The sequence below is a fragment of the Vigna unguiculata genome, chromosome 8 (assembly GCF_037176805.1).
Source record: "Vigna unguiculata cultivar grain cowpea cultivar isolate G323 ecotype 2 chromosome 8, ASM3717680v1, whole genome shotgun sequence".
In the NCBI taxonomy this organism is placed as follows: domain Eukaryota; kingdom Viridiplantae; phylum Streptophyta; class Magnoliopsida; order Fabales; family Fabaceae; genus Vigna; species Vigna unguiculata.
The window spans coordinates 41,435,573-41,506,345 of NC_140799.1; the positions used below are offsets into that span (position 1 = coordinate 41,435,573).

Sequence of the window (70,773 nt, forward strand, 5' to 3'; positions counted from 1 at the left end):
AGCACATTTCATAATAATAATTGACTTAACATTAAAATAAAAATGTTTCAAATAATATAAATAACTTAAATACAATTCTGAAATACGTATAAAATATAAAATAAACCTAACAAATTTAATTAAAAAACTAAATTCACATGTTTTAAAAAATAGAAAATTAAATTAATATAAAATTTTAAAATAAATTAATTTCATAATTCACCGAAATTTAAGGATAAAAACGTATCAAAATTATTAAAAGACGTATGAATACTTGTTCTTCAATCGTGGTTTGGGCGCGTGCGTTGGTGACTAAGGCATAGACCCGAAATTTAGTCCTAGGGTCCAGAACAACTGGCCAAACCGGAAAAGGCAACATGTGTTTGAAAATTTTGGACCTCAGAATTTTTGTTTGGTTAAGATTCACCTCAAAATCCCACCATCAAAAGGAGCAATGGTTTTCTAATTCCAGTGATCTTTCCAATATTATCAATTCTGCACTTTTCTAGAAATAGCTTCCATAAGGGTCTGAGATACGATGGTGGGTGGTGTATCTGTTGTGGTGGAGTGGCACACTTGTCCATGTTTGTGCGTGGAAGCTCTGAGCACCACCACCACTCTCAGTGTTGTCTGCAATAGTCTCAGTCTCACTCTCAAGAGGAAACACTTGCAGACACGTGAACCCATGAAACTCACCACTTCCTTCCTTCAGAATCACACTGTTAACACAACTTTGAAGAATCAGAGCAGGCACAAGAAGAGGACCAAAACACTCACTATTGTCAACGAGCTCGGTGGCCAATATGAGGACACTTTTCACGATGTTAAAAAGGTACTCTAAATAGTAAAGAAATTGTTGAGTGTTGCTATAATCATGGTATGATATGACATGTAAAAGAATGTGATTAATTTTCTGTAATTTCTAATATTCATATATATATTACTGTTGCTTGTTTGCAATTTGACTAGCTTTATCTTTGGAACACATGCAGCAAATACTCAATTATTTCACATACAAGGCTGTGAGGACTGTTCTTAATCAGTTGTATGAGATGAATCCACCTCAATATACGTGGTTCTATAAGTAAGTCGATTACGTGTTGTTGCAAGAATGTTAATTTGTAATTAATTTTTCTGGTCGTTTTCATCATGTGACATGTAAAGTAGTTAAGTTCCTAAGTTTTTGACATGGTTGTTCAACCTGAACTTGTGAAAAAGAGCAGATTGCAGACATTCTGCATAGAAAGCTTCTGAATGTGTTGGTTCAGTATGATTATTTTACTTGAACTGGGTGATTCAATACCTATCTCATACTCGGATTTTAGATCATGGTTAGTGAGTATCTGTTAGGAATTTAAGTGAGTCTATGCCTTGTATTGAGTAAAGAGTATTTTGATATTTTGAGTTGAAAGTAGTATTAAATCTCTTACCTGAGTTTGACTCATTATTAGTATTAGATATTTCTAGTGAATTTTTACTCAAGAGACCTATCATTTGTATCAGAATAGATGGTTTTTTACATTCTCAGAGAGTTTCATGATATGAGACTGCATGAGTGAGTAACTCCATGAAATGGATATCGATGATACCTTTCACAGTTTGTAGTTTTCTGCAACATTTATCTGATAGAAACGTTAATTTGCTTTTCGTATGCATAGTAAAGTTTACTCTTTAGCTAATTGTTATTTTTTCCATGTTGACAGTTTCGTTGCAACAAACGATCCAGCGGATAGGAAACCTTTCTTACGATCTCTGGGGAAGGTAGGTGATCTGACAAGTTATATAATCTGCTGATAATTTTCAGAAAGTTGGTGGTTAGTTTTTTGTTTATTTATTTTTTTCTTTTGATTACTCTGTTGTAAATTTTCTACAATTTTGTAAGCAATTACATGTTTAAATTTGTCAAATGAAAAAGTACTACAACCAACATTTCTGGTGTCAATGTTTTCCAATAAAGAAAAACCATCCTCACAAGCATGCTGTGTCTAAAATACACTGCTTTCAGTCTAATGCTCTGACACAGAATATTGATTACATAATTTTCTGTAAAACACATGTTCTGATAGTTACATTTCACAGAGTGTTAACTGATGGAAGATATGTCATTTTTTTGCTTGACCCCATTGATAGGAGCGACATGAACTTGCTGAAAGAGTGATGATAACACGGCTTCACCTTTATGGCAAATGGATCAAGGTAATTGAACTCAAAATTATAACACTCTGTGAAGGGGTGATGCACTTAACAAAGTTATAACCTTTCTATTCTACATATCTTATTCCATGCAGAAATGTAATCACGCTGAGATATATCAAGAAATACATGATGAAAACTTGGAGTTGATGAGGGAAAGGCTTATGGAAACTGTAATATGGCCTTCAGATGACTCAAACACATGAAAAATCGATGAAGTTAGGACTTTCTTTGTTTTTTTCTTCAGTCTTTTAAATTTACCTCTTCCTAATCTAGGTGTAATTTTGGTTTCAGAGGCAATATGTTTCTCTCGATATTCATTTTTTATCCTCTTTTCTTAATAGTATAATGCATTCTGTAAGTTGTGTATATCTCTGTTTGAAATGAAGAATTTACAAGAGGGATGAAAATTTGTACACGTCTCGTTAGACCAATCGCTAGAAATAAGGACAATGATACTTTAACCTTTTTTTTTGATTCATTTTTAATCTATTATTTCAATAACCATTAGATCATGACATCACATCATTAAAAAGAATTAAAATAAATTATCTAATGGTGATTGAAGTAATAAATTAAAAGTGGGTTAAAATATCATTATCTTTATTATAATGAGAGGTAGAGGGAAAAGCTTAAACTAAATCATTCAAAAATAAAAAGAAAACTAAAGGTAGAGTTTGGAAACCCTCTTGCATCAAAAGCACGTTTAATACAACAAAAAAGTACTCAAGAATTTCTTCAAAGAATATTACTTGAGTAGCTGCCCGAAGGAGACGCAAACATTTGCTAAGTTGATCCTCATCGATCGAAAAAAAAAACTTAACTATTCTGATTACCCATCTCCTCATCTTTCTTAAAGGACTTTAAGACTCAATAAATTATTTAAAAGGATTAAGAACCATAGTTAATTCTTTTAAGTCTTAAACTTTTTGGGAAGAACTATAGTTGATTCAGTTACAAGTATTAATTTTCAAAATTAATAACTTCGTAAATTATTTCTGCTATGGACTAAAAGTTTTTCTATTCAAGTTTACATATTTATATTGGCTTTCCTTTTTTAAAATTCTTCTCATCAATATACACTTGTTTTAATTTAGTTAAATCCACAATTTTAGTTTCTCATTTTAAAATAAACATTTATCTACTGTTTTTTTTTATCTTTTTTATATTGCTTAATTTGTTAAGTCATTTTCTATAAATTAATGTTAGGTTCATAATTCATTTGAACCAAAATAAAATAAATAAGCAAGCAAAATTGGACCAAAATCACCAATCTAAATAGGTACCGAACATCTAAAATAGATTTGTTTGAGCAATTGATCGTATCTTTTGAACTGGAATAAGATTTTTAAAATATAATAACATGATTATTTTCTCTTTTCAAAATTTAAACCAACTTAAATACCTATTATTTCAAATAACTGAACTAAAGTATAACTCGACTCGATTTATATTAAATAAATTTTACTTATAATGGCAGCTATGCATGTAAAAAGGAGACCTATATTTTTCACCTGAGAAGTTATTTCTTAGTTTTGTCTAAACATTCATATTTTGATTATTTTTTGATAATAGTAGAAAAAAAAACAATTAGAAGGAGTGCAATACAAGTCTGTTTGGGATGTTATACAGAGATGGATTACATTATGACATCTCTTCTCACTCATCATACAAATTTGGCCAACTCATTTCGAAATGCATGTAGCTGATGTTATTACTATAAAATTTCTTGGTTAGTTTTTATCCAAAGACAAAATAGCTTCCTATTTCGCTAGAACTTCTAGGTTTTATGTTATACCAACCATTGTAAACTATCTCATTTTCAATGACATAATAAGTTTAATCTCTACTAATAAATAAATTAATTAATACGTTGCTACTAATAAAGTACACGTACTAAGTTTGGTTCACAAACTAATTTTTGGCACTAAATTACTAATGCATTCAGATTTTGAAACTAATTCTTTGGGACTGGTTAGAAAAACTGGTCATAGGCTTTTACCCCCTCCAAAAGAAACAGGAGTAATCGGATGACCCAGAAAATAATTTTTACGACACACGGAAAGATAAATTTCGATCATCACCCCCTTCACATTTTGCTTAAACATACAATTCACCCATTCGTCAGTGTTCCAGAAGAATCAGAATGAAATCGAAACTAAATTCTAAAACTGACATTTACTACTCATATAGTACAAGACTGAAGCCTGTAAATCTACTTTGATCCTCCGACTTACAAAAGATGATACATAGTGTGAGCAAGAGAGCCTTTGGTGTAACCTGGTCAGGAGTGCTCACAAAATTCAAAAACTTTCACACTGCTCTGACTGGTTCAAAATAATACGAGTAATTTTATACACCTGCAAAGGAAGCATGAAAAAAAACATGTATCAATTTGACAAAGTAGAATAGAATACCATGTTAAAAAAACTTCAAGGGAAGCATGATGAAAAACTAGTAGCGCCACAAAAAATAAAGTTAAAAAAGTGGCGATAAAGTATGAAAAACAATGAGGAAATAATAAATATTCATCCACGACCAGAAGACTACTTCGCAGACCCTAAACAAATATGAACATATCTCGAAGATGAAAGAAATAGAATCATAAGCTCACTGTATAAAGTTGCTTTCCTGTCATAGAATATTGAACCACTGCCAACTTTATACAGTTTTACCATCATGTTAACTGATCAAGGTTACGCAGGTATTAATAACTAAATAACAGCCAACAATACCAATTTTCCATAGAATAATAAAGTTTGCCAGTGGTCTCCCTAAATAGAATAGAAATGAACTTCTAGAAAAGATAACAAGGCATTGACATACATCCACTCATACGTACCATACTTGGTGCTGAAGCACAAGACTCGATACAACCTTACATGAGTTCTGTCGAGATTTCTCTTTGCCTGTAGCTCAAGGGATTTGAATGGAGTAACTGATTACAATTAATCATCACCATAAGTGATAATCTGCCCAAGTGCCTGTCTTGCACGAAGCTGCACCAACAAAAGAAAATTTATAAAATGACTGCAGGAAGTATTTCCACCAAAACAAATCTAAATGTGAATCTTTACATGTATTCAGTCTAGAGGAAGTAAAGAACAAGACTAGTTTGAAAGGAAGATTAAAAGACCTTCACATCCATGCAAGGATCATTAACCATCTTCTTGATTTGAGAAACAATTCCAACACTACGCAGTTTTACAATCCTACCAAATGCACCAGGACTTGAAGGAAATGTGAGATTTACTATGACCCAAAGGGCAGATGGGCGTAAACGACTGTCATTGCTCAGCAAAAACTGGCTAAAGAAAGAGTGAGACCCGTTTTCAGCTTTTGAAAAGAGTAGCTGCATGACGGCTTCTTTATGAGACTCATTTCCACATGCAATATTGCTGAGTAAGTACATCCCCTACACGGATAGATAAAAATCAGCTTGAAGAATAAGATTTCAATACAACATCAGTTTCTTTTTTCATATGCTCATTGTGCTATTTTGTTGTTATCATGTCAGGGACAAAGATACCATTACACTACCAGCGGAAATCCCTCTGTAATCTGTGTAAGGAGCAAGGATCTCTCATTGCATAAACAATTTTTTTAGAATTTCACTAGCGTAAACACATTTAATGAAACCAATCATATTTCCTTCCTCCATTACCTACAGCTCGTATTGTATAAAATAACCCAAAAAAGAGGGTTGACAGGTACAGAAAGGAAAACCATAACATAATCATAATATATATCATTAGATTCTAACATCAACAAGTAATGACTGTATTCAACCAATGAATGTTTCAAAAGCTATTTCCAACCTGTATCCCAATTTCAATTTTTGAAGATTTTTGCAATTGCCTTCCAACAGCACCCAGTATGATACCATCTTCAGCAAAAGCATATTCAACACAATCAATACATCCATCAACCAAATTGCGAACAAGGGCCAGAGCTTGTTCTTGAACAGAAGGCTCCGGATCTGCAGTGTATACAGAATCAATGAGAAGTTTTTTGGTACACGCCAATTGATCAGAAAAAGTAGGAACTGGCAATGAAGATCATTACCACAGATAAGGCTAGCTACAGAAAACGCTGTCAACTCCATGAAAACTTTTTCCTTACACTTTTTGTCCGCAAGAAATACCATGTTCCTCAAGGCCCATACAGCATTTAACCGTAAAGATGAATCCATAGACTTAGTCAATTGGACAAGCTCCTTAATACCTCCACATTTTATGAATCTTGACTTCTGTGGTGTAAAGTCGATCACTAGGTTGCTAATAGCACCAAGAGCCGCAACCTGGTAACATGGGAAAAATTATGTTTACCAATATTTATGAAAACTAACGAAGGGAAAACGCATTTGAACATGATCAATAGAAAAGTATAACTTTTGAGGAAAGAGAGAAAACAAAGTTTTGTGGAGAAAATGTCATATTGTATATAATTAAAGTTAAGCTTTTGATTTAATCATATAGGTTAACATGTATTCCATTTGTGATAACATTCAGACCAAGATAAAAAATGCTTCTAATGCTCACTAATTTTAGTTTATTCAACAATAACCAGATTTTCCTGTAACATGTCCATTTTCGTGTATTTGACACAATAAAAAAATACTTCTGAATATTACATTGTACAACAGTTTAATCCAAAAATTAACACTTTAAGTCAGATCACCCAACTCAGCATGATTGCCTTATTTTCTTATTTTGACAGATATTGTGTTTCTTTTTGTGTACATCTTATCTGCACATTTGTTGGCTACATTATAGGCTACTGTTTTGTTAATTGATTCTGTCATTATTTGGACAGATTCTATCTAGTCGTTTCCTTGTAATTAGCTGAAGTTTAGGATCTCTATTCTGTGTAAAGGATGATGCCTATTATCAATAAAAAATTTCAAGCAAGTCATTCACATTTCACAGTTTATATTTAGTACTGAACTATTCAAATATTCAATGGGCACATGTTGAAAAGAGTCAACACAAGCATGTACCGCCTTGAAAAAACCATCAACAAACATTAGTGGATAAATGGTGACCATTTCAAAAATAAAATATCCAACGGGTGATACAACATACAAACACAAAATGGAAACAAATACTGCAAATATTAATTATGACAAAAAAATCTACCAGTTTCCTAATTATTAGGCAAATAATATTGAGTTAATAAGAAATAATGAACTAGACCAAGTTAATCCATCAAGCACTTTACTAAAAGCCTAATCCCTAAACAATTCAAGTTCAGGCTTAATCCACAATCAATACAGGAACAGGTGAGAGAATACAATCCAGGTTATCATCAGAATAGCTTGCACATATTAACCATACATTATACTTGTAATTGATATTTTAACCCTCAGATTCCACTGTTTAGATTTCAATCCTTTAGCATGATCGGCTGGCAATTTCCTGTCTGTACTTCTCCAGGAAAGAAAGCCAGCATATACTGAATTTAACTTACAAACAAACAACTAGGAACATCGTAAATGTGATAAACATACTTGGACAGAAGTAGAACAATCAGATAGAAGCCGAACCAAAGTAGTGATAATCCTTTCACTGGTGAAATAACCTGCACTCAAATTCTGAATAAAATTTTATGAGAACTATTTATACATAGCATGAAAGGCAGAGTGTCATGAGTCACAAGTTATGCACCTTGATTGAGCGTGAGACATTTTTTAAGCAAATGCAAGCTGCAGTGCGAACATTGGCATCATCATAGGTTAGGGCATCAACTAATATATTCAAGACCTGTATTCACAAACAGTGAAGCAGAAATTGCAAGTGGACTTAGTATCTAAGTTCATAGTTTAGAGGGGGGCAAATATTTCCATTACAAGATTCAGAAGAAACACAAATAGCTTATCATCTAATCCATGTATCAGGAAGAAACACATTACACAATGTCAAACATGCTCAATTGCTCATGTTGCAGTGAGTATATCTAAAGCACATCAATAAATGCTAAAGTAACTACCACCCATATATAATTCAATTCAATACCATTTCATCATGTTAATAACCAATTGGGGGATTCCATTTTTTACACCAGATTCTGGTACAATTAGTTGACATATTTACAAAAGTAAGCAAAAATCGCACAAGCTATTTCTGGTGAAAAACTAAGCAAAAATCGCATTTACATGGAAGCTTCAGTATGTTTAACTGAGCAAGTGCTTCCAGTAAGAAAAAAAAAATGAGCCTGATGACACAACCTAAAAAAAGTTAACCATTTAATAGAGAATAAATACAAAGCATACCAACAAACGAAAGAAAAAAGTTGGTTGAAACCCACAGCACCAGTTTCCAGCCAGTCTGTATCTTAAAAACCCTTAAACTGTGTTTAACATTAAGCTAAATTGTTGTAGAAAATAACTGCAAGTACACGCAAACATGGAAATGTGATGATAAAGACAAACCATTACAACATGTACGTAGCCAAAATTACAATGACACAAAAAAGAGACACAAGAGACAAAAGAAAAACACAATAATAACATTATAGAGAAGGCTACATTGCAGTAGATCAGTATCAGGGTTACATTTGTAGGTTTCCGTTTAATTTTCATTTGTTGTCTACATTTTCCAAAGCAAGGAAGACAACAATACATGGGGTGGGGGGAATTAAAAAATGGTTCTTGGAAAAAAAAATATAAGAGTTTTACTAATAGTTTCCATGAAACAACAGACCTGCAATGACAGAAACTTAGACCGGCAACACTCCAATTTTGAGCAAAGAGCAGCTAAGGCTAGAAATATTCCTTCAAGACGTTCGGGATGTAAAGCACAATTTTGCAGGTGATTGTTGAACTTATCAATAGCATTTGCCTCAAATGCTAATTTCTGCGCATCTTCTTTTTCAGCAACTAAACTAGAAAAGGCAAAGCAAGCATTGTCTCCAACTTTACCGGAATCATCCAAGAGCTCAAGTAAAATATTTATCAATTTGGTTTCAATTCCTGTGTCTTGTAGATAGCAAGAAGATGAATTCTTTACACAAATCAGGCACAAGGTTGCTAATAACCTTGTCTGAGAATATCTGTCCTTGGTTAATTCAATTATTGAACTCAAAGCTCTTCGATTTTGAAGGTCCACAAATTTAGAGACAACTTCTGGATTGTTTTTAAGAATTGCGGCAATGGACTCTAAACTAGAATCTCGTTGGCTTAGAGAACCATCAAGAAGACTAATAAGTTTTTCTAAAGCACCAGCACGGCATAATATATTTTGTTCATCACTTGTCTCACAAGAATGAATAACAATGCTTGCACCTAGTCCAGTAAGATTTTCATTGCCACTTTTCAGTAGTGAAAGAAGAAATCCCATGTCTTGTTCTTTATAAAAATCATACTTCGGAGCTAGTTTTGATTGATAAATCATTCTTAAAGAGCGAGCAGCAGCATCCACAACCTGAAACCAAAAGGAGTCAGGTCTATTAGATCATTTGAAAGGAGAAAAATAACAGGTATATCACATTATTAATGTATAAAGGTTAGGGAGGTATGTTTTGTCGTACCCACTGCATGACTCAGTAGAATAAAAGGCATAAAGAAGTCTTGAAAAATATTAAGGTTAAATAGAAACAATAACAAATGCACTTCCTGAAACCTGTCATTCAACCTACACTAAAATATGAAAGTACAAAATGATTAACTTGGTAGATCATGTCCACACCCCACAGACTGCATTAGATCGTAATCTATCTACCCCTCACAACTATTGTCAACAGCCTAAATACCCAACAGATGCAGCCAAACAAAAGCAACATTTATTCAAGCATACATCGGACTCAAAAATGTTTCATGTATGAAGCCAAGTCTTCGCCCTTCCAATTTCTTTACTAATAGCATTCGCATAACGTTCCATTTTCCTATCCCTTGGCATTACTACTCCACCCTATCATGCATCTCCTAAATTGCATAACCGCCGTATTCATCACTCTGCAAAAAAATATACGCAGTTCTTGCCGTTACCATAGTAACCAGTACCAACAGAAACGTAATAAGGTTACACTACATCAACATGACACAACCTAACAAAGACATAGGAAGACAGGATGACGGACAAACTAAAATACACACATTCAAAAAACTGCAGTTGGTTACAAGATAAACACATGACTATTTCCAAACAGTTATTCCATTCCTAACTTCCAATGTATCACAGAGAAATGCAAACAGCGGTTCATCTTTTCTTCCAATAGCAACATCATCTTAAGCACCAATGTCTGAGAAACAAAACACGCATAAGAAACTCGAGTAAAAAACCGCTGTAACTAATCGAATTTACCTTGTCGTCAGCGGCAGAGAGGAGCCGGATTAAATGAGGGAAAGCTCCGGCGTCGAGAACGGCTCGGACGCCGGCGTCGACGCCGCAGGCGAAGCTGCCAAGCGCTGCAGCGGACTGGACGATGAGGCTGGATTCGGGAGTGGAATCAGCATCAGCGCCGGCGAGAACAGCAGCGAGGACGGGAACGGCGCCGAGCTTGATGTAGGAGAGTTTTTTGGTGCGGTTGCCGATGATCTGGTTCTTTACCTCTCGAATGGCTTTGAGTTTGATTTCGCAATCGGAGGAGGCGAGGCGGTGGAGAATCAGATCGGAGGAAGGACGCGTGGCCGGCATAGTGGCAGCGGAGGAAGGTCATGCACCGCGGAGGAGAAGGCGCGGCAACCTTCTCATTCCTGAACTAGGATGGCAGAGGAGAAGACAGATCTTTTTCGTTTGTTTCTTGAATTAATTAGTTATTAATTTTTAGGAGAGGGAAAAAATTAGGGGTATTAATTTATGAACGGATAATATAGTGTTGCTGTTCAACCCCCTTCACAATTTGGAAATGGCGCCCTTTCTTTCAATTTCTGCTTCGATACTCGTTTTATCTAAACATAACACCAATTTTAAAATTTATTATGCATTGCATCTTGTACTTTATATTTTAAATAAATAAATAAGTTACGTGTATTAAAATTTAAATTCTAAAAGATATTATTTGCATTCCAAATTTTTTTTTACAAAATTCTAAACTAGTACATAACTAATTTTAAAACTTTTTTTATAGATCACATTATTTTTCTAGAGGTAGCCAATGCTTTGTTACCTTTTGTTTTAGTTTTTCTTTCCTCGAATTTGAATCCTTTTTATAGCTAAGCCATGCATGGTAAAAGTTCTGAACGAAAGAAATAAACGAGTTAAGTAAAGCCGTTGAATTTGAACAAAATAATAGTAATTACTCGTTTAGTTTTTGTATACAAACTTTATTTTTTGTCTTAATAGTGGAAATTATCTATTTTAATTGCTTGCTTAGATATACCATTTCAGTCTCTTTTAATTCTTACATATACATTTAAAGTTATCAAAATTAAAAATGGTACGCATAGAAATTTAAAAAAATATATATATTTTAAGTATCAGAATCAAAAGTCAAAGTTTATTTAAGACAAAAATTATTAATCGAATAAAAATAAAACAACCAACGCCAGAGTGGAACATTTAATTCAGATGAACCATACTTTAAAAATAACATTATTGCATAAATGTTGTGAATAAATAAGGGAAAAAGAAATGAGAGAATTGCTATACAAAAGAATTTTACAGTTAGAGAAAGAGGCGAGATTTTTTTTTTTCCTGCACCAGCTAGGAATTATGTTAACCGTATTAGCATAATATATCAGAAACTAAACAGCAAAGAAACTGCGTGACACTTCGCACAGCATCAGAGTGAGAAGAAACTAAACACTTTAGAAATCAAAATTGCAGGCCCGAACGAATTCTAATTCATAGTCAACATACTTTGTCCAAAGTGGCTTGAATTGAGACATTGCAATGTCAAGCCATGGTTTCATGTTGCCGTTGAAGTGCACCACTGCTGCATTCTTGATCTCATCCATGCCAATGCTTGGGTTATAGCCAAGTCCCAGAACATGCCATGACTTGTGCAGTGGCTTTGTTGTTGAGTAATATGTGATTAGACCCGGTGGCAATGTCCCTAATTTCCATAGAGTTCTGTTCTCGTTCTGCAGCAACATGAGCACAACACGTTAAACATAAAATGACATAGTCCCTAAATTTGGCCGAGTCGTCCTAGACCTGGTCGGCCCTAATCTAAATTCGGCCGAATCGTCTTCTGGTGAGTCGATTCCAACCGAAATTCGGCCGAGTCAGCTCCAGCCAAAATTTGACCGAGTCAGCTTAAGTCGAAATTTGACCGAGTTAGTCCTGACCGAAATTCAACCGAATTGGATTTACATTGGATATTGAAAAATCTAATCCATGCACACCCTTAATACTAAGTGTTGCCTATATGTCCAATTATATATTTTAAAACAATATTTTTCATGTTTAAAAAAGAGCCCATGAGCTGCCTGACCCATAGGGCTTTTGTGGACATTTTGCCCCATCTGAATTTGCAGCCTCTAGCACCATTGCTAGTGATGTAAGCAGTATCATAATGTGGAACTTAATAGTGTTATTAGACATCATGTAAAATACTAGATGTTGTTTGAGAATGAAAAAATAATGAATGACTAAAGTGTTGTGGTAAAATACTAAGTAAGAGTTAAGTCTTACAAGATTCTGCCAGTAATGATACTCTTCTGTGCATTTTGTCCTCCTCCAGGCATCCAAATCAAAGAAGTTCATTCCATAAGCCCATGCACAAGCCTTTGGACTGAATTTTTCTCGAATCAAGGGGTGTGAGAAATTCATGTACTGTGCATATCTATGGAATGAGCCGAAACATGTTTCTACAGCTCCATTCACCTTGCCATCCATATCAATCTTCCATAGCCCAGTAAGGTCCTTCTGAACAACAATGTCATCATCCAAAAACAAAATTTTATGCAGTTTTGGATACATTTCCGGCAAGTAGAACCTTAAATGGTTCAATATTGACAAATATTTGGGATTCCTAAACTTCATATTGGTTGTGTCCTTTGTAGCATTCTCGAGCTTGTTCTCAAAGTAAAATCTTTGCAGGTTAGCAGACTCCAATTGTCGAAGAACTGGCACATAAGAAGAATTCAGGAACTTGTAATCCTCCACTGCCTTAACCTCAATGTGTGCACCACTATAATCCTTCAGCTTAAACATCACCTGCATTGCTCCAAGGTTCATCTTATCAGTCACTACATGAAACACATGCTTGTGCGGCTCCTTTGCATTCTTCATTGCCGAATTGACCACAACAGATGCTGCAAGAACATTGTCTGAGAATAAGGCATAGTGGTACAACTTAGGATCTTGAACTTCTGGAGGTGTAGGCTTTCCCTCATCTGAATACTTTTCAGGATGAGCGATCCTCTCTTCCATCAACCTCATGGAGAGACAATGCAAGCCCTTTGAAATCGACTTGGCAGCAATTAGGCTTGAGAAAGCTCCTTGTTTCTTTGCCTTTGTTAACTGCTCATTCACAGAAAAAATTGTATCCTTCAACTTCTGAATCTTGAGCTGGTTATCAAAGGACTCCTTTGCATCCCCGATCACCTGGCGTGTGGTTTTAATGCGCTCTTTCACTTCCTTCTCCAATTGACGAAGCACTGATTCATCAATATGGGATAAATCATCGCCAAAGAGAGGCCTGTATTTGGGTTTGTTCATTAGAGCCATGAAGTTGCGAGATAGCTCTGCGAAAACCCTAACAAGCTTTGAGCTCTCAAGCTTGACCTTGCGTGCATAAGAAGCATACAGAAGAGCCAGAGAGCGATGATCATCGGCTTGTTTGCGAATCTGGTCCAAACGAGGCTTGAGGGGATCTGTTTTCAGAGCAAGAATGGGTCTCCTTGTTGATTCAAATCCATGTGCAACACCACCATTAGCATCCTAGTTCACCAGCACAACAGAATAGTGACCTAGCTTCATCAAAAAAATTCATTTCCCAGGAAAACAGAAGGACGAACAAAGAAAATAATAAAGATTTTCCCTTTCCATAAGTGACATTTCCACTGAAAAATCCCTAGACTACAATCAAAATAAGCCCTGTTTGTTTCACAATAAAATCAGCACTGATCAAGGCTAGTTCAAAAGCATAACAACAATATTTGTCTTTTCTCAGGAAAAGTGAACAAATTAAAGAAAATAACATACTTTTTCCGTTTTCTATCCATTGAAAATTTCTCAAACAATCAAAACGCATGCCCTGTTTGTTTCAAATTATAATTTGCACACGTCAAGGCTGGTTCAAAAGCATAACAACAATGTTTGTCCTTTCTCAGAAAACGAAAACAAATTAAACAAAATAATAAACTTGTTTCCTTTTCTAGTAGTGGCATTTCCTTTGAAATTTTCCTCGACTACGAGAACTAAACAAATCAAACAAAACATACCCTGTTTCTTTTCCAATAAAATTATCACGCATCAAGCCTAGTTCAAAAATACAAAAACTAATTAATCTACCTTCATCAATCTCTGTACTTTCCAATAATAGAAAAATCCAAACTTCTATCATTTCCGACATCACTGTCATCTCTGTTACCCGAGAAAATTACTAAATTAGCTCGCAACTAGGTCCGAAGAGGATTGGATCCCAACCCATTTCAACCCCTGCGATAAGGTCCAAAACTAACCCCACCCCACCAATTTTCTCTTCGAATTAAGCTAACCCAAATTGGAAATGAACCATAATTTGAAAAATAAAAATAAAAAAGTGCGTGTTCCCCTGGAGAAATCACAGAACGGAAACAAAATATAAGGGGTTGAAGATTACCGTGTGATGGGAGGAATGAGAATGCGTGACGAGAAAAGATAGAGCGAGGACAATGCAGAAGGCGATGGACATAGCAGAACTGGAGAGAGTGATAGTTGAAATGGTGGAACGTGGAAATCGAGGATTCACCATTTTGGTGTGAGCTTCAGAGAGAGTGATGTTGGATTGATTCAAAAGAAGCGTCACTCGCTGGCTCGCCCAACTCAACAAATCAAAATCATGAACTCTGGTTTTCTCTATCACCACCTTTTTCGCAAAGAAAGACAGAAAATTAAGGCGCAGATTTCACATATTTTTTGGTAGAGTTTAACTCCAGAGTTGCGGAGTAATTGTTTGAAAACACGAACAAAAATAATATAAACATGAAATTTTAGACTCAAATACGAAAAGAAAAAATTAACACAAGCATGAACTTTTAGACTCGAATACGAAAAAAAAAACACCATATAAAGATAAAACATAAATCGTTCGTTAAAAAATTGATTGAGATAATAATATTAAATTGAGTGTGTTTTTAATGATTTAAATTAATTAATGCATGAAAATACGTAATACTAACAAACTTTTCGTTTTAATTAAAACTAGTTTTTTGAGTTCTTCTTATACGTGTGATTCTATTTTAAATATTTTGTTAATAATGATGTCAGGTTTGAAAATTACATATATTATAAAATGAAAGTTAGTTTTAAGTTAAAAGGAGTTAAATCGTGGGTGATAAAAAGGGTCAACTTCATTTATTTAGCCCTAATTTGACACTTAATAACCAAAAACAGGTTGGAACAGTGTCTAAATGAGAAGCCAGATGAAAAGTTTCACTCGTTACACCTATTAGTAGCTTACGGACGAGTCTAAAACATTTTTAAAAGAGGAAATATTTATTATTATTATTATTATTATTATTGTAAAAATAATTTATGTAGGTAATTTTCTGTCAATGTTATAAAATATAAAAACAATTTAATTAAAATTTCATCTTAGTATTAGTATCTTATTTTATTCATGTACTAGTTTTAAATACATACAGGGTTGATATCTGTGAATGTGTTTATTACAAGTGATTTAGAGATTGACAAAAAAAATAATATATTTTTAAATTTATAATTATGTTTTAAATAGAATTAACGTGAAAAATTTATAATTTAGAAAATCAATATGTATGTAAAAACAATATTGTAAAAATATAAAGACAACGTATATGCAAAAATAAACTTCATAAAAATATAAATGATAAGTAAAAATATACAGAGTATATTTGTTAAAATTACAAATTAGTGTAAGAATATATTGGTGTAATATGTATTGTTAGATTCATCAAATATGTGTTATAGACACGTCTAATTAGAATATGGACATGTTTGTCTAATGTATATTTTTATATTTGTGTAATCATTATTTGTATATACTCATATAATTGCAAAACTCGTCTAATCGCATAATTGTAAGAGTAATCTAATATGCATTAATAAACTTATGTAATATATGTATGAACAAACTCGTCAGATATATATTGTTAAACTCATGTAATCAATGTATAGACAGAATTGTCTAATATGTATTTTTAATTAAACTCGTTCAAGCAATGTATGAAATGACTTGTATAGTGTTTTTTTGTTATACTCGCATAATAAGTATATGAAGAGACTCGTCTAATGTATATTTTTATACTCGTATAATGTTTTTACTTGTACTCATATAATAAATATATAAACATATTTGTTTAATGTGTATTGCAATATTCATACAACAAATTAATAAAGAAACATATTTAGTGTGTATTAATAGACTTGTATATGAAACTACTTGTCTAATGTATATTAATAGAATTATTAATATATGAATGTATAATGTTATACTCATTTAATTAATATTTTGATAAACTCATTTAATATATTTTTTTCTTTATTTATCTAATTAATGTATTCCCACACTTGTTTAATGCAATACCTACCTACCTACATGTTGCAAATGGGAAGTGGGGCAGAAGAAGATGCATTTAATTTTTGAGAATAACGTTAGGCAACAACCGCAGCAAGACTTTAAAAGTGTGTGTATATATATATATATATATATATATATATATATATATATATATATATATATATATATGTAAGTATTTATTCAATATAAATTAGGTAGAAAAAAAGAAATTAGTTGTATGTAAATTTTTTACAAAAATATTGTGTGAAAATTGATTTTACATTGGTCAATTTGATCAGTGGACTACCTCACTTACATTGTTATTACAAAGAAGTAGTTTATAATCACTTCCATTTTACATAAGAAAATATGATCTTAAATTTAAATTTTTTAATGAATTCATTTTTGGTTATGGAAAATACTAACGCGATTATTTAAAGATACAAAAGTAAAATAACTATGAAACTACACTATGAAAATGACATAACATTAGTAAGTTGTGCAATTCGTGCTTTAAATCAATCTTGAAAGTTAAAATGGTAAGAAATTTCATCGTTGGTACAAGATAGAGGAGGTGTCCCTCCTTTTACAAATAAAAATACTAAATTTACGATATCAACTTATTATATTAAATACTAAACATATTTAATTCATTACAATATATCATTGTCTAAAAGTCTAAAAATTAATATAATAAGATGTACTATACAAGAATGCCATAAATACAAACATTGCTTAATTAAATCACCGTATTGTATTAATCTGTCCTTTCAAAGATTTGTAAAATGGAGAAACTTCTTCAAATATTAAAAAGCCAAAATAATTATTTTTAATTCGTTTAAAGTATTTATAAAACTATATTTTCTTACAAACAAAAACTAATGTAATATATATTTAAAATACTATCTGAATAATCATTTTCTGAAAATAAAGAAGAGAAAAATATCAATTTAATTCACAAACATTAATCACTTAGCCCTAAAACGTCAGAAATAAACAATTGATAACTTATTTACACGTTTGTCATCAATCATTTTTTATGTCTGATTCTAATGGATCAGACCTAAAATTGCAAACATAAAATATCTATTTTATATTATTGCCTATAGGTAAAAAGAAAAATAAAATTACACAATGTTATTTTCCACAAATAGTTACTCATCTAACTTTTTGCTATATTTAAAAACATTAATTAGTAGTAGCAACTAACAAATTTTAATACATCGATACATGTCTCAATCACCAACATACTATCACCAACATACTATAAAGATATCCCTTCATCCACTCTCGAAGAAGAATAAATGTGAAAAGAGATCTTGAAAAAAACAAAAGCAAAATACGCTGAAAAAGTTAATGGAATGGCCCATGACATGTTCCATCATATTTCTTTATGGACTTCTAATGGAAAATGCTTCTGTTTTGTTGGAATCAATAATGTGTTGTGTAAATGCTTTCACTTCTATTACATTGGTCTCTTCGAATATTTTTCGATTTTTTTTAAGTTTTACATTGATTATATGATAACATAATTTCATAATATACAGGTGAGGTGCAAATTTTATTTTACAAATTAATTTTTAGGATTGAATTAAGTTTAAAATTTATTTTTAATAATTTTAATTATTTATTGAGTTATAAAATTAGTAAACACATTCAAATATTAATTGAATATATTTTAACAAATATTTTTAATTAATAATCTTAAAGATATTAATCACTTTCATGCTATTTTCCCATCACACACTTCGTTGATTCACATTCAGACAGGTGCATTTGTTAATGTGTAACCACAAGCATGATGATGGATTTGGTAAAGAATAATTTTTTTAATACTCTTTCAATTATTGTGTTGTGTAATAGCTGAAACACCTAATACACAAACTTTAATCTAAGAAATTAGAGTGTGAATCAAAAACACAAATCAATGGACAGAGGTAATAAGAACTTAAAATATCCAAAAATATTAGACATTTTTCAATATTGTTATTATTTTCTATTTTATGAGAAAAAATATAAAGAATATAGTCAAAGAAAATCATGATACTAGTTGCACTGAGTTTTTATGCACCTACTTCAAAGCATTATTTTTGGCTTACATGAATTTCATTCACATTGCTCAAATTATGAAAGTGGAAGTGCTCGATTTCAACACTTGTTTACTTTGAGCATAGCTGAACACATGTCATCCACTTAAAATGTAGTTAGATCTATTTGTGTTCATACAAAGTGTCAAATTTATTAATATCTCACCCACTTTATTTAACCAATAAACAAAAAAAAAAAAAACAATAACTAAAAGGTTCAATAATAAAAATATAACAGTTATATAATGTATCGAGTTATTTTTGAAATTATGACATCGCTCTTTATCATGAAAATTAATACAATTTTCTATAAATTAAGATAATATTGACACGACACATTATCTTAACTAATAAAATAAAAACATTAAATTACAATACGGTACTAATTAACGTCTATTATCATGAAATACTTTCTTAATTTTTTTTTTCATAATTTAAAATTGACGAGTTAATTTGTTTTCTAAAATCTAACTTTTCGCTGGCACGTATTTACGTAAACTTTACGTTTGTCATATTTTTTTATTTTTCCTGTAAATGTAATGATGTTTTCTCTCTGTATTCTCTTAACTAAAAATTGACGAGAGATTTTTTTTTTTTTGTTTGGAAGATGTATAATGGTTACATTTTTTGTATATAGTAATTGCAAAGATAATTAAACTTACCAATATGATAAACTTACCATCATAACACATGGACATAAATGCTTTCACGTGGAAATCAATTTAGGTGAATATATGATAAAATCTAATAAATATACTTGAATTTTACATCTATTGTGAAAATACATTAGAGTAAGTTACAGTCATCATTCTTAATTCTTTTTTGAATTTCCTCATATAATATTATTTTTTGGAGACCCATAAAAGATCGCTTAACTATTTCAACATTATATAAACATTTTTTATAAATTCCACTATGTAGCCAAGTTAATTGTCATACTTATGGAACAATAGAGATATTATATTACGAGTATTTTTAAAAAAATTATTGAAATATTATCTTAATTTACTCAATATATTACTAATAAAATTAATAAGTAAAATTCATTCTGTGATTCATATTCCCATGTAACAGAAAAGACAAAAAGCTTAAATAATGTTTACACTTAGTACCTGATTTTGAATGGGTTGATCCATGCAATGAGCAAGGTGAAATTCACCTTAAATAGGATGTATTAGAAAGAGGAAACTTCACTCCAAAACCGTGTCAGTTCCCACACACTCAACCAACCATTCTTATTTCATTTCCATTGGCTTCATTGGACTCACCCTTTTCTCTCTTTCTCTCTCAATTTTGTTTTTCCCCATTCATTTTCTGGGGCTGTTTTTCTGCAATTCACAGACAGCTTAGATTACTTCATCATGGTCTCTTGATCGCGCTTTGCGTTTGGGTGGTGAGAAACTAAATTACCCTTTGTTGTTTCTGTAATTTATAATGTTCATACGTTCAAGCATAGTTATTATATATTCTGGCTTTGACTGATTGCGAGATTGGAGGCGCTTGTTTTGGAAGTTTTTAAATTTCTATCTGTGTTTTTTTTTTTCAATAACTGGAAGTTGTTGGGTGTGATTTGTGCAGGGAAAGAGAAGAACTTGGGGAGCTTAAAAACCGGTTTTGTTTTTGCTTTGCATTTGGGTGTGATAGAGTTCCCTTCCCTTTTTTCCTTTGAAAAGCATCTGCAACCATGCGAGTGTGGACCCTTTTGCTGCTGCTGCTGCTGCTACTACTACTTAGGAGTGATGCTGTGCACTCCGATTCTGAGTACTTGATTGGTGTTGGAAGTTATGACATTACTGGTCCTGCAGCTGATGTCAATATGATGGGTTATGCTAACGCGGAGCAAATTGCATCTGGGGTTCACTTCAGGCTGCGAGCTAGAGCTTTTATTGTTGCTCAGCCTGAGGGTAACCGGGTAGTGTTTGTGAACCTCGATGCTTGCATGGCTTCTCAGCTTGTGGTCATCAAAGTGATTGAGAGGCTGAAAGCAAGGTATCAATAATGACTTCTTTAATCTCATTACTCTCAAGAGATTACTATGATAACTTATAGAAATTATGGAAGATTGATTATAGCACAGATTTTCTTATAACCGCCAAGCCAAACAAGCCACTCATGGCTTGCCAAATAACTGCCTGCGCCTTTCAGGCTTAGAGTTTGAGGGGTTGTGGACCATCTTGGTGAGTAAATAGGTCACAAATGGCTGACCTCATTGGTAAGTCTGGCCATTTACTGTGATCAACTCACTCTAACACGCTACCAGTGGAGAGGCCCTAAGGCTTTAGGAGTCATAGGCCTCTCAGATCTTGAGGTCCGGTATGATACAGTTCTAGATCCTCCTCACATGCAGCTAATGACCACTCACTCCACCTGCCAGAAAAAAAGGAGGTGAACCGTTGGAGGACACACTTGTTCAATAGGCATGACTGACCCTGGTCACACCAAGTGATGTTTGTTTGAATCTGACCTGGGTTTCTTGAGTTCACATTGAGCTTTAGGACTCTCCAGCGAGTGTGTTCTCAAACATGAATAGCAGCTGATGTTTCCATTTAATTTTGTTTGATCCCTATTTTATGTGCCTGATCTTGCACTGAATTTTGTTTGACAGATATGGTGACCTTTACACTGAAAAGAATGTGGCTATTAGTGGAATTCACACTCATGCTGGTCCTGGGGGTTATCTCCAATATGTCGTGTACATTGTGACATCTCTTGGGTTTGTTCGGCAGTCATTTGATGTCATTGTCGATGGCATTGTGAATACTGTAGTCCAAGCCCATGAAAATCTACGGCCAGGATCAATATTTGTCAATAAGGGTAAGGAAAGGCTCGTCATTCCTTCTCTGTCCTTTATCCCTTGGTTGCTTATAAAAAACGGAAGCACATGTGGGTAAATTTTGCATCCTGTTAAAGCATGTCAGAAAAAAATGAAAAAGTTGAGGAAGCAAGTTGGTTAGTTTTAGTTTTACATCCAGGTTCAGTTGTCTGTGTCATCAGCATCAATTTCTTTAAATTTCATATTCAAAATTTATTCTTTAGAGATGAAAAGATCCGGAAATTATAAAAACAAGTGGATCGTCACGTATTCATCATAAAAAGCAGGTAATTTACAGAAATAGTGCAAGGATCTTGCATTGCCCTTCACTCGTACGTGAGACACTTAGCCTATTGTGTCATTTTCTTCTAGGCTGCTGTGTTTTACTGACATATTTTTTATCTGTATTAAGAATTTGTTTATCATCATTTTGAAGCCATTAATGTATTTGCTAGCAAGTGCTTTTGTTGTTGGTAGCCAAACGTTAGCCTATTGTGTCATTTCTGCCCTCTCTTTGGTGATATCTGATGGTTTGAGATAAATTATCTCCAACTTTCAGGAGAGCTCTTAGATGCTGGTGTAAATCGCAGTCCCAGTGCTTATCTCAACAACCCTGAGGCAGAGAGAAGCAAATACAAGTATAATGTTGATAAAGAAATGACTTTGTTGAAGTTTGTTGATGATGAATGGGGTCCTTCGGGAAGTTTCAATTGGTTTGCCACTCATGGTACTTCAATGAGCCGAACAAACTCGTTAATTAGTGGGGATAATAAGGGTGCAGCTGCACGATTTATGGAAGACTGGTTTGAGCGAAAAGGGTCTGTAAGAATGGATTCTGTTGGATTAGAAAATGATGGAATCCCTCGAAGAATTTCAAACATAATTCCCAACGTTCATGATACATGTAAGTTTTTTGCTTTTAGCTATATGGATGCGCCAAGTACCTTCTCTTCCATTTAGTACATGCATTAAATAACTTCGGATTTTGCAAGTGTATGCCATGGGAGTCCATTGTTCTAGCATGAAATGGTGGTTTAACCAAAGGATTTCTCCCCTTTTTTGTTAAAAACTGGATTACATAAAAATGTCTTATCATATTTTAGAATATATTAGATTATCCTTTAACCTGTTTTTTGCGTTATCTTTGAGGATTTGTACCATATTTCCTTATTTAATCATGTTTTGTTTATTAATTAGTTAAGGTTATGGTTAGTATAAATAAAGGCTAGTTCTCTAGATCTTATGAACAAACAGAATGCCTGTTTGTTCTCAAGGGTGTCCTTTTTTTGGTGGTGTGTTAGAGCTCCTTTTTGTCATTGTCACCACTGCCTTGGTTCTCTATTCTGTATACAAATCTGGGCCTAGTTTCTCATTTATTGAGCATTTAGGTGGGCTGCTTAACTGATTGTTTTGCTGTTTCTGGAGCTTGTTTGGCTGTCCCAATTTTGTTTTGAAGGTTCTTTTGGTGGAGTGCTGCCCCAATTTTAGTTTGTTGCGCTCTTGTTGTTTGCCGCCAGTGCTCGGTTTGTTTCATTTCTCTTGTTGTTCGGTAGCTACACTTATCCTGTGCACTTTGTTTTGGTTTTTTGGCCAGTTTCTCTCTCTTATTCGAGGGTTGTGCTAACCAAAACACAAGGTATAACAAGACATGCAAAGCCTCCAAACAAAGAGTATGCAAAACCAAAAATAAGCAGAACAGAGGGTAATGTGGGGGATTAATTCATGTAGTTAGTTACATGGTTTCTGAACTCTGATCCGGGGCTTGTAAGTTTTACAAGTCTTGTCATGAAGTCTTGATAGTGGGGTTGTCTATGTACTTTTAAAAGATTAAAATATCCTGACTGAGCAAACTTGTGAACCATGCATGTGATACCTTTCTTTATATATGTGCTATAAGTAGATCATAAAATGGTGGATATCTGATAACAATAGTAATTAATAAATGAATATGCTTTTAATGTCACTTCAAACTTAATGGTGCAGACCATAAATTACTGGAGATTGCAGCCTCATTCCAATCTCCTCCTGGTAAACCTGCAACCAAAATTTCAAGTGTGGCTCGACGTGTGAGAGGTGTCCTTAGGCAGGTTGACAAGCCTAAATTTGTATCTGCATTTTGTCAATCAAACTGTGGAGATGTTAGTCCAAATGTGCTTGGAGCTTTTTGTATAGACACTGGTCGACCTTGTGACTTCAATCATAGTACATGTGGAGGAAAGAATGAATTGTGCTATGGCCGAGGACCTGGGTAATTTTTTTTTTGGATGATCATTGCTTCTTAATTTCTTACAAAATTCCGAAGGCTTCGTGATTTTTGCTAAAGTGCCCCCTATGAATTGACGTGGCAGTTATCCAGATGAATTTGAAAGTACTCGTATTATAGGAGAGAGACAGTTTAGAAAAGCTGTGGAGCTATTCAATGGAGCATCTGAACAGATTAAAGGGAAGGTTGATTTCCGACATGCTTTCATAGATTTGTCCCAGCTTGAGGTAAATCTTTCTAGAGTTGGTGTTTCTGAGGTCGTAAAAACATGCCCTGCTGCAATGGGATTCGCTTTTGCTGCTGGAACAACAGATGGACCTGGAGCTTTTGACTTTAAGCAAGGTGATGATCAGGTAACCTTCATCAAGAACCTAGCTTAACTATTATCCTAGCGTTGTATTCTTAAATAATCTTAGAAGTTTGCATATTCTTTTTAATCGTATGTCAGGGAAATCCTTTCTGGAAGCTGGTTCGCAACTTAATTAAAACACCAGGCAAGGAGCAAATAGACTGTCAACACCCAAAGCCCATTTTGCTTGATACTGGTGAAATGAAGCTACCATATGATTGGGCAGTAAGTGACTCAATGATAAGGAATAACATGTGTTATAATCTCCTAGCTCATTTCAATTATGTTGTGTTATCTGAAGTATAAAAAGATGGAGGATTGATGGGAATAGAGACTATTTCAGCAGATTATTTACTTTCCTCAGAGTTTTGGATAACTTTTCCTGGCACGTCCACTATAATTTCCTTACTAAATTCAGTAAAGCTGATTGGAAACTGATTTTATAGTATCACTCTTGCGCATCTAGAAGTCTTTTTTTTTCTTCATATAGAAGTCCTATTATGCATTTTCTCCAGTTATTATGCCAAATGTTTTTCCAGGACCTGTATTTAACGTTATTTGATGATATCTCTTTCTAATATCACAAGGCACTTTTACTAATGTGAACCTTGATTATCTCATGTTCAATTGCAGCCTTCAATACTTCCAATCCAGATCCTCCGAGTTGGGCAGTTTGTTATTCTTAGTGTACCTGGAGGTATGAGCTCATGGTCAAAATTTCTTATAGTGTTATTATTGGAATTTCTATTTTCCGCGTTTTGAAGCATTCAAGTTTCAACAACCCACAACCTTGGACAAATGGGAATAAAAAATCAATGCCTTGCTTAATATTCGATGTCTTATTTCATTTCCCTTGCAGATTGATATTTGAATTTGTAGTGTTTGTGAATTGTTGTGAGCCTATGCATTTCTTTGAATTCTCATGCTTTTAGTAACTGTTTTAATTCTGACAGAATTCACAACAATGGCTGGGAGACGACTTCGTGATGCAGTCAGAACAGTGCTAAGTGGCAACAAAGGCTTCGGTAGCAACATTCATGTTGTTATAGCGGGGTTGACCAATACTTATTCACAGTATGTGACTACTTACGAAGAGTACGAGATGCAGAGATATGAGGTCAGTTACACTTGTGAAAAGAGACATAAAGCATGGAACAAACACTTTTAGATTACTGCAGCATTAGTAAAAGTTTATGCTTGTAGCTATGCAACTTATTATCAAATAACATAATTTCATATTGGCAAGAGATGTAATAATGCAACCATCATGTTCATCTTCTTAACTTCAATTTTCATGTTACCAGGGTGCTTCCACGCTGTACGGTCCACACACACTGAGTGCTTACATTCAGGAGTTTACGAAGCTTGCACGTGCTCTCATCAGTGGTCAGCCAGTAGAACCAGGTCCTCAGCCCCCAGATCTCTTAGATAAGCAAATAAGCCTCTTAACTCCGGTTGTGATGGATGCAACCCCTATTGGTGTGAAGTTCGGGGATTGTAGCTCTGATGTTCCCAAAAACTCCACCTTTAAGCGAGGTGACATGGTGTCTGTTACTTTCTGGTCTGCATGCCCTCGTAATGACCTTATGACTGAAGGTACATTTTCCCTGGTGGAATTTCTCCAAGGAAAGACTACTTGGGTTTCTGCTTATGATGATGATGATTTTTGCTTGCGCTTCAAATGGTCAAGGCCTTTCAAACTCAGTTCTCACAGTAAAGCCACCATAGAATGGAGAATCCCACAGGATGCAACTCCTGGTGTATACAGAATCAAACATTTTGGGGCTGCAAAAGGTTTATTAGGGTCAATTCGTCACTTTGCAGGTTCATCTAGTGCATTTGTAGTTGCATAGAAAAGGGAGGGATACTATTTGATGATGATACATGTTCAATGGTCTGTATTCTATTAGAGAACTGAATTATAACACACTACATTAAATCAAGGATGATTCCATTGCTTACTGTTTGTTACGTACTATTCTCTATCTCCTTTCCTACGCACTCTCTAACTAACCAATTTCTTTATATTTTTTTTCTGGAGGTAACATATCATAGTAGTTAATTTTAATCAAGTCATTTCTAAATATTTGCGTCATTAATCTGTACTCAAGGATTGTGAAGATAAATTATCAATAAGAAAAAAGAAGTTATTACAAGATCTTAGTCAAATTTTACAACGTTTAAATTGTGATAGTTTATTTTTTTTACCATAAATGAAAAAATTCAGTTCCATTTGATCCAGAGATTCACATAAACCATGATGACGTGCGATTATACACTAAATAATAATTTTCATATTATAAATAAGTTATTTTGTGAAAAAATGGGGCTTCTTTTTTGTGTTTTTAAAGACTTCAGCATCAATTTTGACATCATAATAGTGCTATCTCTACTAAAACTAGACTTTAATTTTTATATTTAGCGAGTTAAATCATCTATACTATTAAAAAAAAGCATAAAAGATAGGTTATGACTTAAAAAAGTATGTGACAAAAATATACCTTAAAATAATTATTGTAAAATGAACTAACTAAATAACTATATATATATATATATAACAAATTTCTCTATAAATTATTTGAATTGTATTTTTAGTGGAATAATTTGAAGTAGTTGAACTGTTATTTTATCGGAATAAAGGAAATGAAGTATTTGTGAGAAAAGCGGAAATAATTTATTTAATCGTACGACGACGTTTAACGAGAGTGGTTTTCTAGTTTCTACCATACCGGGAAGCAGCAGCAACTGTGTCGAATAGCGTTTTGCCAGCGGAAGAAGAGAGAAAGGGGGCGTGGGAACACACGCACACTCACACTCACAAATATTCTGAGCTGAGTAAGATTTTAAACAGCAGAAGAAGAAGCAGGTGACTGTGGAAATGTCAGTGCAAGAGTACCTGGATAAGCACTTACTTTCCCGAAAACTCGAAGATGCCGTCAATGCCGCCGTTAGGGCCAAGACCTCCGATCCCGTTCTCTTCATCGTATCTCTCTGCCTCTCGTCTTATTTCGTGTTTTCTCTTTCTCTCACTTCTCATCGGAATTTCTCAGCACGTTTTTTTTTTTTTTTTTTGCGGTGACCGCAGTCGAATCACATGAGAAAAGCAGTGCAATCGGTGATAACAAAGGTCAAGGCCAGGCAGATCCTCGATAGCAGAGGGATTCCAACCGTCGAAGTCGACTTGCACACTAACAAAGGAGTGTTTCGCGCTTCGGTTCCTAGCGGCAACTCCACCGGCATGTAAACCTTCTTACTCTTCCTTTTAGCCGCAATCGCTCTCACCGTTTTATTCGTTGCTGTCGTTCAATTCATTGTCGGTTTTGCTGGTTCATGATTCCTTTCAGGTACGAAGCTGTCGAGCTACGGGATGGAGACAAAGGAGTGTATCTCGGAAATGGCGTGGCCAAAGCCGTTAAAAATATCAATGACAAAATATCTGAGGCATTGGTCGGTATGGATCCCACGCTTCAGTCGCAGATTGATCAGGCCATGATTGACCTCGACAAAACTGAGAAGAAGGTGATTTAACGATTCTGCGCTATGAAGTCATTCAATTGGTTGTTAATATGCCGTATTACTTTTGGTTTCGTTCAATGCTTCTTCGACTGTTTTACATTTCAAAATGAATTTGGCTACTAATTAGGTAAAATGCTATGAAAGGTTGAATAATATTATCTTTTGGTTTTCTGCCTTTCTCTGGTCAAGGACTTAGATTTCTTAGTTAAGTTGATGGATACAACTCAGATCAGCAAACTGACCAATTTCTGATTCTTTTCACTAAAGGAATGGAAGTCTCGATAAGATTCTTTATTTCTGAAATGCTGTAAAGTAGATGCTTTTGTATCGGCTAGTCAGCTACAATCCTAAAACATCGGCTGTTGGAAATATGATAAATTCATACATGATGATGTTATAGAAGCATTATTTGCTTTTCTCTTGGTTCGTGCGTACTTAGTTTCCTTTTTGGTTTCAAATAGTTCAAATCCACGATATAATTTTCTCATGATAATTTCTAGTGATTACCTTTCTTGTATATTCTTCTGGAGAGCTTGATAAAGGCAGTTCGTGTGACTGATTCTTATATCATGCATTTGTTGTGGACAGAACTTATACATGCATTCTTGAATAATTCATCTTAACGAGATAGGTCCCCCCAATATTCATTCTATTTTATCTTTTCTGTTTCTAATGTTATTTGCAGGGGGAACTTGGAGCCAATGCTATATTAGCTGTGTCCATTGCTGCTTGTAAAGCTGGTGCTGCTGAAAAGGAGGTATGAGTGTCAATTAATATTTCTATAAGTTCATTTAACTTTTAATCTGGAATTAAGTATATATGTTCAGTCACAATATCATGGAAATAAAAGCAAAAGCATACCAGGTACCACTTTACAAGCACATTGCTGACCTGTCTGGAAAAACCAACCCAACACTTCCTGTTCCCGCCTTCACTGTAATAAGTGGTGGAAAACATGCGGGGAGTACTCTGGCCATTCAGGTAAAGTTTCTTTTGTAGTTTAGTTTCTTAGACATTCTCATTAGCGTTTTGCCAGTCTTGCCTCCATTAGGCTTGTGTTCCTTATATCTAATAAAGTAATGAATAGTGAAATTAAATGACAAATGAATATGGAAATATTACATTGCATTTCAAATCAATAGTAAAATAACCTGGGTCTCATACATTTTCATGGTAACTAGCTTATACATTTTCATTGTAACCAACACAGATTTAATCATTTAGGGCATAACTTTAGCAATTTGTTGTGTTTTATTTTGTTCTTTATTTTCAGACCTTCTAAGCAGATATAATTTCCTATGTTATTTGGACCCTTTATTTCTTCTATAATTCGTATTAGGAAATCATGGTTCTCCCAATTGGAGCAAGCAAATTTGAGGAAGCACTGAGAATGGGTACTGAGACCTATCATCACTTAAAGGTGGTTTTGCTTGATTTCTTCTTTTATTTTTATTCTATCCTATTGCTTTTACTTTCTGTCTTTAGGGATCTTTTTCTTTTAACTGCACTCATTAGTATGTTCCCGAGCTAGAAACATATCAAGTTTAGCTGCATGGGATTTGGTTAGATTGTTGTTTAGCAGGCTTACAACGATTTAGATTTTATTCTATTACTAGTACTGGTACTACTATAGTTTTTATGTTTGGTTTTTCTCACAATTTGGTGGTATTTGGTCTTCATTGATTTAGAAATCCAATCTGCCATTTCCCATCTCATTCACATGTTTTTCCATCAATAATGGATCAAAGAATATTAATAATCACTTGCAGATGTCATGTTAAAGCTGATACATTTATTTATTGTTGATGACAAAAGGGCAGGCTGTCATTACAGAAAAATCTGGTGCACATAACTGTAATGTTGGTGAAGATGGTGGCTATGCTCCTAATATCTCCAGGCAAGCTTTCTATTTTATTGAATTATTTGACATCAACAGCTTTTGGAAATGATTTACGTTAACTACAACAAAGCCTTTTTCCACTTTTTAGTCAGTTATGTGGATCACATGGCACCATAAATTTCTATGAAGTTCTTAACTGTTAAATGAATAGCATAAAATAGGGGAAAAGTCTCCATTTTAGAAGGAAAGAAAGAAAGCAAAAAATCTCTCCAAAAACTGCTGTATATTGTATTTTATCGAATATAATTTCACTTTTTGTTCTACTGGTGTAATTTTAATTTCTCTAACTGTACATTGTCATTTGTTGGATACTTGGATGTGATATCTCTATTCCTTAGAAATCTGTGATAAGCTTGTGATGAAAATAACTTCATTTTTATTTTCCTCTTAAACTAGCATTTTATTTTAGTCAACATATTTGAACTGCGGCATGTTTTTAATAAAAGTGAGAGTGCTAAGGCATCACTATGTTGTTTGCCAAAGTGTTGTATGTGATAATTACTATGTTTTCTTCTACATGGTAAAAGATTGCTATGTTTTATGATTGCCATTTGTATTTTAGGATCACTAAACCAGCTAGTTTCCTATGTGTACGAATACTTTTAAATTCAGGTGAAATATAAACATATAACTTAGAATCTAAAGTGTGCAGATTTAAATAGAAAAAGAAGTGGTTTGAAGTTACAAAATACATATGCAGAATTAATTCCATAGAATTTCGACTGTAAATTTAAAATAAGATGAGTGACAAGTCATTGTTGAAGAGAGACTACATTAATAGATTAAGTTACTCTCATGTGAGTACACTCTAAAAATTAATATTAATGGGTGGGTTTTATTAATCTTATCTTACATGTTTTTTATTATTATTAATGTTATTTTCAGCTAACTATTTAGATCTTTAAGCAACTAAAGATTCAATGTCAAATTTGTATGTTTTTTTAAATATCAAATTAATACATATTCATGAAATTTTCACCTGGCTAATCTCGTTATAGAAGTATTTCTCAACTCTAATAGCATTACTTTTGAAGGTCTTTTTATTTTATTTCTATTTTTTAGCTGACTGTATTTAAGTATCAACAGCTTTAGAGAAGCCCTGGATCTTGTTAAGGAGGCCATTAGCAGAACTGGTTATAACGACAAAATAAAGATAGCTCTTGATGTTGCTGCTACAAATTTTTGCATAGGTAAGCATAAGTTTCTATCCTTTTTTACTTTTAGATTCTTGAGAAGATAGAATTTGGTGATACTAGCTTACTTGAATATTGCTTATTGTTATTATAATTTGACTGTTGCAGCAGTGCTTTGGTAACTGTTTTACTGTATAGTTTACTTTCTAAGAGATGTAAAAATAACATATTATCTCCAAATAATACTTCAATCATGGCTATAATTCCAGTTAGGGATATGCCATTTTCAACTTGGATTCTGAATCTTGTTATTCAAGTATTACATGACCTGGTATGTGATAATTGTTATTTATTTGGATAGGAGGGGGAGTTACAGGGTAACCACTTTTAATTTATTCAATTTAGAGAGCTAAATAAGGGTTTGAAAGAGTAAGAGATAGACTTTAAAAGTGGTATAGGATGGCCATGGGTGATTGTTATGAATTTCAATCTCAAAAGAGCCCGTTATTGATTTTTTTGTCATGCTTGATCATTTTAATGTTTTATTTTTAACTAATACTTTAGCCTGTTCAGTGCATAGGATGAATGGTTATTTTATACAACTAAATTTACAATAAATAAATATTTTTCATAAAATTTATATTATAATAATTAAATTTCATAACAAATAAATACTTTTAAACATAAAAATTATATCTTTAGATTTTTTTATAAGCAAATTAAATTATGATACTGGGTTATTTTAATTTAATTTAGAAATAAATTTGAAAAATATAAATACTGTTAAAAGATATCCTTAACCTCTCTTGTTGAAGAATAGTTCCTAAAAATACTCTTATTCAAGATAACTATTCTATTTTATATAGAGAGGATATTAATACTATGCTTGATAGTTAACTTATGAGCATAGCTACTGCAATATGTTACAATATTTCACTATTGACTGTTTTCTTCTTTTCCTCACCTCATGTTGTTAAAAACCCCTTCTACTTTTTGGGCTCCTTTTACCTTTGGATAAATTTGACCAGGTTTTGCCGTCTTTTAGATATGCTTTTTCCCTCTTATAGGTAAAAGATATGATCTAGATTTTCAATCTCCTCAAAAATCTGGACAGAATTTTAAGTCAGCGGAGGATATGATACAGTTGTACAAGGAACTATGCTCGGGTACACCATTTTATCTTAAGATTTGCTTATCGGGAATGTTATCATTTATTCAGCATGTGCTTTGTGTTTATTTTGGATTTTTCTTTTTGAATTCGTAGAATACCCTATTGTGTCAATAGAAGATCCATTTGACAAGGAAGATTGGGAACATATCAAGTATATCTCAAATCTTGGGATTTGTCAGGTATTAGTTTTTTCTTAGAATTTTAATCAATTAATATTTTGTTTGAGTTAATGTCAATTCATTCTCTGTACTAGTTAATTTGTTTAGCAAAGATTGTACCATGCAGTAGGCTTTACCATTTTGGAGTTTGCACAATGTTTTAAATTATAACAGTGTACATTTTTAATAAAAAATAGTAACAAATTGATTGTTAGTATATCAATGCCTTATTACAGAAATTGGCTTCTGATTGTGTAGTTTTTTCTTTATATGGTTGCAGATTGTTGGGGATGATCTCTTGATGTCAAATGCAAAACGCATTGAGAAAGCAATTACTGAGTCTGCCTGTAATGCCCTCCTACTTAAGGTAACTTTTGTGACTTGAATAACTTTGAAGTATTTTGTTTTGCCTGACGAAAAATTATACACACACGCGCACACACACACACATATATATATATATAATATATATATATATATATATATGATGTTTTTGTTTTTAAATATTACATACTAAACTCCATTGTTTATGGAATGGAAGCAATCCTGTTTCAGAATTAAGTTGAGGGGTTAATATCCACAGATATTGGAAAAAGTTGATTCTCGAGAAAATGGAAGTTCATAAATAGAAAAGCTAGGTTTTGTAAAGGAAGAGAAAAATGTAAACACAGTTTGCCCGTAATTTTTTGAATAATTACCTGGTTAAGCATTTCATCAACTAGATTATCCACTATATCTTTTTCAATAGTGGAGTACCTAAGGTCTCATGTTGAAAGGAATGGAACCTTCCTTTAAAGGAATTTCCATAATCAGGCCTAATTCTACAAGGTGGTAGGTCTTAGGTCTTTTGGCTCAGCAAATATGTCCCTGAATTCTGTGATGAGATAATCTATCTCAACTGGTAAATTGAGAATTTCTGCATTAGTAGAGTTCAGCAGGCACGTAGGAACTTCAAAAGGATTGGCAGACGTGTTCAAATATAAAATCACAATTGGGCCCCTTGCTGGATTGAATCATTAAAGGTTTTATTATTAATATCTTTTTGCTTGAAGGGTTGGCTTCCCTCAAAATAAACCGTTTTCCTTCAACGGTAAATTCCATTTGCAGCTTCTTAAGTCTCACGTGATTGGACTTAAGTTGGACAGCCATTGAAATCTTTGAACCAAATCACAACACCCCAAAGGTAATACCATCGCATCAGAAGTAAATTTGTAATTTTGTTGTTGCCAAAGAAAATGTCTACAGGTATTTTGAGCATTTCAAGTCCCATCAGCAACGGTAATTGAAAGGGGTTTTATAGATTCCAATTTTGCGTCCTAATTTCTTAGCAAGATGAAAGATCCAGGTCTAAGAAGTTATGTGTGCTACTACTGTTAATTAAAATTTGCCTAACTTGTTATAAAGACCACTTAACCTCATAGTTTGATAATTAGGCGTCCAGACAAAGCGATGGACAAATGAGATTTGTCCCCATTAGTAGTGGTCACAATTGTCACTCCATTTCTTTCTATTAGCTCTATCTCTTCATCCTTTGGTTCTTCATCATCCATTTCCATCAACAACATCTAAGATTTCTTATGTTTTAGTTGGTGAGATGGTGTACATGGCTCGTCAGAAAACATACGGAAAGTTCTTGCCTCCTTGGAGTCTTACCAATCTGAAATTTAGTTGTATGTGTTTGATATTTGAATACCACAACTGTTAGATTTGTTGACTTCTACCATGGATTTAAAGAGTGAACTATTTGGGTGGCTGTGAAACCAACACATATAAGCAGTGACAGCTACAAACGCACAAAAGGTTGAAAAAGAAAAAGCTGTAACTGACTTCTCTACTGCCCTATTTTAGTGATTGTGCATTCTCACATCAGCAAATTGCAATAGAAGAAATAAACCCCAAACAAAAGAGTTAACCTATAAAGCGAAATAAAAAAAAAATAACGTGCAAGCTACAGCATTGTTAGTATTACCATGTAAATGCCTGTAACATTGTCCGTGTACTTTTCTATAAATCATTTGGGAGAAGTTATTAATTCTCCTCTGCAGTTATCCTTCTATTTTCTTGAAGAAAATAAATATTGAAATGTGATGATTTATTGTTGTAACCTAGGTCAACCAAGTTGGAACTGTTACAGAGGTCATTGACGTGGTGAAGCAGGCAAAGGAAGCACATTGGGGAGTGATAACATCCCATAGATGTGGCGAAACCATAGATTCTTTCATTGCTGATTTATCTGTTGGCCTTGCTTCTGGTGTGATTAAATCAGGTGCTCCTTGCAGAGGAGAGCGGCTAGAAAAGTACAATCAGGTGTCATTCTGATTCTTATGCTGATGATTTTACTGCATTATTGTCATGCTTCCAGATTATTTATCTACTTACATTCCCAACTCACCAGTTTATCGTAAGGTGTCTGTTTTCTTTGGTAGGTAGTATATTTTCAATATCAGTAGTGTACAGCTGGTGGTTTTACAACCTGTAAATTTTGTTCAATGCTGCTTGTCAATATGCCAATTTGCTCTGTTTATTTTTGCGATAGCAGTAATACCTGTAAATGTTATTCCTCGAGTCTCCTCATTCTATCTGTCTTGATGGTGAAATTTGTGGCATTTGTAGATGTTTCTTTATTCTTTATGATAAATTGCATGTTAAAAGTAATCTTGTGTAGGCTTGCTTTGCCCCTTAAAGACTTCATTCAACCAATGATATATTACTTTATCCGTAAATGTTTATTTGGCTTGAAGTTTTTGCATAACTTCACCTTGAAATATTTTTTTTAACGCAATTTCTGCACTTCTTTTAAATAGTAAGCAGTTTCGAGTTTTTATTAAGATGTTAACTACAAGAAACATAGGGATTACCTGAGGTTCTTTTGTTTTCCTTAGAATATTCATCTTTACAATCCTTGTTGATGTTGCTTGATCCGCTCGTAACTAACAGAATTTTCAATCAGCTTTTTTAGTTTGTTTTATTTAGGTTTCTCTTAAAAGAAAAAACTAGGTCATTAACAATGTCACAGAAGCTCTTAAAATTAAAAATAGCCTTTTGAATTGAACAAATACACAAAATGTTGAACTTGTATAGCTTATTCTACTTATAAAAGTAAAAGCCAAGAAAAAAAGTAGGCCAAACTTAATTTATTTCTGGCTCTCATGTAGATATGAAGTTCATCTTGTAAGTATTGTCATTTATTCTGGTAAAGCGTAACAAAGAGTAGAAAACATAACATTTACTATTTGAATCTTGATGCAGTTACTTCGGATTGAGGAGGAGCTCGGAGATCATGCAGTTTATGCTGGTGAAGATTGGAGGCAATAAGACGGATCAAGTTCTTCAGATTGGTCTAAGATATGATTTTCTTCCTTAAGTTTGATATGTGTGGTCGAAGTTCATCACTGTACCATATTCAACAACTGCTGATGTTCTATTGCCATAACTGCTCCTTCACCAGTTTGTCATTGGGCTTTGAGAGAATGTTTACCAGCATTACCAATCTATACGAGATAGTGCGGCCTGTTTATTTGTCTATTTGTTGTAGGGAGAGAAACTTATACATATCCAATGCGGATGGTAAAATTGATCTGGGCAACTGATATTGATAGTAGTTTTCCAATTCTGCGCATTGCTTATGTTCCAGTCACCATCTTTAACAGACCTGACCACCGATTGACTTAACAGTTATAAATTTACCTTTATCTCATTATATACTTTCTTGTTCCTTTATAACTTATACATTGTTACGATAATCAATACGGAGAACAAATTTGATTTTCTAACATTAATGTTTTATTCTTTTCCTCCCAATATTTGCTAGACATTTTATAATTTTCAATAGTAAGAGTCTTGTACATCTGTTTACCTTCATCACTGCAAGGAAGGTTCACTATTCTACATTTCAAATACTTTCTTTACTGTTCTGTAAGTATCTGTCTTTACCATATACACCTTTGCATTTTAACTCTGGCTGGCTAAGTGGAAGAGCACACTAATAAACCATAGCCTAACCTTTTTCAAAATCAATTAGAAATAACTGGACGTAATTTAGGATAGTTTGGTTTAAACAATCTAATTTGGTTTGCTTGAACTGTAGAAAGAGTTCAGTTAACTGGAAGTATGTGTTTTTTAGTTTAGAAAAAGTTTTGATAGTTTTCTAATCTTTCTATCCTTACGTTCCCACATTTTTTGCTACTGCAAGTGAAAACAGAACACACAGCAGCCTTGACATCAAAGCTTTGTAGTCGCACAATATGCTACCTCCATCAATCCTGCTTTGTAGCAAATCTGTTCGGATCATGCTTGTATTTTGAAAAAACGGAGTGATAATAGATCTATTCTCCGTTTTAAAAACTATAGCTCATTACCACAAAATGTGCAAAATAAATTGGAAGGGAAGAAAAACATAAACACATACAAAACAAATACTGAATTTCGAATTTTAGCTCAAACATATGTTTAAAATGTCTAAGAAATCCTTCAACCGAATCTAAAATCTCATCAGATAACAAATCCTGCAATCGAATTTAAAAGTCCCATCAGAGCACCTACTCTTGAGGTTTTATCTTCTCCTAGATCTCGTCCTGTTTAGTGTTCTTTGCTAGGATGCAAATAAAAGCGAGCATAACCAGTCTGGGCAATTTTGTACTCAACCACAGAAGGCTTATCTCTTAAGAAATTGATATCGACTGTTTCAGACAATGACTCTCCTCCCCTTGCAAAAGAATTTATCAACCTCAATGAAAATGTCACGCTCACAGTCTCATTCATCTCTATCACAATTGCTTCCTCCACCTGTATATGCATCACATAAACCCATCAGTCTGCAGTTTAAATTACTGAATTCTATCATACCCACATCAAAGAATCTAATGCAAATCCACATCAAAGAATCAAAAGAATCTAATGTAAATCCACATCAAAGAATCTAATGTAAATCTAAATCACTGAATTCTATCCATACCCACATCAAAGAATCTAATGTAAATCACTAGAAGCATGCATTCAACATATAAGAAGGCTATAACGATGGTTACCCTGTCGACATCAACATTATGCCTGCACACTACCATTGAAGTCCCAAGTTCCCCTTTGGTGATAAACTTGACCGTCTTCCCCTTCTCCTCAATAATCTTAATCGTAACTACAATTAATACGAAACACAACTCCATCAAATCTAATTGCAAAGTAAACCAGCAAGAATCACTAAAAAACATGAAAAAAGAAAAGAAGCAAAATAATAACCATCGTCCCCACTATCAGCGAGTTCGCTGCAAATTGTTGAAAACACAAGAGAAGGCATCCTTAGACTAGCCCGGATCTCTGTCTCAATAATGGGATGGTGCATATGCAACGGATGCAGCTGTCGTGGGTTGTCTGTACTTATCTCTTTCATTATCGTAAACTCCGATATCTTGCCATGACCTGCAACACACCTATGTTTATAAAAGTATAAATTTTGAAGTGGAAGAGAATGAGAGATAAGAAACTCACATGGAGTCTCGATGAGGACTGTGACATCCTCTCGTCCGCGACAGTCTTGCATGGTGATGATTTCATCATCGGAGGTTACATGAAAGATCCGGGACATGCAGTGGAGGTCGAGGGCAATGGCGACTGTGTGGTCGCAGTGGTAATGGTCGAAAGCATCTCCGGGGAGGACGACGGCTACAGTTGCCCCTAATGAACGATTGGTGGCTTTCAGGGAGAAACCGGCGGGGGAGAAAACCAAGTTGGCTCCATCAGTTACCACTTTCTTTGTGATCTTTATCACCTTCTTCAGAATTGAACCTTGCACCACACAAGCTTCCACCATCTTTCTAATTTCTTTTTCTCTTTCGCTTTCTTTCTTGTTACTCTTTTCTATCTATCACCAGCTACCAACAAGCAACACAACACTGCCACAGAAAACGAATGCGAATGACAATGGTATGATTCCTTAATGACGGTTTTGTTCGTTTTTTAGTCCAACTTCGTTTCTTAGTTGGGTCCGTTGCCGCGGTTACTTCTTTTAAATTTTTTGACCTAATTGTATTTATTGTACTAATTATCATTGGATCCTAATAATTTTATTGACAATGATACTTAACTTTACATTTTTTTTCTACTTCAATCCTTTAATTTATTAATTTATGATATAGTTTAATATGAATCATTAATATCTTTTTCTTTTAAAGAATTAATTATTCATATTAAATCACATAAAAAAATAAAAATAAAAGTCAACAAATAAAAGTCAAAATATAAATTTTCTAATGTTATGCTTAGTTAACTCCACACTTACAATTATGTGATTTTATAAAATCAATAATACTTACTAGATCACATGTTAACAATGCATGATATATATGTATATATAAAATTGATAAATTAAAAATTCATTTAAGATAGTTACCAAACAAAGGAAGTACTACCTTTAGTTATAGTGTACAAAGGATTAATATTTAATTAATGCATATCAATAACAATAATTAGAATATATACTTAAGTTTGAAACAATATCCTAAATTTATATTTTGTTTTGGAAATATTTATAAAATTAAATAATTTAAGTGATGGACAATATTTAACATATTTGTTTCAATCTTGAAAGATAAAGAATGAAGATGAGGAAAGGATGTCCTTGATAGTATATTTATTTTATTAATCTAAAGCCTAATTTATTGGCAATACATCACCACTTAAAGACAAATATTATTGTACAATTCATTATGTAAAAAGTAATAACAAAATAAATAACCCCTTTGAAATAACTCCAAACTTAGTTGTTAGCCCATTATAATTTATTTAACACGCACTTCCTTAAATTCATAATGTAACGTCCTATTTAATTTATAAACGCAATTAAAGGAAACGTCACACATGAGATAGTATAACAACGTAGTCCTGGGGTTCGCAACATCACCCCTACAAAACTAGGCACACCACGATGCCAAGGAAAGCGGAAAGCAACTAACAACGAGTGTAAAGTAGGAAAGCATAAAACAATACAGGGGCCGTAGCCCTAAAGATAACATGAATAAAACTCCAAGCCCAGAAGGCTAAGCAGCGGAATCACCATTTCCTTGTTGACCACGAGCACCTCGCCCATCTGCTCCCATCAACCAAGTCGATGATCATCGCAAGGAAAAATAGCCACATACAATACAACCATACAGCAAAACGGGTAAGCTAGAGCCAACAACATATGCATCATTCAGGCAAAAGTACTTTCATCATCTCACATCCATGTAATCAACCAAACATGTTATGACTCTCATTCAATACACTACGACTCGACTCGACTCATCCGGATACGTATAACTTGGTCGGATTCAGCGGATGCCTGCACTTGTGGTGGATACCTCTGCTCACCCCCGAGCAAAGTGTTGCCAGTGTTACGATGAATCAATTTTCCCTCACCACAAGGTTGACCCTTAATGAATTTCAGGCCTCCTGCTACTCTCACCACAGGAGTCAGTCCGCTCTAAGTGAGACTAACTGGCTCCTTAGAGTGTCAGGATGCAACCTTAACTTGAATCCTTACCTAGTTATACAAATGGGGCACCACCATGGGCACCCACTAACAGGGGCCATGGAATTACGTCCCGACCACTGAAGCGCAACCCCGAAAGTCTCACCTAGAGACTCCAAGGAATTATGCACTGACACATATAGAACACAACCGCACAACCAAAATGATATTCACTATGCATGTATATGTTAATTGTACCAACCTTTAAGCCAACGCCTTTCATGTTCTAGGCCCAACACATTTCATCTCGTCATGAACCATTCATGTACCAAGGACTTCCAATTCATATTGTTATTATGCCTCTTTCATACCAACCCTTTCATTATAATCGCATGCAAAACTCGTGTCAACCCTTTATACATAATTCACAACTTACATTACTCTATCATACTCACACATACCAAGCCTTTAGTACAAATACTCAAAACCAAGCCAGCATTATCCATACAAAACCAAGAAAAACATCCCACATTACGTTGTCTCGCCCAACACGTCGCTTAGGCTGGAGGGTCTCGCTCAGGCGAGACAGTCTCGCTCAGGCGAGTTCCCCCTTCGCCTAGGCGAGGGCACCAAGTAGGAGCATGAACAACGCGGGATCTCGCTTAGGCGAGACCCCTCTCGCCTGGGCGAGTTGTCTGCTCACTCAAAATGAAAGAGCTAGTCACCTGGGCGACCTTGGGCGAAAAAGGCTTGGGCGAGCCTCTGCCAGACTCACTTAGGCGAGTCCGACTCGCCTGGGCGAGATTACCAGGTCTCGCCCTGGATTCACCTGCAGCAGATACGATTTTCGAACCCTTTAATCAACATAGCATCCCACGCACCCCAAATAGCGATTTAATCCATACAAATATGCAGCAAGCTCAGAAACATATCAAAATAACTCAAAACATATCAGAGACAACTCAACTCGAAACCCTAACTTCCCGTACCTGGAAAAAGGATCAACAGAAGCCTTCACGGCACGACGACGGATACTGCAGCTCTACGCGTGAACTAACGAGCTGAAAACAGAAGGTAGGAACAAGGGTGCATTATTACTAAACTTTAACCATGGAAGAAGTGGGGGGAAAACGATGGAAGCCATAAAATCTGGAAAAAGAGACACTTACGTGGAGCCGGAACTGAGTTTGAGCTTGAACGGGGTGGACCTTAGGGCAAACCCTAGCAGAGTGTTCTGTAAGGTAGTGAGGGATGGCGGCTGGTTTCTGAAAGAGTGGGAGTGAGGTGGGATTAGGGCAACATAGTAAGATTTTATATGCTGGGCTAACCCTTAGGCCCACTTACAAGGACAGCTCCTTTAGTTTAGGGCAGAAAATAAAAAGGGAGCCTTACACATAAATAAATATCAGTTTAAAAAATTACCTTTCAAACTAAGACTTTAAAATTTTAAATGCCCATGAATTTATTTGACCGCTAAAACAAAGATATTTGAAGGAATTTAGATGTTTACTTCTTTTAATATATTAATAAAAAATAAGTTTACAACACTTATTATTGTGTCGATTTACAATCAACCCTTAAAAGAATTGTGGTGAGAGGTTAATTCTTATGGGAAGCTGAGGATTTAATCAAATAGTATTGGATAAAATATAATTAAATATAATTAAAATATAATTAATATAGCTTTTAGTTTCCCACAAACAAGATACATTCATGGAATATGCTGATAAAAAAAATTCATGGAATATCTGAAAAGTCTATCTCAATTAGTTTTTTTAAAGGTTATTGTGCTAAACTAATACTAAGGTGTTCTCTTCACTTGTAGTATGATGAATCTTGAAGAACAGTTTAAAAAAAATAAAAAAATATTACATCCAAAATTTATATATTTAATTACGATTTAAATTCTTGATAAATTTGAAAACTTTCAGTTTAGTTCGTATTAAAATTGTGTGCTACATTAAATTCTTAAAATTTTAAAAAATTTCTCAATTGAGTTTCCATTATTTTAGATTTTTTTTTTACCTATATGACATGGTAGTTATGTCCACTATGACTATACTTAAATATCGTCATATAATACATTATTGCAAATTATCAATAATGAAAATTTTTAAAGAATTTGTTGTTGTATTTACTTAAAATTATTCTTAAAGCTAATAAAAATTATAAATTTATAAAAATATAAAATTAGAAGAATTAAATTATAAATTTATAATTATGAAATATAAAACAAAATTATATAATTATATAATTTTATGATTTTATAATTTCAAAATTTTATGATTTTATAGTTTTTAATTTCATTGTGTGTGCTATAATTTTTTTTTATGATAATTTAGACAAAAAAAATGGAGGCTTTATAAATGTTTAGATTCAAAACGCTCATTATACTCTTTTCTTTCCTTTTATTTTACATTGTTTAGATTCCAAATATTTCTTTTAATATAATTCTTTTTCTATATATATATATAATTTATTTATGAAGAAAAATATGTATTTTGAATTTTTTTTATGCTAAGGGTCTTATATATTATGATAACATTAGAAACATTAGAGTGTGAAATAAGCACTACAATTGTGGGTTCTTAGGAAAACTTTCACCAAACTTATAGCTTACACAATTTAAAATATCTTGAATGAAACCAGTGATGTGGAGTTAGACTTAGCATCAGAGATTCACTACAACTCACTCTTTTCATTCACCCCTTCCAATTTTTGAAAGATGAATTTATTACACATTTAACGTCGATTCAAAATTAAGTTAAATTATAATATACAAAAGAATGTTAATAAAATCATATTATAACCTATTCTATTATTTTATTTTTATCGGATTATTATTAAATAGCTCAGAAATATATAGTTTCATACTATTATATAATTATAAAAAATTGTATTGAGTTGTGCAGAGAAGATCCTAAAAGTGTGACAGGTGGTTCAAATGTGATGAAGATGGAGTTGTATCGAAGGAAAAGCTACAATTAATGCACTAAGGTCATTCACGAGATACATACCTTAAAGAAATTTTGGACCCCTTTTTAATATCATTGTTGACCTTCAAAAAAAACCAAACCAAATTTAATTGTGAATCTAGAGTTCCAAACCCACAACACCCACCCCAGAAATACCCAAAAAGAAATTGCACAAATATTTTTTGGTTAAATATGGTTTTGGTTCCTCAATTTCTAGTAAATTTTATAATTAGTTTATTTTAAAATTTTGGATCAATTTAGTTTTTCATCTTTAAAAATATGTGAATTTAATTTTTTTAATCAAATTTTATTAAGTTTATTTGACATTTCAAGCACGTTTTATAATAATATTTGACTAAGTAAAAAATGTGTCACACAATATAAACAACTCAAATACAATCATGAGATGCGTACGAAACATCGAATAAACCTAACAAAATTTGATTAAAAAGACTAAATCCACATATTTCGAAAGATGAAAGATTAAATTGGTTCAAAGTTTCAAAATAAATTAATTTCAAGATTCATTAAGTTAAGAGACAAAAACATATTTAACCCAATATTTTTTATAAATTAAAAAATATTAAATATAAAATTAACCAAAACTATAAATAAATAATTTGTTCTTGACCTCTCAGGATCCTTCAAGAAAGCTAGCTGCCACAATTCACATAAAGTAGTTTGAAATGACACTTTTTTTCTAATACTTAAATTCTTTTATATATTTTTTTTAAATTATCATATTTTAATAATTTTGAAAAAAAAAATGCATAATTTTTCACAAATGAAGTAAGAAGGAAGAGAGAGGTTTGATCACATGAATCCCCACAGCATATATTAATATATTAACTGTCCACCTAAACACCCCAAACTAGAATAAACGAGTTCACTCACTGTTGTTCCATATGGACCGACTCAAACTCTGGGATAAAATAATTCCTTTTAATTTGGCTTTAGTACATGTTTTTAGCACCTCAATCACCTATGAGTTCTTAAAATGCATATCGGTATAGTAAAGAAAGATATATTTAAATTAGTGAAATATGATTTTATCTAACCTTGATTGAAATTTAAAATTAGTCTTTCATTAAAATAACTCAATTTAATTTTTTATCTTTAGAAATATAAATTTAGTCATTTTAACTAAATTTTGTTAAAGTTATTTCGCGTTTGAAATTCATGATAGACATTTGTTCATATACATATTCGTTTTGTTTCAATATTAACTAAAAGTCAAGTTTGAAACATCGTTAAATAAACTTAGCAAAATTTTAATTAAAAATAATAAATTCACACAGTTTTTGTAAATAGATGACTAAGTGTGTGTTTAGTTTTGCGTCAATGTAGAATTGATTTTCTGAATGACGCAGAATTAGTGCTGGTTTGATTTCCAAAATCAATTCAAAAATAAAAAAATTATGTTGAATGAAAATCAACTAATTATTATTATTTCTGTGATGGAGAATTGATGTTGGAATAAATTCTCCAACCTAATCCAACACCCTAAATGAGTCAAAGATTCTAAAAAATGACTACTTTCAACAATTTAAAAAAAAATTAAAAAATCAAAAATATATTTAACTCTTTGAATTATTAATATCTTTGAGTTATTAAGAGTTAAATATGTTTTTTGTCCCTTAACTTTTAGTGAATTTTGAAATTAGTCCATCTCGAAACTTTGGACCAATTTAGTCATTCATCTTTCGAAATTTATGAATTTAGTTATTTTAATCAAATTTTATTAAGTTTATTTGGCATTTCAAACGAGTTTCATAATAGTATTTGAGACATTAAAGAACAAATATGTCAAATAGAATAAACAACTCAAATTCAATCCTGAAATAAGTACAAAACATCAAATAAACCTAACAAAAATATGTTTAACCCAATTATTAATGTTTAACCTCTGTATCAAGATTCCAACCATTACAAGCTTTATAAATATCACTCCAGTCATCACATTTGAGAAAATTGAACCCGATCTTAAAAGAAACGAAAAAATTGAATAATAATATATAAGCAGCAAAACTTATAAATTTGTCTATTAGACCAAGTAACCTCGTATATTATCACAAACAAAAATTTAATGTACAATTTGAAAATCATAATAAAAAAAACACACTCCTAAATCTAAATCCTAAATCCTAAATCAGTAAACTCAACGTACACAGATACTCAAATTATGGTAAAAACACTCCAATTAACTTTTTATTTTTATAATAAATTCCATCTTTTTCATCCTATATTCCCGAATCTGGACTTTAACTAATAAAATTCAATTCAATTCCAAACATAGCATTAAAATGCCACAACATCAATAAAAACAAATAATAACACTAAAGAAAAACAAAATGAAGGATTGGACATACATGAAAGATTTAAGAATTTGGATGCCACGTCATTTGTACATTATAACTATGTCATAAAATAGGAATCAAATAGCCCATGCATCCCTTAGAATTAATAATTGTCGACTATAGTTTGTAAAAGTTTTTATCTTTCATTTACATTATAATTATCTAAATTCTTCAAAATATTTTACTTTAATTTATCTTTACTTCATGGTATTTATTCTAGATTTCGACTTCTTTCAATTTGTTTTTCAAAACACTACTAGTTTCAATCATCTTTTGCCATTTATATTTCTACAATACTCTTAAATTTTATTTACTATATTACCTAAATTTTACATGGATTATTCACAATTATTACTTTCAATCACCTAATTTTTATAATCGAATCTGATTTTTGGTGAAGATTTTTTTACATTTGACGGAATAGTAGTAGTAGGATTTACCGGGTTTACGCAAGTAGTGGAACGTAGTGATGGAAGAAAAGAAAAAAATCAGAAGAAATTGACAACAAAAACTACAAAATAGCGCAGAAATATAGAGAAAGGAGACAAATGCATGGAGATGAGATTTGAAGTGTCTCTCTGTGAGCCAAGTTTCATCTTCAACGGTGCTCCTTCAACTTGCCAGCCTGTCACTTCCTTCTCCTTCATATCGAAAGAACGGTTCAAATTCCTCGTTTCATTTCCTAAAACAAAAAACCTCTTCACTCTCACCTTATAATTCGTTCCACTACATTGAATGTTTATCCTATGATCTTCTTCTTTGTCGTTATTTTCTTCCCTACAACACATTTTAATATTAAATTAAAAAATATCAATCAAATTTGTAATAATATCTTCTCTTCCATATAAGAGACTCACTCACTCACCTGTTCTCAACCACACACTCTCTCTCACTCTCTCTTCTTTTGATTCTTTCAACACTCACACTCACAAAGAGAGTGATGGCATCTATGGCGGCTATAGGTTCTCTGAATGTACCATGTTCTGCTTCTGCCTCCTCTTCTTCCAATGGGGGAAGGAAAAGCGTCCCACGGAGCCTCTCATTCTCCGCATCACAACTCTGTGGAGAAAAGATTTCCACCGATTCAGTTTCAGTTGCACCAAGAAGAGTTCGTAATCCAGTTATTGTTTCTCCCAAGGCGGTTTCTGATTCGCAAAACTCCCAGACCTGCCTTGATCCCGATGCTAGCAGAGTAAGTTTACCTCTTTCTTCACTACTTTGTTTTTCTTTCATTTTTACACTTGAAATTAGTGAAATATGAGAAAATCGACCACCGTGTGTTTGTTTGGGTGATGGGGGAAGAGGGTCTTTTGGATCAAGTTGAAAAATGTGATTTTTTTGGATCATGGTAGTTGATCTTGATCCTGTGGTCTCTGAATTGGATGTGGGTTGGTTAATGATTATGATTATGATTATGATTATAATTGGAACTAAAAATGTTTTGGTGATGATAATTTTGTAGAGTGTGCTTGGCATTATACTTGGAGGTGGTGCTGGGACTCGTCTTTACCCACTGACCAAGAAGAGGGCAAAGCCAGCTGTTCCTCTTGGAGCAAACTATAGGCTGATTGATATCCCTGTTAGCAACTGCTTGAATAGCAATGTGTCCAAGATCTATGTTCTCACTCAGTTCAATTCTGCGTCCCTGAATCGACACCTTTCTCGTGCTTATGCAAGCAACATGGGAGGCTACAAAAATGAGGGTTTTGTTGAGGTTCTTGCTGCTCAGCAGAGTCCTGAGAATCCTAATTGGTTCCAGGTAATAACGCTGTCTTAGTGCCTCAACTTTGATTTTTGGCATTCCTTTTATGACCTGAACTATCCCTTGATTTAATCATTTAACATACTTGATTGGATCATTGCAGGGTACTGCAGATGCTGTGAGGCAGTATTTATGGCTTTTTGAAGAGCACAATGTTTTGGAGTTTTTGGTTCTGGCTGGTGATCATTTGTATCGAATGGATTATGAGAAATTTATCCAAGCTCACAGGGAGAGTGATGCTGATATCACTGTCGCTGCCTTGCCGATGGATGAGAAGCGTGCCACTGCATTTGGTCTGATGAAGATCGATGAAGAGGGGCGCATAATTGAATTCGCCGAAAAGCCCAAAGGAGAACAATTGAAAGCAATGAAGGTAACCCCCTATAATATAACACACGTTATGTGTTGTATTTACCTGGAAATGTTTGGTAATCATTGCCAGAACATTGTTTACAAAGGCCTCTGACATTTTTTTTTTTCTGTACTAGGTTGATACTACTATTTTGGGTCTTGATGACGAGAGAGCAAAGGAAATGCCTTTCATTGCTAGCATGGGTATTTATGTTGTTAGCAAAAATGTGATGTTAGACCTGCTCCGTGAGAAGTTTCCTGGTGCAAATGACTTTGGGAGTGAAGTGATTCCTGGTGCAACTTCCATTGGATTGAGAGTATGTGTTCCTTCCATCTGTTTAATATTAAGAAGATTTTTTTGCCATTTTCGTGTATTTGTTGAGAATATTGCATGACATGTTTGTGTATTCACAGGTGCAAGCTTACTTGTATGATGGCTACTGGGAAGACATTGGTACAATTGAGGCTTTCTATAATGCAAATCTGGGAATCACCAAAAAGCCTGTGCCTGACTTCAGGTGAACTATATAAGCCATTTCATATTGAGAAATGTATTTCAATGATAGTGTTTTGTGGTTATGATCTTGATGTGTTTATGTTTTTTGGTATATTGATCGCATGCAGCTTCTATGATCGTTCGTCTCCAATCTACACCCAACCACGATATTTGCCTCCATCTAAGATGCTTGATGCTGATGTCACTGATAGTGTTATAGGTGAAGGATGTGTGATTAAGGTAAGTCTTTTAGAACCTTCACGCTATACTTATATCTTCCATGTTTGAGATTTGTATAATTCTTAACAAAGATGTCAAATATAACAGGACTGATTTTTTTATAGGAAACTAACCTTGTATTCCATATTTTGTTCCATAGAACTGCAAAATTCACCACTCTGTAGTTGGGTTGCGATCTTGCATATCAGAAGGAGCAATTATTGAAGACACGCTATTAATGGGGGCAGATTATTATGAGGTAATATAATGTGGTAAAGTAACTTTGACAGATACACCTAGTATTTATTTCCAAGTTTTAACAGTGAAGGTTTCACGTATGAAAGTGCTTGAAACACTTATTCATCTATTTTAAGTTTCTAACTGGAAAATTGGTTTTCTGATTGTTGTATACCAGACTGATGCTGATAAGAGGTTTCTGGCTGCTAAAGGCAGTGTTCCAATTGGTATTGGCAAGAACACTCATATCAAAAGGGCAATTATCGACAAGAATGCTCGAATCGGGGACAATGTGAAGGTGAGGGTAGTAGCTTAGGTGATTTAGGTATTGTTTCTAAATTAAAAATGAAGTTTCGTCTAAATAACCTCCACAGTTAAGGTTTTAACAGTCTTAACTCTAACTAAGATTGAAGAAAAATATAAAAAAACACTGACAAAACTTATTAACAGTTACAAATAATTGATTTTGTCCTATAGTTCATAATTCCAGTAAATGATTGTGTATTTATTTACAACCTGTGTCAGACTCTTAATTAAATATGTAATCTGAGTCATTAATCTTTTCTGATGATTGTGGTTAAATATTGTGATTTCTGAGTTTTGGTTCCAATGGTTAGATTTTAAACGCTGACAATATCCAAGAAGCTGCAAGGGAAACAGATGGGTATTTCATTAAAAGTGGGATTGTGACAGTAATCAAGGATGCTTTAATTCCTAGTGGAACTGTGATCTAAAAATCCAAACCCAGAATCAGATGATGTTCTGTTCCAAATGCAAATGGTGTCTGAAGAGCTCATTGTGACCGCCGGAGAGTTTATCAAGCTCTGCTTTCCACGCCTAGTGTAGGCTTTCTTTATGTTTCAATGTTTCATCGTAAATGTTTAGGCAGTAGCTTGTAAATAATAGCGGAAGATGAGACCTGTTTTGAGCAATAACTCTGTAAAGTTTATTTAATCAATTCAATAAATGTTTCTTCTCTACTTTATGTTTCTTCTTAACAGTGTTTGATTAAGAAAAAAAAAAGATGGAAAGAAATAGGAGAACCCTCAAAGACACCATGGCCAGATTGTTACAGATTAAAAAATAATTAGTTTAAAATTAGGTAATTTAGCTTTTAAAAATATTTTAAAAAATAAGTTAATTTGTGTCTGTATATGATGCTAAAAACCCTTTTTTTTTTCCAAATAGCAGTTGATCATAAAAGCTTTTCGATTTTAGTTAAGTATTACATTTTTATTATGTAAGTGAATTCACTTATAGTTCATTGTTTGTGAGTATTTTATTGGCTTTTAGTAATTACCTTTCTTAAAAATCATTTCCTTTTATTTAGGAGATGGTTTAAATATATCATTTTTTTTTATTTAGTAATCACCTTATTGAAAGAGTGTATGTATATGTCTTCTTTTTCAAACTTTCTACCAAAAAAATCATACGTACTTCTTTGATTTATGAGTAATGATTTTTTTTTTACATATTTTTTCTACCTTTCATTATTAAATTTGTGTTTGTTAAGTTTATTTTATCTTTCACTTGTGATGATAAATATTTATTGTCAACGTTAGTTGATAATTATAGTTAGATATTTTTACCCACAAATAAGAAAAGTATGTGTTTGCATAAAAGTCCATTAACAAAAGCTTGGTAACCTGCGACTCATTATCGATTTCAATTCAATCAAGAATTCAACTTTCTTCTTTCTATTCTATTAACATTTCATGAGTATTAAGAAAATAAAATATATATGAGACACGAGTCTAGCTTATTTAAGAGATTGGCACTATTTTTAATCAAAAACTTTAAAATAATGGAATAAGGGTTTTTTTCTTTAAAATATTTAACTTTTTCATCTCTATCTAATGTGACATTTACACTCACAATTGTATTATTAACAATCATTCTTTTAAAGGTGAATATTTTAAACTAATTGTAACTATAAATCAGAATATTTAATAAAAATGTAAATTTTAATAAAAACATCATTATAACATTTATATAAAAATTACATTTGATATCAATCTAAGGATGGACAAAATTGTTCCATTTAAAAAAAAATAGTACTAAATTGAATAAAAATAACAAATATAAGACATTGACTCTGATATGTAACACACTGCTGAATTGATACGTGGATATTTAAAAAAAGAAATACGAAATGACATGTGACCGTCACAGTTCATTACCGTTAATTATTTAAACGACATTAGCAATTGATTAAATTAAATAACATTAATGAATATTGAGACCTAATTAAAAATAATAATATTAAAACTAAATTTGCAAAACAAAATGAAAATAAGGATCAATATATCCTTACCAAAACTATAATGTGGATAACACACTTAGCCATTTTGATTTTTCTTTTTTAACTGTCACTAAATAGAAATTTATCCTCGGTGAACTATTTGAAAACTAAGATGATTGATATTGAAACGTGTGAAAAAAAAGTTATTTTACAAAATTTATAAATAATTATAATTAGTAGTAAAATGTTTTTAATAGATATTTTATCAAATTTGATCACCATCTCTCTCTTTTTTTTTCATTTTAGACATCTCAAAATCCTCAAAATTTCATTTCATAATTTTTTTTTTAAAGAAGAGTGGGAATAAGTATTTCAAAAAAGTCCAGACATAAGCAAGCAGCCTCACTTAACTTGTTTCAAAATATGGGCCCATTTCAGCGATCCAGTATTCCCGTCCAACAATCATTTGCCATTTTATTTGTAAGAGAACAGAACTTTTCAAAACTAATAGCATGAACCTGAAGACACAAACCAATAACAAATTGAAATTAATTAACATAATATAGTGTAATATTTTAATTAATTAACTTAATTTTCAATAAATACAAAATAACTTATTTATGTAATAAAATAAATAATTAGATAATAATCTTTCTTTTTAAATGATTAAATAACTTTTTTTTTTTTAAATAAATATCACAGTTTTTTTAACCAGTTTTAACTATTTTATCAACTTTTTTTTTTTGGATAAATTAGATAATTCCTTCCAAAACTTTAACTTGCAATATATTAATATTTATATAAGGAATAATAAGAAAACATAATTTGTTTTGTTCTCAACTCAATACAATTCTGTACTGTGACCATACTAAGATGAATGCATTTATGAGATAGTAAATTCACATTAAACATTGCACCATAATTATAATAATTATAATGTGTTATAGAATATATATAAGTTTAGCAAGCAAGGTAAAAGAATCTATTGTTAGCTAATTTTAAATATAAGTAGTTAGAAAAATGCAAAAAAATGTAAAATATACGAGTGTTTTTAGTAATAATTATGAAATTCATTGAAATTTTATTTTGTTTACAGTTGAGTAAATATATTTAAGACATAAATTTCACCGTCTCAACAATCATTTGATACTCCCTTCCGGAGGATGAAAAGAGATAAGAAATTTACTTGTGCTTTTGCAATTTTTAAAAAATTATATTTTGAGGCCAGATATTTGTTAATTGATGTTGTGCTATTATTATTTTTTTCTAATTGGTTGAGCTAATTATATTGCTGGTTTAAAAAAAATATTTAATTAATATATAAAAATAACAATGAGAGCACATAGTTAAGTTTGAAATAATATCTTAAAATTAAATTTTGTTTTGATAATATTTATAAAATTAAATAATTTAGGTGATAGACAATATTTCTAAAATTAAATTAAACAGTTAAATTTAAAAAAAATCACTTAAGCAAGTCAGAAAAAACAGTAAAATTAAAAAAAAAAACATTAAAATAAATACTCAAAGACAAAAATAAGAACGAAATATGTGTCCTAAATTAAAAAAAATCTCTTATATATTAGTATACATTATACCTTAAAAAGGTGTATATATTTTATTTTTTTATTATATTTATTACTATCATATAAATATAATATTTTATTATTATCCCAAGTTTTCATTTTAATAGTGTGATTTATTTGTTATATATGATTTTTCTACTTTTTCATTGTTAAATTTGTCTGTTTTTTTTAGTTTATTTTATCTTTCACTTATGATAAATATTTTTTTTTATTCTTGTTCATAATTAAATATATTTTTACCCACACATAGAAGAACATGTGTCAATGTCCAATTTTGTGGGTAAATAAAATTTATTTCAGAAACTTTATAAAAAAATAGTATTAAATAAAAAGGGGTAAAATTAAAAATTTGACTTAAAAACTTAATGAATTAAAAAGTATTTTAGAAAAATGATTTAAAGGATATTTTTTAAGTATTTTTTTAGAGTAAAAATATAAATTAAATATTAGAAAATTCAAAATAGAAAAAAGAAACAAAAGTGGCCCCTCTTAGTTGGCCCAAGTTTTTAAAAATGGAATAAAGAAAGAAGATTCTTAATTGTTGTTCTTTTAAAAACCCTTCGTATATCTTTTTGTCACACCTTTTCTCTAATCCAAATTTAATCTTTTTTTTGTTTATAATATATTATTTTATAATTAAGTAATCCAAATATCAAATTTATCACTAAACAAGTAATGAAGTTGTTGATCATTTTATTATTCTAAGAGTTAGAAAATCTACAATAAATGTATATGAAACTAGTTTTTTTTTCTCCTCAATTTATAATATTATATTAATTTGATCGCATATTTATTATATATTAAAAAAATTAAAAATACTTGAGAATGATAGCTAATTGTGTTTTTTTACTTTTTTTTTTTCAATTGGTTATCCTTCTTAAACATTGGTATATTGATTAATATATTAAATAAATTTGTACTTCAATATATCCATGAAAGATCTTCCATGATAAGTAAGTAGTTCCACAAATTAAAAAAAAATTGTAAATTGTATTAATTCATTTAACAAATCATGTATCTAATATTTCACATGGTATAACACTCTCTTATGATTTTTTTTCTCTAAGGTATAATACATATTATTGAATATTGATATATCTAAATGTGTCTAGAATACAATAATTTTATAACATGATAGAAACAACAATTTTAATAAGTAATTCACCATTCCCCAAATATTTCTAGAATGTTTAGTCATAATGGATTGCAAAAAAAAACTATACTATTATGTGCACACCACTGAAATAAAAAACATGGTGATCAATGTCCAAGTGCAGCAGTGACAACCTTATTCACTGAGAAGGTGTGACATGTGATAAACAAAAAGAAATATCTTAGGACTAAAATTTAATTACTTTTTTTGTGTACCTTTTCTTTTCTTTCATTTAATTTCATTTATCTGAAATTTTCTGCATAAATGTTTTGTCCATTTTACTGCACAGGACAGGTTTAGTGAAGAAGAACATGAAAGTATTTTGCTATTATTTTTAAAAGATGTGAATAATAACAGGTGTTGGTGATATTAAGCAATGCAAAAAAATAAATAAAAAACATGAAAAATAATTTTTTTTATTGAGAATTGAATTAAAAGTATAAAAGTTTATTTAAATTTAAAAATATTGAGAAGGAAAGACAATAATATATTTTGAGTTGCTTTGACCATTTCTACTTTGACTTCAGCTTTTGTCTGTGAATGGACTGCAATATGATATCTGTGTTGGTCTGTAGTCTGTTCTGATTTTGAATGTTCATAGTGCATGTAAACATTGTACTTGATGTACCTCACCCTGTAACATGAATTCAATTCAATACTATCAACAATTTATGTAACTGTCTTTTTTTTTTTTTTTTTCTCTTCCTAACAACAAACCAAGTACTATAAATTTCCCTCCCAATTAATACTTTCTTCTTAAGTACAAAGATTATAACTTTTTAAACCCCAACAGTACAATCATCTCTTTTTCTTTTCTGTTTCATATTTAATCATACTTTAATCCTGTGTAATATTTTAAAATTATTTTATTCTTGAAAAAAACAAAAAGTAGTGCTGTGTTTCCGTGTACCATGTAGAAGTTGTAGTGCTTACTTTATATTATATATATATATATATATATATATATATATATATATATATATATATATATATATATTAAAGTAAAGTGTTGGGTATGCTACTATCACTACATTGACTAATAAACTGATGACAAAATAAAAGAGTGTTGTTCACGTAACTTATGGAAAATCATAGTACAACAATATTCTAGTTTTAGCTAGGCTATTACCGCTAAATGACAAAAACTTATCATTGTGCGTAGAACTGGTGAAAATGACTATGTGGTTATCAAAACATTTCATACTTTACATTCATACATACACAAAGGTAAAAAATAAATCTTAAAATTTTCATTTACAGATAATACTTTGAAAGTGGTTTTGTCATGTACCCGTTTTGTAAGTTAAAGGTTTCTCTTATGCACAGGCACAAGAATCATAACATAAGCATCTCAGGTAGAACTTTTTGTCCATTCTTTATACACAAATGCATGAATCTGATTATATGAATTTTAAATTTCATAAAACATTTAATGAAAAAATTAAAATTAAAAATATATTTAACTTATATTCCAGTACACCTAATAAGTTTCACCTCATTTTAAGAGTCGATGTTAAGAGAAGTTTAACTACTCCTACCTCCTTTCATCTTCCGAAACTTTTTTAAAAATAAAACTGTGACAGAACTTAAATGTTCCAAAACAACAATATTTCTACCGTGAGATCCGACAATTTTCCTTCAACTTTTTTTACCCTCAACTAACGAGTTGTTCCGGTAAATCGTGAAATCGGAACTTATTTTAAAGTATATTAAATAAAAGTAAAAATAATAGAGAAATAAATATTTGAGAAGAAGGAAGAGAAAAAAGAGACAGAAGCTGACAGCTCTACTACTGCTCTCTAGTGCCTAGTCTCTCCTTCTGCTGCTATGGCAGCTGCTTTTGCCTGCCTTCTTCTGCCATAGCCATAGCTGCTTGCCAGCCACCCACCTCTGCTTTCCTTTCTGCTATCCATGGCTTCCATTGCCTCACTTTGGCACTTCCTTCAAGACATCCTTGTATTACATGTTATGTTTCTTTTTCTCTCTCTTTAATGTTTTCAATTTCGATGGAAACAAACAACAACAACAAAGAAGAGTCGTGTTGTTCTGTTTGCCCACGTGATTAAGAATTTAAGACCAGAATCTTGCATGCCTGCACTTTTTTGGACTTAAATGTTCCTCTTCTTCATCTTTACCATTTGCCTCTCACCTCTTCCACCACCACTCACACCTCTAACACCCACCAACCCTTCTCAGCATTTAATTTTTTTATTTATTCACACACCACACAGCTAAATATTATCCCTACATTAAATACTTTTTTTCTTTTAATTATTAATTTTATATTTCTTTTACGATGTACTATGTACTGTCAACACAATTACAACAAACATTAACTATCTTCATTAGTTTATTTGATTTAGAATGATGTGACATTTTGAAATATTTATATCTTTAACAAACATTAACAAACATTAACTATCTTATTTAATGATTATGTAATCAAAATAAATTTATCATTAGTGATCTAAGATATGTGGACTTTAAAATATGTTTTTTTTTTTCCTGTTTGACTTGGATAGTTCTTATATAGATTGGAAGATAAAATATAATTTTTATAATTAAAATAAGATAATCAAATAAATTAAAATAGTGGAATAAGATTATTAACATTTTAGATATTGACTTGGATGCATATAATGAGATTAGATGGGGATTGTGAAGTTGTTTAAAAACAAAAGATACAAATATAAGATCCTCAACCTGTGACCTCTAATGTTTGAACAATTATGCACACTTCCTTATAACAAAAAAACATCCTATTCCCTTTATGTTTGTGAGACTTTTTGGTCACTTTTTATAATTAACTATTCGGTTTGTTTTACGGAGGCATCAGGAAACATGCCTACATTCAATTGTCGAGAAATATATTATTACAATTGTTTTGTGTACTCGGTGTGTCTTTATAATTCACAATTTGAATAAGTAATATTTAAATTTTTAGTCCTTAATCAATTTTATTGTTAATATTTTTTTATGTATTAGTTGAAGTATTAGAGAACTATTCCATTTAAGCAATTTTTTTTTTTTACCTTATAGGTGTTCAAGTCTTCTTTTAATAAAAAAATTTAAGTAAATTACCTAGAATGATAGGTAAATTGTGTACGTAGATATTAAATAAATATTTATGGTGTAATGAAAATTTGTTAACTTCACTTATTCTCTAAGTTACTAGACTAACACATCAAGTAGTAAAAAGATAAATGAGTTTATTGAATTGTTTGAAGATTTGAGGTATGAACAAGTTCATTATAGTACGTATGTCATCTAACTCCATTGATTATCAAAGAAAGTCATTAGATCAACACATCAAGTAATAGGAAGATAAATGAGTTTATTGAACTACTAGAAGATTTGAGGTCTGAACGAGTCAATTATAACACATGTGTCACCTAGGACATAAGGGATATGATGACTTGACGTCATCCTCTGGCTTATCACCGGTAGTCTGTTAAGGATTCCAAACTCAATATCAAAAACTAAACACGAGGTTGTCCTTGTTGCAGGACTTAACCCAATACCTTATGGCACAAGCTAACGACAGCCATATACCATTTGGGTTTGCGTTCCCAAAGGCATCCCTCCTTTCAAGAGGATTTGCGACAGGTCAAGCATTGGTAAAATTTTTCGTTTTGCATCTAATTAAACCACATGTTCCACCACTTGTGCGGACCCTGTCAATTCCTTTTGAGTTTCATTCTTGCCAAAATACTCTCCTAATGGGATATTTAACACCCTAGCTACAACATTATACGTGTCAATAGGTATAACGTCTAGTGTCAATCATTTACGTCTAAGATTATTGAGGTATCTAATTCTAGCCTTAATATATCTAATGAAATAATATATTGAGATCTAGAGACCCTTAATCTCTCTTTATCTATGTAGTCATTTAAATTGTAAAAAATTATAAAAGAATAATCTTAATATTTCTCTCACATATTTACTCTAATAAAAGATGTACATTTTTTTAGTTTATTTTTTTACCTACTTTTATTTCTACCCTTTTTCTATTTATCATTCCTCGAAATAAAAAAACAAAAGGAGTGTACTAGAAAAGAATATTACTGGATTAAAGAAATGGAGAATCTGGTTAGAATTGGATTGTAAGAACTGAACTAATAATGTAAATATCAATAATTGAAAAAAAGAAGAAGAAGGGTATTGGAAATAGTTAATTTGTTTATTAGAGTTTTGGAGAGTTGGTTCCAGGTTGGATCTCCCATGACTATGGAAGGTGGTCTCAGCATGATCACGAGATGCATCTGTGATTGGGTGGTCAAAACTCCAGTGATCATATTTTGATTCTTTTCAAATCAAACCAACGATTTGATGGCCACATCAAAAGATAAACACTTTACACACATCACTGCACTTTACCCTATCCAATATCGTACTTTCCTTTCCACACAATAATCAACTTTACATTCACATTTTTCTTTTCTTACTTTCCACACCCGTGATTCCAAATCTAATGCTCTCATTCTAATTCAGTTTTCTCCTTCATTCAAAATAATTAAACCTTCAATTTTTACTATTCCAACAAATACCTGAGATAATCAAGTCCTTTAAATCAAGCACCTACCAAACTTATAAAGTTTACCTCCGTAATTAGTAGTTGATTAATAGCTTAATGACACCTTCATTACATTTCAATTATATGATTTTGAATATAACATATATAAATTATTATATTTTTTCTTTGTATCAAATTATTACTAAAGAAAATTGTTAATCAATTCAATAAAATTAAGGAATTTTGTTAATATATTAACCCAATAAAACCAGTTTACAATCAATTTAATTCATTTCCGTGATTCTTGAACCCAGATCTTACCATTCATCACGTACTACCTGTAATGAATCATTGTATATTTATTCATTTTATGTCTCCATTCATTAATAAATATCATTATTTAAGCATGACAATACTTAAACATAATATAAACAAACAACTAGATTTTCATATTTTCTTTTTTCTAAAGAAACATATTTATTGTCTATGATCTAAACTTTACAAATTTGAATCTTAAATCTTCACTATATGATGAAAATTTAATCGATCATTTCAAATAATAGTTAATAGTTTTACGTGTATTGAGATACAATAGCTAAAATAATTGTTATTTCTCTATTTTAAAGTCAATTTAAAAGATAAAATGACATTTTTAGGTTTAGAAGAATTTTAAAAATATTTTACAAGCATTATAAACAAATTTATTTATTTCATAGGGATTAAGATTAATATACTTTTACTTTATATTACTTTACAAGAATTAAAATCTTATTCAATATATTATTAACATATGTTTAGTAATCAAGAAAAACAAAGGAACAAAATAAAAACAATTAAAAATAAATTTCAATAAAAATATTTATATGTGCCGTCACCAGGGAGGCAATTGGCAAAAGGCCCATGCAGGGACGTCTCTCACAGTATATCTATTTTTAGTAAAAAAAATGCAAGAAAATAATATTTAGCAACTAAAATATTAAATTGTTCTTATTTTTATAAAATTGTAGTTTTTATTAGCGTCGCTTATTATATTTTTAAACAAGTAGATAATAATAATATTTTATTTTTCATTTTTACTAAACAGCATAAAATCATTCTTTTACCTTCCATCTTCTTTTGTTTTTTCTCCTCTCCCTTTCTTTTCCAAATCAAATAAAATTGTAGAATTAAAAAATATAACACTGGTAGGATAAAATAAAAGGTTAATGATGTTTGTATAATAAAAGAAAATCTTAGAATAAAAAAAAAACTAGGTAGAAAATCGATTTCCAATTGCACCATGTTTGAGGAATTAATTTTTAATTGAAACACTGTAATCACTCAGTTCAATTTGATTACTGTAAGTAATATCTATATATTTTTCTATCGTGAGTTTTTTTTATCAAATATTTTATCACGAATGCCAATTCTAAAGTTAGAGTATATTTACAATAAAATATTACAGCAACATTTTATTCCATTAGACATCGACTACATAAATCATACAACATTATTCATATTCCTTTAAAACCAAATATATTTTCATAAGAATATTTGTTGACAATAACACAGAGGTCTACCCTTCGTTTGAATGAAAAAAAAATGAAAATAATAAATACAAAGTATTAAAAAATTCTCTCATTTGATGTAAAAAAAGGAAAGAAACAAATGTTTGAAATTCATATAATTAGTACGTAAAGAAAAAAATGGTTAAAATTATAGAAACATGAGTAATAAAGGGACGAATGGTACGTAGTTATTTATAGAGTGTGAGTACAGATACTGGTATGCTACGGTACGTATAGTGTATGTATAGTATACCTGAAGATTTATATAGGATCTAAAGCTGCTTGAATGGTAACTTTCTGACGTACTTTCTCTGTTACTTTCACTATTTTCCATTCTGTACCTTTTCTTTTTGCCCTTTTACTCTTTTCAATTCGATACTCCCAATACTAATCAATAAATATATCAACCGGATAACCTAAAAAAATGTTACACTGTCATACCATTTTACCTTTTCTTTTTTTAGCCACCTTAAGATGAATTTTATAAGATTTTTTTATTGAATATAAAAAAGAAGATTTATCGTAAAAATAAAATAGTTTTATTTAGAAAATATATATTCTTGTCAACATGAATGAAATATAAACAAGTGGATTAGATAAGAACCTTGAATTGATGTTAAAATTTTAAAGAAGTCTTAATATTGAGGTAAAATTGTACAACTCACAAAGCAAATCTATTGAAATATTATAGAATGACTTCATTTTCATCCTCTCATTCACAACCTGCATGCATGCCTTCTTTCTTTATTAAAAAATTTGATTATACTCTGAAATAACGGAGAACTCAGGAATAATGTCAATTAAATGGATTGCCTCAAAGTTAATAGGTGTTGATGTTCTTCTTAAACTATAAGTTTCTTAAAACAAAGAATTAAGATAAAAAAAGACTATATTAGACATGCGCATATGAAAGAGATGATGAAAATATTATTTGGAGTTCAAGTGAGTTACATTATAACAAATTATTTAATTATTGATAAAAATTTATTGACGATGATATATTTGTTGGTAAAATAGAATTTACTAAAAATTTATTACATAAAGAAATCTATCTGTAAATTGGTGAATTACTTATGAAAATATTTGTCAGTCAAATTTGTAGCAAATGTAGAATTATTATTGTTGGCGAAATTTTTCAAAATTCAATTGGTAAAATGACGTTATATTTTTCTTTAGGTTTTGACTATTTTGTGATAAATCTTGTCAATAAATTGGACGCTAAATTTCTCATAAAATCTCACAAAACATATTTACAAATTAATTTAAGATGTGTGAGAAAAAAGAAGATAAATAATAGTAGTAGTAGGAGAAGGAATAAGAGTATGGAGGAGGAGAATGAGAGGTGTCAGAGGTGGTGTAGCGGTTAAGCGACAACAACTGTGGTGGTGGTAAGGCAATACGATAGCAGTGCGACAATTGCATCATAAGGATGACAATGGTAAAGTTGGTGGTCACAACGAAGGAGAAAAAGGAAAAGTGAGAGAAGAGAATGAGAAGAGAAGGGAAAGGAGTTGGCGAAGGAGAAAACGACGATGGTGGTAGCTTTGTTGGAGGAAGAGGAGTAAGATAGGAGGAGGACGAAGAAGAGGAAAAATAAAAGGAAGAAGAAGGAAAAGAAGAATTAAATTGCAATATTAACCGACAAATTTTATTGATGAAAAAAATTCGCCAATAATTACCGACAAATATTTATCAACATATTATATTCATCTGTATGTACCAATGAAAAATTATCCACATAATTTTGTTCATCGGTTATTAACAACAAATTTTCTTATCTTTTCATAAAGATTTTGAACAAAATTTTTATCAACGAATTTTTGATTGTCACCAGATCGTCATTAATTTTGATTTATTGATAAATTTTAAGCACTACAGACAAATTATAAGTGTCAAAAATATCAAATTTTCTTGTCGAGTGAATTTCATTTAATTAAAATAAAGATCAATGTTTAACTTAAATATATAAAATTAATTAATTCAACTATACTTAATATTATTACTTATAAAATTATTGTATCCTTGTATTGTACTATAAAGTGGCCCAAGATTTGTCTCGACAAACGAATAAAAAAAGAATTGATATATAACAATAAAAAATTGAATTATGATAATGTTGAAGAAGAAGATTCGAGATTGTATGCGTATGAGGTCCTGTTATTAGATTCATCCAATTTGGCCAATACATCGGGTGAGCATGGAACATTGAAACAAGTATCTCACTTTGGAAAAGTTATTTTACACCATTGGATTTTTTTTATTTTTTTAAATTCAATGACAATTTTACTCATTTTGTTTTCTTCTCTCTTATCAGCATGTGGAATTTACTTTTTTTTAATAACAATTTATGTACTAAAGTGTCCAAAGTTCTATTTGAATTAATCTCCATTGTTGATCATCACTAAAAAAAAAAGACCACGATATATAACATGTGAAACAAAAAAAAAAAAGAAAATAACAATGTGTCTACAGTTCAGTTAGAAAAATAGCGAAAACAATAAGTTCTATATGTGTTTTTGTTACATTAGAGAAACTAAACAAAACGATTTTTATGGATCAATAAAGTAAATTTAAAAAATTAATTTTGTGGAGAAAAGACCAATCTCATTACAATCACGGCATGGTACAAAATGTCTTGTTTTGGAAAATCCGAAGAAGGAATTTTAACAAAAAATTAGGACATTGTTTTCAATGTGACGACAAGAGATTAATGAATGATCCATGAAATATTTTTTGACCTTAACTTAATTAAAGAAGATGAATTTTGTGGTAAGAAATGGTGGTAGAAACAAATTTTGTCCTTGAATAGAGAATTGAGGGGGACAAAGAGCAGAGGATAAAGATGTTATTCTATTCAAAAGTTTCAAAGAATAAAAGGTAAAGGTGATAGGATTAGAATCTTGACTTCACGAAGATTTTGTAATGATGTAAAAGGGAAGAGTCTGGGTCCAATAACGGACTTGAATAAGTAAAAAGGTCCAACACTTTTTTCATTCTAAAGGTTGTTATAGTAACATTCAATTCAAACCTTATCTGAGATGAACAACATAAGTAAAATAAGGTACAGAAAAAAAACTAGGAGCATTACCATAAATTCGGAAACCTTTGTTTAACACACTCGAGAAAACTGAATCCAAGGTTGTTGATGTTTTGTTTTGTGTATAGTGTGTAGAGAGTGGAATATTATGAAGGGATATTAATGATTGTAAATGGTGATAATAGTGGCACAAAAATGAGGGACAGTGAATTCACGCTCACTTTTGTTTTTGCGCTTATTGCTCTGAACATCCAAGATTTTCTCTTTCTCTGCTTCGAAACATTCAGGGAAAAAGTGTTTCCTTTCCTTCAATCATCACTATGCAATGCATTGGATTGAATCAGGTTTATGCTTTCTTTCGCATATATGTATAAACAAGTGGAATAAAAGAGGATGTAAAAGTAGGATATATAAAGACACTTCGCTTTTTAAGTAAGATATTACTTTTAACATACAATTTTAAATTATAATTATTGTAGTTTTTTTTTGTTGGTATGTAACTCAAATTTTCTCATTTTCACTAATGTTACTTTCAACTTTCATATTTTTATTTCGTCATTATCACAGAAAAAGATTTTTTTATGTACGATATTTTACACTGTTTATATTCAGTTTAAGTTAGACGTAATTGTGAGAGATGTAAAAGTCTGATGTCTGGTAAAATATTAGACATAAATGCATAAATAATATATATAAATTTATATTTTTTCAGAGACAACAAATGTATTTTTTTGCTTTGTCTTTTTAAGCCAAAATTTAACTTCTATAAAATACCTCTATATAATATAAAAAACACCACAAAAATTCTTATAATTTTTTAAGAATTACGAGTACCTCAAATAAATCTGTAAAGTACAAAAGATTTGGTCAAAAAATGTAAGAAAATAAAAAACATACAGTAAATGATGAAATTTATAAAATTTCAGACCTTCAATCCCATAATTGTGTGATCGCTGCATTTTTTATCTCATTTCTAACAACTTTCATTATGCGAGCGTATCCATCATAGATATTTAACTATTAAATATTGACAATTCTAAATCTATAACTAATATGCTAGATGTTAACGTTCTACATTTGAATTCGATATCTAATAAAAATTAAAACAAAGAAATAGTCAAAAATAATTTTCTACGTAATTTTAATAAATTTTACAAAATCAAAATTATATGAACTATGCAAAAAATAATCATGCGCAAGCCAATTAGTCAATTAGTAAAGGGAGTAGATGATAAAAATGAACATCTTTTATCCATATCTCATAAGCGGAATTTGCCTTTTTGTTATTTTCGTCGATTATAAACTCCTCTAGACATTTCTTGATTCCAAGGATGTATACCAAAGACAAAGACAACACTAAGACGTGATTGGATTATAAATAAATTTTTCTTTATTTATTCGAAGGTTTAATTATTATCGTTAATCTTATATTTGTAATATTGATTCAATTTTTATCTCGTTTATCTTTTATTTAATGTAATTTTTATATTTTTTTCTTTTCATTATTTAAACAAGGCAGGTATTAATTTATTATTCTACAAATATCACATTAAATGATAAATTAATATAAATAAAATAGTAAATCATTCTACAAATATAATACCCAAATTATATTAAATCTTACCGAAACATGCAAAAGTTTAATTCCATATCATTCTAACACATGATTGAATTGCAATAACTCAATAGCACAGCACAGCCTAAAGCTAAAAGGACGGCGTTTTTATAATAGTGAAATGAGTCTTTTTCTGAACCTCTTTTTTCTACACTAAACAAAACAAATAAAAGAAGCCTATTCACATATACCAGTCATCAAACTTATCCAAACATGTATTTTTAAAATAAATCTGGCTACAGACAAAATACGACATCATAATTTTATTTTACTTTTTTATATAAAGGGTTCATGATTTAGAAAATTTAGAAAAGAAAGTTGGTTGTGTTCCGAGCAGGCAAAAGAAAAACAAATAATAGTGGAACAGTTCCATTCCATTATTATTTAAATCTACATGGATAAAACAAAACCACCTTCATACACATCATACACATTTCCTCTCTCACATGATAATTTAATAATCATAAAGTATTTGAAAATGAATTATTCTAGACAGACGCCAAGTCTAGTTTAAAAACAATAAAATTGACCAATGGAAAAAGTGTCCTTAAAAGTAATAAATTAATTTTTGAGCAATCGAAAAATCCACTCGATGATGACAAAGTAGAAGAAGAGGAAAATATATATATATATATATATATATATATATATATATATATATATATATATATATATATATATATATATATATATATATATATATATATATATAATGAAAGAGAAGAAGAGGGTTTGAGAAGGACCACCAGCACGTAGCATTTTAAGTAAGCTTTGAAAACACCTGAAGACAATGGCACCAGTGGAGTTGCCATAGCTGGATTCAAAACCAGCCCAAAGCACTCTCTGCATTGCACCACAAAACACAAACAAATATCATTAATGAAAATAAGGAATAGTATATATTTATTTGGAATAATTGTTTTATTTATGGTAGAAAAGAAAAGAACAAAAAAAAAGAAAAAAAGAAAAGAAAGAAAAGGCAAAAACGAAAGGGTGTGTGTGAGGTTTGGTTTAAAAGTGAGATAAACGGAAGCTATAGGGAAACACAGACACATATGATATAACCAAGAATTCCCAGACATCTCCTTTTGGGTCCCTCACTTTGTGTCCTTATCTTCTACCTTTTTGTCCTTGTTCCTTTCCGGTCTGGTCCTCCTTCCCCACTTTTATAGCCACCACCCACTTCACTCACTCATGTCTTCTACTTCTTCTTCTTCTTCTTCCTCGTCATCATCGTCATCATCAACTTCAGCCCCGTATGACGCTGTTGCTGCTCCTGATATCCCAGGACCTAGTACGAGGAGAACCGCGCAATTTGAAGGCCCTTCCTCCTCTCGACAACGTGCTATGAATGAGGTCTTGCCTGAGCCTTTTCTTGAGGCTTTGGCCAACCAACTCGCCATTGATGCTGCCAACTACAATGGTCGTCTTGCTGCTGCTCCTGCACTTGCCAATTTGTTTCAGGTACTTTCTCTTTTTTACCCTTTTTTTTTTTAGTTTCTTCTTCATCATCTCCATCTTCATCTTCCTCTTTACCCCTCGTTTAAAAAACATGCAATCATTGTTCACATTGTCTGTGCTTGCTTTGCTGAATCTGACCAAGGATTCTCAGTTTGCTTAAAATGAAGATTTGTAGAATCTTCAGCATGTGTAACTGATAGCTTTTTCAGTTCCGTAACTGGACAAAATATTGGTCAAGTCAAACATGAATCTAGCATTGCAACCTGCAGATGCTGCTGCTGATTCTTTTTTATTTTTCAATAAATATCAACACCACGGTCTATGACTTAATTATATTATATGTATATATATTATTATTTTTATTATATTCACATCCTTTTTCTATGTTTATGCGGCAACCTTTTTTTCCTGTGTTTAAACTTTAGAGGCAAACATTCAGGTGAATGGATAAGGAGACATGAGTGCCGATTTAGGTTTAAGTTTTAGATGCTTCAAGCATCCGAGAAGAAACTGTTCCTTGAAAGCACTTTACGTGTGTCTTTTTCAAACCAAATATGTGTGTCCCTTTCAAAAAAGGGTGTGTTTTTTCTTCTTTGCAACGTTTGTTCTCTCTTCCCCTTCAAAAATGTCTAGTTTTGGACCTCCTTTTCACAGACCAATCAAAATGCTCACACTGCCTTCGATTTGCTGTTTCCCTTTCTCGGCATGAATCCTTTTTGACTGAGCTTTTTCCTGCTATCTAGGCTAGAAGATCCATTGCATGCCTTTTTTTATCTCAAAATATGCAGATACCAGTTTTTTCCTTTTGTTTAAAAAGAAGTTGCTTTCTTAAACACTATCATAAGGACGGAAGCATAAATAGTTATTAATGTCTCATACCCAGCGTCCTTGCAAGTGTACCATTTCCATATATAGATCGTTGCATATATATTTCGGAACCACACCATTTCTTTTTCTTTATTTATTATCGAGATTAGTGAGAGAATGTATCTGTCCACACCATCAAAGTATTTAATCCTTTTCTAATAATTTTTTGTGTTCAAAGAACAACGTTTCCCGGTGTGCTTCGAAACAATGGAAAACTGGAATTAGATTTCGAGTTACATCAATACCTACCATGAAAATAAAAACGGTTTTCCTTTACTTGCATTCTTTCAACCAGAGAAGAGATTCGTACCCTTCTACTCTGTTGGAAACAACCAGTTGCATGATTTTTGGTTATAGGATAAGCCTTGCACCTTCTCAAATCTCAATTAGGGTTTGAAATTTTTTAATAGCTCGTGATTAGTCGATGGTTTAATATTTTATAATCTAAAAATGGGGTCAAAAAGCAGGTATTGTATAACGCCAAAAGGCACATGGAGCCCTATTGTTGTCGTGACGACACTCCATTCCTTTTGTTTCTATCTGGGAAGTTCACACCTATTATAATTTTAGTTTTCTTTCCCAATAAATAAAATAGTATCATATGATGTACTATATACGATATGATAATTACACACACAACAAAGTTGGGACTTGGGAGATGGGGCATGCATATTGTTTACTTGTACCTGTAAAAACTATCACCCCTATGTATCTATTTGGATAAATATATGTACGAACACTCCTGTTATATAAATAGAGTTTCATAATTAAAAATGTATGAATGAAGCTATGAAAGTTTGTTTTTTCTTCTTAAAGTGTTTGTTGTGAAGCCTTGATGTTTTGTTTGAGTGGTAAACAACAATAGGTTGTGAAAGAATTTGTTACTCAAGTTTACCTGGGTAGGATTGGACTGGTCTTTGTGGGCGTGAATAGAACCAGAGATTCGGTGTTTGGAACAAGACAGGCACTTGGGCATACCTTTCTTGGAAATGAAAGTGAAATGTTTGTGGGGAAGCACGCTTTTCATACCATGTTTACATTTTATACACACATATGCATACAAGAACAGGAACTAAGATATTGACTAGTTTCGTTATCTAGCCGTATACCTGCAATGGACCACATAGTAACACTGTATCTTGCTACGCTACTTACTCTTTTTTTCTCTCTAGGGCATGTTTTGTGTAACTCATATATATCTTATGGTGGTGGTGAAGTAGTATATATGAAATGTAGGTGGCAGTGTATGTATGGATATTTGATACCATACGTAAAGTATGCTATAATGGCAGAGGCATGATTATCTAAGATTCTGAAGTATCTAACTGAAAATAAGTACACTGACATGATAATAATGAAAATTAAATGGGTGTAATGTGGTTGATTTGAAGCTGATAATGTGGTCTCTAGTCCCGAGTATCTGTTTTTCTGCAACGCGATGTCATTGCTATGGCTTGCTTTGGTTCCTGACGCGAATGATGGTTACCTCTCTGCACCCTCGCAGCTAGCTGAGCTGAGCTTAGCTTAGCATAGCTACCTGCTTCTGCCATCTTCAATGTTTCTCTCTCCACCAATTCATCCATTGCTACCTACTTATAGTTAACGAAAAGCAGAAACCTTTGTTTTTGTTTTATGTGAGAGATTATTATGAACAGAAGAATTTCATCGCTTTCTATTTTTGTGGGTGAGAGTTCTAGGGACTTGCTCAATTTATCAATGCACCTTTCGTGCAACGGAAAGCTATTTTAACTTAGAGCTAGGTTCGTTGGTTCTTCATTCGGAGTTGGGTTGACAATGGTGAGTGATCATGATTGAAAATTTCTGCATTGTGCATGCAGGTTTGTTCCACGTGGCGGGAGGTGTCGCGCTCGGATCTGCTGTGGGAGCACCTCACGAGGCGCATCTGGCGAAGGACGTTCCGGGTGAGGGACACGTGGCACAGCGACTACATCAACTGGCATCGGACGGCTACCAACTTCGAGACTGGAAGGCTGTCGTTTCTGACTCCGCGCTTCGATCCCTCGGAGCATCGCCGGGGCTTGATCTGCCGCTGCCTCTCGCTTTCCGACACCCGCCTGGCGTGCGGCTTCATAGACGGAACCGTGCGGGTCTTCGACCTCGAAACCTACGACCACGTCAGCACCTACCTCTCCGACCACGGCCCACTCTTCGGGCCCTACTCGCGCTCTGTGTCGGGAATCGTTATCAGCGACTCCGACATCACCTTCGCCAGGCTCGACGGGGATATCTACGTGGACGCTATCAACGTGCATGGGCAGAGCCAGGCGCGGCGCGCCGTGTCGGGGTTCGTGATGAACAACGGGGTCTTGGTGGGGTTCGCGGGAACGCGGCGGCGGTGGGTGGGCCTGTTCGCGGGGATCGCGGGTGGCGCATTCCAGGTGTGGAACGCGGAGAGCGGGGAGCGCGTGTTCGTCGGGGGGTCGTTGACGGATCCGGAAACGGTTATGGGGTGGCACATGCTGACGGAGTTGGTTGACCCGGTGGGGCGGGTGCGCGTGGCGGAGGGTGAGTTCGTGGTGGCATGCACTGGTCTGAGGTTGATCTGTTTCAACGCGTGGAACCCGGAGGTTCTGGTGCGGGACGAGATCTCGGCGACGGGGTTCGTGGTGAGTTCGATGGACGTGAGTCCGGAGGCGTTTGTGGTGGTGGAGCGTGCGGGGGTGGGAACGGTGTGGCGCGTGGGGACGATGGAGTTGATGAGCCGGTTTATGTTGAGGGGTTCGTGGGTTCGAGGGTTGTGGGGTTGCATGAACCTTGGGTACGTGGTAACCTTTTCTCCTCATCCTTCACCATTCTTGAGGGTTTGGAACATTGAGCAAGAGGATGGACGGTTGTGTGTGAGAGTGTTTCTGCGTGCAGGAGAGGTGAATAGCATGGTGGGTGATGACAGACACGTGGCTATCTCTTCCAACAACATTAACCTATTGGATTTTGGTGTACAGGATGATCCTTAGCCCTAGACTTAGACTTAGGTTTAGGTTTTTAGGATGTAGGAGTGTACTATGATGCTATGTCCTCCCATTCATTCTAACTTTCCATTCCTTTTTGTACCTATTTTGAATTTCACAGAATTCACCTCCATTGTTACTCTTTCTTTTCTTTTCTTTCCATGCATCTTCAGATTTCATTGTTTAGTGACTGCAAAGACAACAAGCATGGGAATCCACCATGCATGTGCTCATTTGGATATTCGAATATTAAATTGTTTATGTTGTTGGCTATTGGTTTTTATTCTCCTGTTTTTTTATTTTTCATCTCGTGTCATGTTATTTGCCTCCTTCAGATTTATTGTATTTACTAGTAATAAATTGTATTTACTAATGTTTACTTAATGCTTGTGTAAATTAAGATCATTTTTTTTAAATAATGCTATTGTTGTTGCGTTTAAGATAGTTATTTCATCATAATTGATTTTTGAAACCTCGTCTATTACTTTCAAAAGGTTATTGAATTGTACTATGAATTTTCTGACTTATTAAAAGTATTTGTTGGTTCAATTGCTTACGATTAATCCATCTTGAAGTTATAGAAAATAGATTACGGTTTGGTTTACAAAGCTTTTTATAGTTTATATGGCTAATACAATTCATTTTTCTTTTATGTCTATTATATTATTAACAATATTTTAACAATTTAACGTAATTAATTGAATCCTTTTTGTCATGTTGTTGCTCTACAAGTAAAATTGGAATTGATTTTGACTGAAACTTTGATGTATTTGGTTTCTAAACTTTTTGATTTGCCTACTCGTATAGTATGTGATAATTTTTCACTCTTTACCATTCTTATTTAATCGTCCAGACAAAATCAAATAATCTTTTACAGTCTAATACTAATAGACCGAAATAATCTTTATCCCAGTCTTACTCTAAGAAATCTGTATTATTACATAGAAGAATACTAAATACAGTTTTTTCTTTTAAACAATTTTACTTTTACTTGATTATTTTATAATAAAAACTATACTGTTATTGTTTATTTTAAAATTGTATGTAAGTGCATAAGATGTATGGACACACAAATGACATATCACTTTATACCTTATCATTAATCATTTAGCAGTCTCTTTTAATGTTTCATGGGAGTATTAGTGACTGAGTAATAAAGATAGCTACAGATCAAGAAAAAGAAAAATACATAGGATAGGGAAATGAAGATGCCTATATACAATGTATATGTAAATTTTAAGGGTTTTAAATTAATAGTTATTAAGTTATTATCACGTTTTATTTTGTCACTTAGTAATCTTATTGTTTATTTTATTTTAATTTGTAATTAATTAAATATTTATTCTTTTAAGCATAAGTTATTATAGTCCAATGGAGAAGACAAGGGCTTTTGCAGTATTTAACTGATGTATTTTTTTTAAATGCATTTTTTAGATACTGCATGAAAACCAGACTTCAATATTTTATATTGGAGTCATTATTGTCTTCTAAATTCACTGTTTTAATAAATGAAAAAAGCAGCAACTTACACTTTCTGTGTGCTTGTGCATGGGAGGGAAAGGATCACCTGCAGAGAAAACTCTTTCACATTCTCTTGGATTTTATACTGCAACTGTTTATTTTATTCTATTTTTTGTTTCTAACATAACAGTGTCACTGTGTTTCTTCTTCCCACATCCATGCATGTTATAGATATCTCTACAAGTAACTGACATTATAAAACTGATCATAAAGTTAAGTGTTATACACTTTA

At 32.2% G+C, this 70,773-nt stretch overlaps 8 protein-coding genes and 1 long non-coding RNA gene across 11 annotated transcripts; 5 read left to right on the plus strand and 4 right to left on the minus strand.

Annotated features, from left to right (window-relative positions):
• The first annotated feature begins 415 nt into the window (after positions 1-415).
• LOC114193949 (chaperonin-like RbcX protein 2, chloroplastic) lies at positions 416-2,541 on the plus strand. Its single transcript, XM_028083955.2, has 5 exons — positions 416-811; positions 972-1,063; positions 1,683-1,740; positions 2,110-2,175; positions 2,268-2,541. The coding sequence occupies exons 1-5, from the start codon at positions 518-520 to the stop codon at positions 2,376-2,378; spliced, it is 621 nt and encodes a 206-aa protein (XP_027939756.2). The 5' UTR covers positions 416-517; the 3' UTR covers positions 2,379-2,541.
• Positions 2,542-4,239: 1,698 nt separating this feature from the next.
• LOC114193288 (uncharacterized) lies at positions 4,240-10,996 on the minus strand. Of its 3 annotated transcripts, none has more exons than XM_028083020.2 (9): positions 10,473-10,996; positions 8,874-9,593; positions 7,839-7,934; positions 7,682-7,765; positions 6,295-6,472; positions 5,991-6,151; positions 5,309-5,587; positions 5,015-5,171; positions 4,240-4,532 (listed from the first exon to the last, which is right to left on the minus strand). In XM_028083020.2, exons 1-8 carry the CDS (start codon positions 10,803-10,805, stop codon positions 5,121-5,123), a joined length of 1,902 nt encoding a protein of 633 aa, XP_027938821.2. In that variant the 5' UTR covers positions 10,806-10,996; the 3' UTR covers positions 4,240-4,532; positions 5,015-5,120. The 3 variants fall into 3 exon arrangements, with proteins under 3 accessions (XP_027938821.2, XP_027938820.2, XP_027938818.2); XM_028083019.2 differs by having other exon boundaries at positions 4,999-5,171; positions 6,238-6,472; positions 10,473-10,992; XM_028083017.2 differs by having other exon boundaries at positions 6,238-6,472; positions 10,473-10,991.
• Positions 10,997-11,689: 693 nt separating this feature from the next.
• Positions 11,690-15,229, minus strand: LOC114193674 (galacturonosyltransferase 8-like). The gene is made up of 3 exons (XM_028083559.2): positions 14,881-15,229; positions 12,747-13,997; positions 11,690-12,193 (listed from the first exon to the last, which is right to left on the minus strand). Exons 1-3 carry the CDS (start codon positions 15,010-15,012, stop codon positions 11,918-11,920), a joined length of 1,659 nt encoding a protein of 552 aa, XP_027939360.1. The 5' UTR covers positions 15,013-15,229; the 3' UTR covers positions 11,690-11,917.
• A 4,838-nt stretch (positions 15,230-20,067) lies between these two features.
• LOC114194394 (neutral ceramidase 1-like) lies at positions 20,068-26,279 on the plus strand. The gene is made up of 10 exons (XM_028084581.2): positions 20,068-20,277; positions 20,463-20,873; positions 21,490-21,698; positions 22,256-22,600; positions 23,680-23,944; positions 24,045-24,312; positions 24,408-24,533; positions 24,942-25,005; positions 25,262-25,425; positions 25,613-26,279. The coding sequence occupies exons 2-10, from the start codon at positions 20,569-20,571 to the stop codon at positions 26,159-26,161; spliced, it is 2,295 nt and encodes a 764-aa protein (XP_027940382.2). The 5' UTR covers positions 20,068-20,277; positions 20,463-20,568; the 3' UTR covers positions 26,162-26,279.
• A 717-nt stretch (positions 26,280-26,996) lies between these two features.
• Positions 26,997-35,886, plus strand: ENOC (cytosolic enolase). The gene is made up of 13 exons (XM_028084991.2): positions 26,997-27,291; positions 27,394-27,548; positions 27,653-27,827; positions 28,510-28,581; positions 28,689-28,805; positions 29,164-29,244; positions 29,645-29,721; positions 30,811-30,914; positions 31,925-32,023; positions 32,122-32,207; positions 32,467-32,553; positions 34,296-34,493; positions 35,436-35,886. Exons 1-13 carry the CDS (start codon positions 27,187-27,189, stop codon positions 35,499-35,501), a joined length of 1,422 nt encoding a protein of 473 aa, XP_027940792.1. The 5' UTR covers positions 26,997-27,186; the 3' UTR covers positions 35,502-35,886.
• Positions 35,887-36,583: 697 nt separating this feature from the next.
• LOC114195516 (DNA sliding clamp PCNA-like) lies at positions 36,584-38,108 on the minus strand. Its single transcript, XM_028086016.2, has 4 exons — positions 37,671-38,108; positions 37,422-37,601; positions 37,214-37,320; positions 36,584-36,971 (listed from the first exon to the last, which is right to left on the minus strand). Exons 1-4 carry the CDS (start codon positions 37,990-37,992, stop codon positions 36,765-36,767), a joined length of 816 nt encoding a protein of 271 aa, XP_027941817.2. The 5' UTR covers positions 37,993-38,108; the 3' UTR covers positions 36,584-36,764.
• Positions 38,109-39,139: 1,031 nt separating this feature from the next.
• Positions 39,140-40,904, minus strand: LOC146884493 (uncharacterized). Its single transcript, XR_014984204.1, has 3 exons — positions 40,800-40,904; positions 40,620-40,691; positions 39,140-39,267 (listed from the first exon to the last, which is right to left on the minus strand). It is a non-coding gene; the product is annotated as an uncharacterized LOC146884493 (long non-coding RNA).
• A 4,907-nt stretch (positions 40,905-45,811) lies between these two features.
• ADG1 (ADP glucose pyrophosphorylase 1) lies at positions 45,812-49,007 on the plus strand. Its single transcript, XM_028084727.2, has 9 exons — positions 45,812-46,154; positions 46,425-46,721; positions 46,828-47,097; positions 47,213-47,392; positions 47,490-47,593; positions 47,700-47,811; positions 47,951-48,049; positions 48,206-48,325; positions 48,645-49,007. Exons 1-9 carry the CDS (start codon positions 45,903-45,905, stop codon positions 48,759-48,761), a joined length of 1,551 nt encoding a protein of 516 aa, XP_027940528.1. The 5' UTR covers positions 45,812-45,902; the 3' UTR covers positions 48,762-49,007.
• A 15,756-nt stretch (positions 49,008-64,763) lies between these two features.
• Positions 64,764-69,153, plus strand: SAP (Transducin/WD40 repeat-like superfamily protein). Its single transcript, XM_028086137.2, has 2 exons — positions 64,764-65,187; positions 67,890-69,153. The coding sequence occupies exons 1-2, from the start codon at positions 64,918-64,920 to the stop codon at positions 69,024-69,026; spliced, it is 1,407 nt and encodes a 468-aa protein (XP_027941938.1). The 5' UTR covers positions 64,764-64,917; the 3' UTR covers positions 69,027-69,153.
• Positions 69,154-70,773: the final 1,620 nt, after the last annotated feature.

Bases quoted from the DNA above. Each gene is read 5' to 3' on its own strand.
- SAP (XM_028086137.2), top strand. From the start codon at position 64,918: ATGTCTTCTACTTCTTCTTCTTCTTCTTCCTCGTCATCATCGTCATCA. The intron at 65,188-67,889 runs GTACTTTCTCTT...TTGTGCATGCAG, and splicing joins CACTTGCCAATTTGTTTCAG to GTTTGTTCCACGTGGCGGGA.
- LOC114193949 (XM_028083955.2), top strand. From the start codon at position 518: ATGGTGGGTGGTGTATCTGTTGTGGTGGAGTGGCACACTTGTCCATGT. The intron at 1,064-1,682 runs GTAAGTCGATTA...CCATGTTGACAG, and splicing joins CAATATACGTGGTTCTATAA to TTTCGTTGCAACAAACGATC. The intron at 2,176-2,267 runs GTAATTGAACTC...TATTCCATGCAG, and splicing joins TTTATGGCAAATGGATCAAG to AAATGTAATCACGCTGAGAT.
- LOC114194394 (XM_028084581.2), top strand. From the start codon at position 20,569: ATGCGAGTGTGGACCCTTTTGCTGCTGCTGCTGCTGCTACTACTACTT. The intron at 20,874-21,489 runs GTATCAATAATG...TTTGTTTGACAG, and splicing joins ATTGAGAGGCTGAAAGCAAG to ATATGGTGACCTTTACACTG. The intron at 24,313-24,407 runs GTAACCTTCATC...ATCGTATGTCAG, and splicing joins TTAAGCAAGGTGATGATCAG to GGAAATCCTTTCTGGAAGCT.
- LOC114193288 (XM_028083019.2), bottom strand. From the start codon at position 10,805: ATGCCGGCCACGCGTCCTTCCTCCGATCTGATTCTCCACCGCCTCGCC. The intron at 9,594-10,472 runs GTAAATTCGATT...TTTTGGTTTCAG, and splicing joins TCTCTGCCGCTGACGACAAG to GTTGTGGATGCTGCTGCTCG. The intron at 6,152-6,237 runs GTAATGATCTTC...TATACACTGCAG, and splicing joins TGTAGCTAGCCTTATCTGTG to ATCCGGAGCCTTCTGTTCAA.
- ENOC (XM_028084991.2), top strand. From the start codon at position 27,187: ATGTCAGTGCAAGAGTACCTGGATAAGCACTTACTTTCCCGAAAACTC. The intron at 28,582-28,688 runs GTATGAGTGTCA...AAAGCATACCAG, and splicing joins CTGGTGCTGCTGAAAAGGAG to GTACCACTTTACAAGCACAT. The intron at 29,245-29,644 runs GTGGTTTTGCTT...ACAAAAGGGCAG, and splicing joins AGACCTATCATCACTTAAAG to GCTGTCATTACAGAAAAATC.
- LOC114195516 (XM_028086016.2), bottom strand. From the start codon at position 37,992: ATGGTGGAAGCTTGTGTGGTGCAAGGTTCAATTCTGAAGAAGGTGATA. The intron at 37,602-37,670 runs GTGAGTTTCTTA...GGTGTGTTGCAG, and splicing joins AGTCCTCATCGAGACTCCAT to GTCATGGCAAGATATCGGAG. The intron at 37,321-37,421 runs GTTATTATTTTG...TATTAATTGTAG, and splicing joins CGCTGATAGTGGGGACGATG to TTACGATTAAGATTATTGAG.
- ADG1 (XM_028084727.2), top strand. From the start codon at position 45,903: ATGGCATCTATGGCGGCTATAGGTTCTCTGAATGTACCATGTTCTGCT. The intron at 46,722-46,827 runs GTAATAACGCTG...GGATCATTGCAG, and splicing joins AGAATCCTAATTGGTTCCAG to GGTACTGCAGATGCTGTGAG. The intron at 47,812-47,950 runs GTAAGTCTTTTA...TTTGTTCCATAG, and splicing joins GTGAAGGATGTGTGATTAAG to AACTGCAAAATTCACCACTC.
- LOC114193674 (XM_028083559.2), bottom strand. From the start codon at position 15,012: ATGGTGAATCCTCGATTTCCACGTTCCACCATTTCAACTATCACTCTC. The intron at 13,998-14,880 runs GTAATCTTCAAC...CTGGTGAACTAG, and splicing joins CTCATTCCTCCCATCACACG to GATGCTAATGGTGGTGTTGC. The intron at 12,194-12,746 runs GTAAGACTTAAC...ATGTTGCTGCAG, and splicing joins ATCATTACTGGCAGAATCTT to AACGAGAACAGAACTCTATG.